At 41.8% G+C, this 63,804-nt stretch overlaps 1 long non-coding RNA gene across 1 annotated transcript; it reads right to left on the reverse strand.

The window, feature by feature from the left end:
• Nucleotides 1-6,082: 6,082 nt before the first annotated feature.
• LOC124243990 (uncharacterized) lies at nt 6,083-56,168 on the reverse strand. The gene is made up of 3 exons (XR_006889825.1): nt 56,055-56,168; nt 10,877-10,968; nt 6,083-8,200 (listed from the first exon to the last, which is right to left on the reverse strand). It is a non-coding gene; the product is annotated as an uncharacterized LOC124243990 (long non-coding RNA).
• Nucleotides 56,169-63,804: the final 7,636 nt, after the last annotated feature.

Consider the following 63,804-nt stretch of genomic DNA (forward strand, 5'->3'; position numbering starts at 1 on the left):
GAAAGGTGGAGGGATGGATTAAGAGTGCTCATTACAGTCATTACTCAGGAGAGGAAAAAAAAGAATAGTTAAATGTTTAGTTGTTGTTTTAGACTGCATCAAAATGTGTCCATATTAAGATGCTACATCAATGTTCTTGTACCTGTGCATAAAAAAGACATCTAGGCATGAAATCATGGGGCATATTAAGGAAATTGCTGATAGTTGATCGTGCTAGAGCCTATGGGCATGAACGAATGGCCCGGGAATGATAAGGATGCAGAAATGGGGACAGGGGCTGTATGGGAAAGGCCTTTCCTATGATGTTGGAATTGTGGGGAACCATGGCTCAGCCGGGCAGTGATGTAATCAACTGTGCACGTTGGAAAGATCACTCTGGGGGAGTATGGATGTGAGGTCAATTACGAGACTGTTGCACCGATGTTGAACAAAGATGTAGAAGGGAGAAGCATACAAGAAATGTTGATGCCTTAGAATCAATACACGTTTGTTGCTAGTTGAATGATGGGGGTGAGAGAACGGGAGGAACTGAAGAAATATTCTAGGTTTCTGGTGACTCCACAGGTGGGGCTGTCATATACTATCATATACTAGGATAAAGAGTAAAGAAAGAGGGGGCGGCCCCGTGGCCAAGTGGTTAAGTTCACGCGCTCTGCTTCAGTGGCCCAGGGTTTTGCTGGTTCAGATCCTGGGCACGAACATGGCATTGCTCATCAGTCCACGCTGAGGTGGCGTCCCACATACCACAACTAGAAGGACCCACAACTAAAATATACAACTATATACTGGGGGTATTTGGGGAGAAAAAGCAGGAAAAAAAGAAGATTGGCAACAGTTGTTACCTCAGGTGCCAATCTTTAAAAAAAAAAAAAAGAATAAAGAAAGAGAAGGAAATTTGGGGGAAATGTGTTGAATTTGAGGTTATTCGTGGGATGGCCACATAACGAGGTCTGGGACACAGTCAAGAATAAGAGTAACTCAATTTCATGCTTTTACTTATACCCTCTTCCTATACTCAATCTTGCTTTCCCTTGCCCTCTCATCCTTGACCCTCCTGTCTCCTTCCCACTCCAGCTTTGCCTAGTTAACACATACCCACTCTTTAATGATTACCTCAGGTAACACCCCATCCAAGAAGTCCCTCACGACACTTCATCTCTGTCCCATGAAGGCTGTTAGGTGCCTTTTTCCCTCATGCTCTCGTAATGCTCTATGCGTCTTTCTCTCATTACACCATAAGGCACATCGAATTATAATTCATTTATAGGTCTGTCTCCTCTACATGATTTTAAGCTCCTTGTGAGTAGGGCCTACATCTTCATCTCTAATATTGCCAGGATACAGCACAGTGTTTATTAGGACATAGTGGGCTTCAGTGATTGTGGAATGAATGAATAAGTATGGAGTGGGAGAAGAAAGCATTTCTTTCTCTTAGACTTGGGAGGAGGTATTAGAGCAGGTTAAAGTTGTAGTTGTAGGAAGCTGAGTGAGGGTTTGAAAGCATCTGTAATCTAAGTTCTATCTATGAAGTAACAGTCATTTCCCAAGAGAAAGATGAGAGAGATAGGTTGAGGAAAATGACGAAAGTTTGAAATAGCTGCTGTGGAGAGTGGAAATAGGAGGTGACCCAACCCATTTAAGACTGTCAGGGGGTCCTAAGGGTCCAGGTGACATTGGCAACAATAAAATTATAGTGGCAGTGACCCCAATGACTGTATGATTCCCTCTAGCAGCTCAGTAGGTTGAGCATGAGAGAGGAGGGGGCTGACAGTGGGACTCCTCCAAGGTTCAAGGCCAGCAAGGCAGATTCAGCAGGGGACAAAGAGGTTCTGACACAAAGTGGCACACTGTGGGTGTAGACTGGATCAGGAAGGGAAATGGAGCCGCGAGGGACAACAGACAGAGAAACGAGAGAGAGGGAGAAAGGGACTCTAAGTCTCTATGAGGCAGAAGAAGAGAAGTTGTGGGGTAAGGTAGAAGGACACCAAGTCAGGGGAGGCTCTCGAGAGACTAGGACGTAGGACGTTGAGTTTGAGATTCCTGAGTGCAGCCATGGAAGTCAGTTGCTAAAGGGACCTAGTGGTTAAGGCTGTGGGAGTGAGAAAAGTTAGAGAACTATGAAGCTACATTGTTGGAACGACTGTACCAGGATTCTGAAATTACCCACAACAGAGGCAGGAGCAAGGTGAAGAGTAATAACAGGGCTCCCGAGAGTTCAGTGAAAAGTGGGTGGTGCCCAGGGATTGAATAGTTGGAGTGGGGAGGATGGGGGCAGGAATTTCAGGGGAGGAGGGAAAGGATTTCCACGTGAGAGTTGGAAGGTAATGAGGAGCCTGTAGAACACTGACCAGTCTCCCCCCAACTCTGAAGGAGCTTTTCCCCTCCCGGAGCAAGCTCGCCGAGCTCTACAGGTCAGACAGCCTTTGTCTTTGCTCTTTCTTCTGGCGTCTTGTCTCTGCTTTCTGAGACAACTCTCACCTGGAGTCCCCCGTCCCGTGCTCCTATCTTGTTTTTCCATGGCCATTGCTCCATGTTCCTGGAATGTTTGATGCCTTTTCTCATCAAAACTAACCTGTCCTGTTTCTCACTCCTTAATGTGACTACTATGATCAATGTGACCGGAAGTAAGCAGACTTTCCCACTAGAGGATAATGGCCTAACACGCTACTCTGCTCAAGAAATATATTTGCATCTTAGAAAATCCTTCCAGAAACACAGTGCTGTAACCCAACGCACCCCACAAAGTCAGGAAATAAGGCAGCCTTCCGGCGTACCTCAAAACACAACAGCTATGTGTTTTCTAGACCTTCCTTTTTTATGAATTTAAATCCCATATGAGCAGGTAGCCCAAAGGCAATGCTGTAAATTACTTTAAGTTAGGGAGTGAAAGGAAGATAATCTGCCATAAAGATATTTTTAATTGTTGGGAAGGGGGAGTATAATAACAGTGCCCTGAACCCGCAGTCATTCATGCAGGACATCCCATGTTCCCAGGGTTTCAGGTTAAGCAACGTGTGGTTTACACAGTAGAGAAAGCCCCACGCTCGCTTCCTCTTTATGCTCTGCCTGTACCTGGTCACTGCGACAGCTGCCTGACACCTTCTAAAAAACAACCCAACCACTAACAGATGGGAACTGAGTGCTCATAAAATACTGCGGTAGGCATGTGTGGGCAGAGGATATGAAGCAAAAAACATGGTCGCTGCCCCTAAGAAACTTGAAACTGAAGGGGAAACTAAGACAAGTACCCATGATTAATTAACTAACAATAAAAATCAAAGTGTGTGTTAAAGTAGTCCTACTTCCTGTCAGCATCAGGGATCAAACACCTGATGGCTTTGGAATTGTTAAGATTGCCAACGTGTCAGAAAATTCCCTGAGTGTTGGAATGTTGTGGAAGGTTGGCCTTTTCTGAGCATGGACATTCCCAGACCAGTGCATTGTGACCCCAGCCAGACAGCTCAGCAGGCTCCTTGTCCTCTGCTTCTTGCAGAATGCGCTGGCACTTTTGTCTGTCTACGACACCACCTGGCTTCACAAAGTAGGTCACATCAGGGCTTCTGGCTCAGAGACAATGAAAGGCACTGAAACATGCTGTAAGTGAAAGAGACCATGAGGACATCTTCGGTAGAGACTTTTAAGAGAAGAAAGGCCAACAAGAAGATTATGGCTACAACCACTCTTTTGATCTTTAACCCATCCTTCTCTTCCTTTGTTATACAACTATACTCTAGTAAAATATACAAATTCAACTCATTTCTATTATCTTGCCATAGAGTGTTGTGAGAAATGATATCTTACATTGTGTAGTACGTTTTTATTTACAAAATTCTTCCACATATGTGTCTTTTGATCTTCAAAGTAAACTTCATAGAAGTCAGTGTTATTGACCCAATTTACACAGGCTTCATTTCAGGTTCAGGCCCCACTTCATCCCACCACTAGAGTTGGGTAAGCGGTTATCTTACCCATCCCCAGGGGCAAGAGCCTCCCTCCCTTCCAAGCAGCCGAGCCTGGCTCTCAATGTCACCACTCTCCTTCTCTAGATCCTGCCTCTCCTACCCACCAATTCTATCTGCAGATTCTCTCCGTGGAATTCAATTCAACTCAACAGGCAATTAATGAATGCCAACCATGGGCCAATCACCATACTAGGAATTGAGATGACCACACTGACACCCTCAAGGTGTGGCCAAACTAACTGGGGAGACGGGGAAGCAAATTATTGTAACATGGCAACGATTACAACAGAGGGATGTACATGGCACCACAATAGTGCCAAGAAGGAAGTAATTAACTCTACCCAGTAGGCTTAAGTGGTGGTAGAGCCAGAAGTTGAAAGATGAGTCAACAGGGGTAAGGAGGGCATTCCAGGCAGATGGAAGAGATCGCGCAAAGGCAAAGGAGGAGTGGGAAACTGCGAGAACGGCAATGTAACTCACTTTTTAGCCCTGTCAACACCCAACATGATTGGAGAAGAACACGCAATAATTACTTCAGGGCCGCTGACCTCAAGTGAGGTCACAAGACTACTTACTCACACCCCTAGACTACTACTTCATAACTTCTTTCTCCGCGAAGCTTCATCTGTTCCCAGCCCTTTCTTCTCTTGCATCTTATAACTTTGCTTGCTGTTGCACTGAGAAACTTGCATCAGTGAGAAGAGAACTTGCAAAGTCACCCGCCAGCACATCTACTATCCCACCTACATCTATTCCCACGTCCCCTGCTCTCCCCAACATTAGTGTGGATGATCTGTTCATCCCTCTCTTGGCCAACTCTTCTTTGGACACGAGACTTGAGGCCCCCTGGCGTTCTCAAGGACATTGCTGCAAGCAATTCTCCCCCACTCTCCTGTATCATCATTTCCATCAGCAAAATGGAAAATACAAAAATGCTCTTATTTCTCAAATCTTAAAAAGTAAAAAAGCCCTCTCTTGACCCTACTTCCTTCATTTTTCTCCTTCACTTTCTAACAAAACTCCTTGAAGGAACTGCCTTACCCACTGCCCACTGCCCACAGTCCCCGTCCTCCAATTCTCTGTAGAGCCCACTCCAATCAGGCTTTTCCCCTAGTGTTGCTGAAACTGCTCTTGTCACGTGTCAATGATCTCCACATTGCAAAATCCAGTGATCATTTCTTTGACCTCACCCTGTCTGACCTGCCATGGCACTTGACCCATTTGATCCCTCCCTTCTTGAATGTTTCTTCACTTGCCTTCCAGGACTAGACGCCCTCCTGATATCTCTCTTCCTCCTTCATGGCCACTCCCTCTAGTTTCCTTTGTTGATTCTTACACATGTGCTAGAAGTTTAAAACCTGGGCTCAGTCCTTGTACTTCTCATCTTCCTCATCTACTCTCACTCCCTAGATGATCTCATCTAACCTCATAGCTTTATTTTATATATATTTTTTCTCATAGCTTTAAATACCAAGTGAATCACCCATGAGACTCCCTGAAACTCTCCCCTAACTCCAGATGCCAATATCTAACTGCATCTCAAAGTGGAGCTTGGATGTCTGATAGGCATCTCAAAATCACCGTGTTAAAAAAAACCCGTGATATTTCCCCTAAAACCCTCTCTTCCCATGATCCCTAACACACAAATGGAAACTAAAACTTTGGTATCATCCTTGATTCTGCTTTTTTCTCATATCCCACATTCAATCCACCAGCAAATCATATTATATATACAGAATCTACCTTTAAAATAAGTACAGAATCATGACCCTTCTCCTATCTCCACCACTTCCATCCCAATCTAAGCTACAGCCATTTCTGGATTATTACAATAACCTCCTTATCCGTCTCTTTGCTCACACTCTTGCCTCTCACCCCATTCCAGACAGTAGCCAGGGTGACTCTTTTAAAATGTAAATTACATCAGGTCTCTTGACTGACTTTCCATCTTCTCTAGAACAAAAGCCAAAGTCCTTTCAATGATCTGCCCAGGCTACTGATATGCGCCAGTCACACCTCTCTGACTAAATAAATGAATGAGTAAATGAGTGAATGGAAGGTAGCAAAGAGGAAAATGGGATGAGAGCATACTAGAGAGTTAGTCAGGTGATGAACAATCCTTTTAACCAAACAAAGGAGTTCAGACTTTATTTGAATATAGTACATAGTCATCACAGGTTAGGAATTTTAGTATAATAACTATCTCCAGTAAACTCTGTTTCTAGGATCTGATCCACATGTCACTTTCTATACAAATTCTGACTTTATTTCTCTACCAATCTCCCATTTGCACCCAGAAATCCAGCCACAGCAAACTCCTCATTATTCCGTTAATATGTCACATTTTCAAACTTCCATGACTTTGCCCTCTCTGTTCCTTCAGACTGGAGCGCCCTTCCTTACTTTGTCTATCTGAAACATGTCTACTCTAGAATACTCACCCAGAGTACCATCATCTTCGGGATGTGCTCCCTGACCGCCCCGAGTTATATGTTTTCCTCTTTGGATCTCCAGGGTCCATTTTATCCATCTCTATTATAGATGGTATCGCCTCACTAAGTTACTTGTTTACATGTGGACAAGTCCCTGGAGGGCAAGGTCCACGATCAGTTCTCGATGGGGTCCCTGCACTTTGCACACACAGTGTCTTCAACCTGGTACATGCTCAACACCTGTTTGTTGAATGAAAATGAGCCAGAACAAAAGAGTAAAAATTAGTAGAAGAAATGTATAAGAGAAACCAGGAGAATGAGATGTCATCAAAAACAAAAGAAGAGTGATTTTCAGGAAGTAAGAAGTGGTCAGTGCTTCCGAGATTTGAATAAGCTGACAGATGTGATTGTATTTAACAAGTAGGTGAGATCTGAAGATATAACAGTCAAGGTTCAGTAGCATATAACAGAGTATCTTATATTTAAGCAGTGATTTAATATGAGGAATTGGGTGCTCAAAACCATTAGAAGGGCTGGATAAGTACAGTCTAGACGGCACTCCTGGAATCCAAGGGCAACACAGTAGAATTGTCCTACCAGAGTAACCCCAACCTCTGCCACAATGGGAAAGCTGGAAACAGGAAGGCCACCACTGGCACTGTTGGCTCCAGAGTCACTGTACCTGCTAGGTCTACACCAGCTGAAACAGACGTCCTACAGCCTGCCTCTTGACACCAATGACTCACCCCTAAATCTCTGCTAGTGCTGCCATAGGAAGCCACATCTCTTTGTCTATGTGCATCAGTTTTCTACTCTGTGTAACAAATTACCACTGGCTCTTAAAACAATACCCACTTATTATCCCAATCCTATAGGTCCAAAGTCCAGGTGGGTCCTCCTGGGTTCTCCGCTTAGGGTCTCTCCAGGCAGAAGTCAAGATGTCAGCAGGCTGGGTGCTCCTCTGCAGGCTGTGTGGAAAATCTGCTTCCAAGCTCACTCAGGTTTGGCAGAATTCAGTTCCTTGCAGTTGTAGGACTGAGGTCTTTGTCTCCTGACTGTTGGCCAGGAGTCACTCTCAACTTCTATGGGCCATCTACAGTTCCTTCCAGAGGCTTCCTTCCAGGCCCCATCACAGCATCACAGCCTGTGGCAAGACCCCTCATCTAGACTCCCTCTCACACTAATCCTCTGACTTCCACTACCCTTCCAACCAGAGAAAACTCTCTGCCTTTAGCCGGGTTTATGTGATAAGATTAGGGACACCTGGACAATCTCTCTATTTTAAGATCCAGTGAGCCACATAGCACCAGAGCATCACAGGAGTGGGATCTCAGCCCATTCACAGGTTCTCAGGATTAGGGTGTGGACCTCGGGGGCTGTTTTGAGAATTCTGCCTACCACAGTGTGCTGGCCAGAGAAAGCAGTAGACCCAACGGATGCACCTTTCACCTTCCGAATTAATCAAGATCCCCGAGAGAAAGAGAACCAATAAAAAATATATATATATACAGAAAGAGACTTATTATAAGGAATTAGTTCACATGATTGTGGAGGCCGACAAGTCCCACGATCTGCAGGGTGGGCTGGCAAGCTGGAGACCCGGAGAGCTGATGGTGTATTTCCAGTCCAAAGGCTGCCAGGCGTGAATCCCACAAAGAGCCAATGATCAGTTTGAGTCTAAAGGCAGGAAAAAACCAATGTCCCAGTTTGAAGGCAGGCAGGTAGGCAGGCGAGATTCCCTCTTACTCGTGGGAGGGTCAGTCTTTTTATTCTATTCAAGACTTCAACTGATCAGATGAGGTCCACCTGCAGATTAGAGAAGGTAATCTCCTTTATTCAGTCTACCATTCAAATGCTAATCTCATCCAAAACATCCTCGCAGAGATACCCAGAAGAATGTTTATTCAGGTATCTGGGCACCCCTTGGCCCAGTCAAGTTGACACATAAAATTAACCCTCACATTTTCCAAATCTCATGCAAGTACATCCGATTGGCTGAACCTAAGTGCTATCCAGAACTCCAGCTGCAGAGGAGTCAGGCACTTCAGGAAGGTGCATCATAGCAGTGTCTGTCAAACATTTTGACCGCAGTCTACTATAACGAACACACATTTCATCACAACCCAGTGTAAGCACACACACACACGCATATATAAATAAATGAAACAAAACTTCATGAAACATTATTTGTCCCTACTAAGTGTAATGTACTCTGATATTTTCTTTATGCTTCTATTTCATTTTAAACCACGCTGATCTTCGCCTACTAAATGGTTTCATGACCTTCCAGAAAACAAGGCATCATTAGGAAAGTGGATTTTGAGGGTCAGTCTACTGTATCCATGACAGGTGATCTTTGGGAAGCAATTTTCCTTCAGTCATATGTCTCACAGTGTCTGATATGAAATACTATGTTTGTTAAGTTGAACTGAACATGGGCAAAGGGCTTTCAATTCAATCTGAAGACAGACTGAGGAAAGTCTGAATCCTTTTACATGGGTAGGTCCATAACTATCCAATTCAATCACGCAATGGATGTCAAGGGATCCCCTTTTGCTATCCCATTCAGGAAGGCTAAATTTGCAAATCTGATGGAATATATGACTCATTTTTTACGGGAAAAAAATGGCTATCCAAGTGGGTGTTCATGTGCAAAGTACAGACATGACTAAGTATTATACATGGGTGTTGAAGCATGCAAAAATTGTCAGCTTCTATACCACTTATGATAAGTGCTTAATGACTCCCCTGGATTAGTATGTCAATGTGTAAGGCACAATTTAGAGAATGTAGTCAGTCAGACAACCCTGCCCCTTCAACAACTATAGTCATGTGCCACATAATGATGTTTCAGTCAATGACACATCACATACTTGACAGTGGCCCCATAAGATTAGTACCAAGTGGCCTCAGTGTGTAGCAAGTTATGCCATCTAGGTTTGTGTAAGTACTGTAGGGGTGGAAGAAATTTTCCTCTCCCCTTCTAGGTTCTTCTGGCAAGTATAAGAATTAAATTGACATGAGACAGATTAACAAGAGAAAAACAAAAGTTTAATAACATGTTTATGTGGGAGAAACCCCGGAAAACCAAGTAACTCGCCAAAATGGCTGAAGCCCTCACCTTAAATACCATCCTCAGCTAAAGAAAAAAGAGGATGTTGGGGGTGGGGAGAGTCAGGGACTTCAAAGGGAAGGAAGGCAATTCACAGGTAGGTGAAAAGGAGCAAACGTCTACAAAACAAGTGTTTGGCCACACAGAAACAGAAGAACCCAGAGGGGAGCCCAGCAAACAGGCTTTTCTAGGTTCCTCCTGTCTGCTACCTAGTTTGTGTGATGATAAGGTGTTAGCTCACTTCCTGAGACAGGTTTCTTTATCTGAATTCTTTTAGGCAGTTAAGAGGGTGGTTAAAGAGACACAGTTTGGAGTGGCAAATTTTGTCCCCCTTCAGGACACTCCATGATGTTCACACAACAACAAAATTGTCTAACAATGCATTTCTCACAAAGTATTCTTGTCGCTAAGTAATGCATGACTGTACTCAGGTTTCATGTTTCTGTTGCACACCCCCCAGGTGGTGAACTCTGCCTCTGGAATAGGAAAAGTCCTAAAGAAGTCATTGATTTTCTGCTGCTCGATCTCTCTTACAAAACTGTTCTCCAGTGAAATGACTTAGTTGCTTAAATGCTCAATTTTGGTTATTTGGATAAGCAGTAGACATATTCCTGAGTGCAGCATTCCCATTTAACTGCACTCATGCCCTAGGCAGCTTACAAGGGCCAGCCCAGAGAGTTCAACTTGAATCGATCCTATTTATCTTTGTTGCCACATCACTGTCAGAGTGTCACAAGGTCAGATTTAATTCTGAGAGAAGAAATTAGAAATATGGACTCATTAAATAAGGATCATATGATAGAGTCCTCTTCATTTACTTGCACAAGAGTGTGAATGAGGGGGAAATAGGGGCATTGTGTGATCCAGGAAGTTATGCTTTAGGGTGAGTTTGTGGTGGTTGTAATAAAACCTAAACATTGGTTAAAGACTAGAAAACCTTTAAACCAGTGAAATTGTGATGGTTTGGGGCCTTTTACCATTAGGATTCTCAAATATCTGGATATATGCTCTATACAGACACAATAAAACTTAATCACTCATTTAATAAAGACTTAATGAGCATCTACTGTGTGATATTTATACCTCTGCTATAAACACAGAAGTGATCAAAACAGACCAAGGCCCTCTTATTATCTAGTAGGAGGAGGCAGAAGCCCACTAACTCATAAGCAAGTAATTAATGAATGGACAAGGCAAAGGGCACACTGGGACTTAGCATCTGGGACCCACGGCCAGCTCCAAGTTGCCGAAAGCAAAAACGTGGACTATGTCAGCCAGCCCATCTACGGACCATAGTTCCAACGGCTGTGACACATCTCTGATCGCTACACATTAGAACTGCTAGGAGGTTTCTCCTTTCTCCCAATTACCTTTATTTTTAAGAAATGGTGTGATTTATTGAAGGGTACTGAAGGTGCAGAGAACAGGTGGATGCTGGAGGACCAGATTTGCAATAGCAGCCCTGAAGGATGAAAGAAAAGATAGCTCATGGTGTCTTCTTTATAAACAGCTTTCTTGAGGTATAACTGATAATACAATAAACGGCACACATTTAAAGTCTATAACTTGATAGTTTTGACATATGTGCACACCCATGTAGGCATCACCACATCAAGGCAAAGAACATCTCTGTCAACTCCAAAAATTTTCCTGTATCCCTTAGTTATCCCTCAATCCCACACCTCCCCAAATCCCACCCCAAGGTGACCACTTGTCTGTTTTCTGTCCCTGTAGATTATCTCGCATTTTCTAGAACATTATATAAATGAAATCATAAAGGACACAACTTTTTATTTTTTGAGGGAGGATGAGTCAGGTTTCTTTAACTCAGCATAATTATTATGAATTTTATCCATGTTGTTGTGTGTATCAATGTTCATTGCTTTTTTGTTTACCCATTAACATGCCAGTGGACATTTGGGTTGTTTCCACATTTGGCCTATTATCAACAAAGCTTCTATGAACGTTCATGTAAAATTCTTTGTATGGACATACACTTTGATCTCCTTTGGGAAAATATCTTAGGGTAGATTGGCTGAGTCATATGCTAGGTGTATGTTTAACTTTTTAAGACACTGTCAAACTGGTTTCCATAGTGGTCGTACCATTTGTATGTTCCCCTCAACAGTATATGAGAGTTCCAGTTGTTCCACATCCCAGCTAACACTTGGTAGTCCAGTCTTTCAATTTTAGACATTCTAATAGTTGTGTAGCGTTATCTCATTGTGATTTTCATTTGCATTTCTCCTTAGGATGTTGAACAGTTTTTCATGTGCTTATTTGCCATGCATATATCTTCTTTGGTATTGTGTCTTTTCAAATCTTCTGCTCATTTTTTATTGGATTGTTTATCTTCACAATACTGAGTCCTGAAATTTCTTTATATGCTCTAGAGGCAAGTCTTGTGTCACATATATGATTTGCAAATATTTTCTCCCAGTCTGTGTCTTGTCATCTCATACTCTTAACAGTTTTTTAAAAGCAAAAGTTCTTAGTTTGATGAAGTCCCAATATACTTTTTCTTTTAATGAATCAGGCCTTTGGTGTTGTAGCTAAGAAATCTTTGCCTAATCCAAGATCATAACTTTTTATTTAGGTAATTTAAAAATGTTGTTCCACTGTCTTCTAGATTACATTGGTTCTGATGAGAAATCTACTTTCATTTTTATCTTTTTCCTTTAGCTTCTTTTAAAATTTTCCCTTTATCTCTGAATGGAAGCAATTTGGTTATGGAGTGCCTTGATGTGGTTTTCCTCTTGTTTCCTGAGCTTGGGGTTCATTGAGCTTATTGGATCTATGTGTTTACAATTTTCATCAACTTTGAAAATCCATATCCATTTATTCAATTAGTTTTCATGCCTGCCTTCCCTCTTGGGGATCCAATTACCTGTATATTATGCCACTTGAAGTCTTTTTTTCTCTGTGTGTTTCATTTTCATGGCTTCCATTGCTGTCTTCAAGTTCACTAATCTTTTCTCTTGCACTGTCTATATGCCATTAATCCCATTCGGTAATCATAGACAAGATTTTTCATTTTAGTCATTCTAGTTGTCATCTTAGAAGGTTGATTTGGGTTTCATTTATTACTTGCATGTCTCTATTTAATATGCTCAATCTGTCCTCTAAATTCTTGAACATATGGAATACAGTTATAATAACTATTATAATGTACTTATCTACTAATTCTATCGTCTGTGTAACTTCTGGGTCAGTTTCAATTGATTGATCGTCTCTCTGATTATGGGGTGTATTTTCCTGCTTCTTTGCCTGCCCAGTAATTTTTGATTGGATGTTGAACATTGTAAGTTTTACCTTGTTGGGTGCTGGATATTTTTATATTCCTAAAAATATGCTTGGTGTTTGTTCTGGGACACAGTTAAATTAGTTGGAAAAAGTTTGATCCTTTCAGGTCTTGCTTTTAAGCTTTTTTAGGCAGGACAAGAGCAGCATATAGTGGAGGGATAATTTTTCCCCCCAGTATTGATGCAAGACTCTCTTAAGTATTCTTCCAAATGGCATGTAAATTATGAGGTTTTCCACACTGGTTATTGGGGACAGGAATTATTCCTGGTCCTGTGTGACCCCAGATCTTGTTCCCTCTAATCCTTTTGAGTGTTTCTTCCCCTGGTCTCAGATCTTTTCCTAATATGCATGAGCAGATCAATACTCAAATACTCAAGGCAGACACTCTGTTGATCCTGGAGTTCTCTTTCTGGGCAACTTTCTCCTCTCTGATATGATACTCTTCCCTATGAAATCTAGCAGCCCCTCTGAACTAGTGACTCCATCGCCACAATTTAGGGAAACTGCCAGGATCTGGTTTCTTTCTCTCTACACCACAGCCTCAAAACTCTGTCCAGATAGTAAGTTAAGGCATTGTAGGGATCACTTCATTTATTTCCCAACCTCAGGCATCATTATCCTTCCTTGACTGGTATCTGATGTTTTGAGAACAGTTGTTTCATATATGTGGTCTACTTTTTTTTTTTTTTTGAGGAAGATTAGCCCTGAGCTAACATCTGCCACCAATCCTCCTCTTTTTGCTGAGGAAGATTGGCCCTGAGCTAACATCTGTGCCTATCTTCCTCTACTTTAAATGTGGGATGCCTGCCACAGCATGGCTTGATAAGCAGTGTGTAGGTCTGCACCCAGGATCCAAACCAGCGAACCCCAGACCACTGAAGCAGAACATGCGAACTTAACCACCGGGCCACCAGGCTGGCCCCTGTCATCTACTTTTTTAGTGGTTTCCAGAAGGAGTATAAATCTGGTCCCTGGTATTATATTTTGGCTGGAAGTGGAAGTGTTAACTTCAAACTACATTTTAATGTTGAGTCTTCTCTAGTTTTGTTTTCTTATTTTTTTTCTTCTTAGATGGTAGATTTAATGTGGACATATGGGGAATGACAATTGCTAGACATGGGGAGAAATTAGAAGGAATGAACTGACAGATGGAAAATATAGTTAAAACAGAAAAAAGGGAAAGAATTAGGAATGGAATGAGAACAAGCAGTCAAATTCTGCAGAAAGGAATTGATGGAAATTATCAAAGCCATTGGAAATCCCAACTCTTACCTTTAACAGACCTAATACGTGGCTGCAGAAGGATTCAAACTACTCTTTTCAACTTGGAAACTTTAATCTGTCAGTGAGCTTTGCTAATTTTTACTGGTCTTCACAACAGACCAACAAAGGCAAAGCTTAGGAATTGTCATCTCTCTTTCCCAGACAGAACATCAAAACCATTGAGTGAGTGACTCAGGTCACCTAGAAAACAGCGAGAACTGGGTGAGGACCAGAACTAGAAGCCTTCAATATACCTTTTTACTACTTTGTTCAAATGATTACCCGGCACGTTGAGAGAGAGCTGGTTGGGGTACAGAGGAAAACACTGGACTTGGAGTCGGAATCCAGGGTTCTAGTCTATCCCTGTCACTAAATGGCTGTGTGACCTTGAGGAAGTCACTTCACTTCCCCAGGTCTCAGTTTCCTCACCTGGAAACTAGTATAAAAATTCCTCCATGAGGGAGTCACCCTGAGAGTCAAATGAGATGATGTGGGTAAAGTTTTACACAGTGCCTGACACTTAACATTACATGCAAGATTCCATCTATTATCTCTTCTAGAGGGATTTGCATTTTTTTACTGAGAGGATGTCTTAAATACAGAGATGACTCTCCAGCTGTGGACTGTCCACAAAGAGCTGGCTGGAGGACTGGCTTACTGGCCCACTTCTGCTCGTCAGGCCATCCCAGCCACGGGCTCCCTCCTAACCAAAGAATCAAAGTCAAAAGACCTGAGGTTCACCTCCTGAATAATCACCCTAAATAATCTGACCTCAGAATAATCTGACCTCAGATTATTGAGTCCCTCTGCGCTATTAAAGTGAAGATACTAATCGCTGTCATTTATTGAGCACTTGTTCTGTGTTGTCAGGTGCAGCCCTAAGCACTTTGCACATGTTGTCATTTAACCCTCACACCCCATTGTTATTGTCTCCATTTTATAGGAGAGATTCTCTCCATTCTCTGAGCCAACTGAGACTCAGATGTTAAGTAACTTGTCCAAGATCATACACAACCCAAGTAGTATGGCTGGCATGGGCGCCAACTCTGCTTCTATGCCAACACGCACACTCTCAGCCATAGTGTTCTACTGCCTGCTCATCTGCATGTTCAGGATGCGGTGAGCTAAGGGCTCTAAGTGTTAAGGGAGTGGGTGGCATATTGATGCCCTCACTAAGTTCTTCTTCCCTTCCTTTACCCAGAACATTCTCACATTAACTGCAACCTCACTCCCTATACAACAGAACTTCCCTCAAAGCAAAGGCTGCCCACTCTTACGTAACCTACCTGTCTCCCATTCCTTAGAAGATGAGGTGGACCTTCCTATAGGATTCTGCTGCCACATCTAGACTATGGCTCTGCCACTTGGAAACACTTTGAACAACTCCTCCTGTGGGCCTCATATACCACTTGACAGTCTTCATGCTTCCCTCTGCCAATCCTACACCACTCGTCAGCAGCCATGCTGTGGCAGAGACCCACATACAAAATAGAGGAAGATGAGCACAGACGTTAGCTCAGGGTGAAAAAGAAGACCTGTGGTGGAAAGAGTATGAAAGGGAATCCCCACTATTTTTTCACTCTCTATTTTCTTGTTGCTTTGCCCCAAAGGCAGATGAGTCTAGCAGAAATGTGAGACAGCAGGCCCAGCTAAAACTCCAAAAGAAATCCTAGCTTCCTAGGCAAGGGACCAAGAATAGAGGCCATTTGAATGTGAAGAGTGTGAGAGAAATGCAAGAAAAGAGAGAATTGAAGAAGGGAATATCCCAATTCTGTACATCAATAGACACAAACCCCCATACCTCTCCTGAGCACATGCATGGTGTTGACACAACACAGCATAGAAAAGGCTTACAGATTGGAAAGAAAAATAAAAGTATCTCAACTCCCAAATGACATGATTATCTACATGAAAAATCATAAGGAATATACAAAAAAGTTCCTAGAACTAATAAATAGTTTAATAAGGCTCCAGAATACAAGGTCAATATATGGAAATCAGTTTTATTTTTATATACTAGCAATGAACAATTAGAATATGAAACTTTCAAAAAAAAGTAGCATTTTAAATCACACCAAAAAGTAAACACCTAGATTTAAATCTAACAAAACATGTATAGGATCTGTATCCTGAAAGCTGACAAAAGACTGACAGAGACTGAAGAAAGAAATCGAGGAAGACCTAAATAAATGGAGAGATATTTCATGTTCACAGATGGAAGCCTCAATATTGTTAAGATATAAATTTTCCTCAAAGTGATCTATAGATTAAACACAATCCCTATCAAAATTTCAGAATTTTTTATAAATATCAACAAGCTAATTCCAAAATATGTATGGAAAGACAAAGAAACTAGAATAGCCAAAACAGTTTTGAAAAAGAACAAAGCTAGAGAACCCACACTACTCTATTTTAAGACTTTCTATAAAGCTGTAATAATCAAGGTAGGGTGTTATTGAGGAAAAGATAGACACGCGGATCAAGGAGACATAACAGAGAGTCCAGAAACTGACCCTATACACAAGTGTAGCCAACTGAGTTTTGGCAAAGGTACAGAGCGACTTTAATGGAACAAGGAGAGTCTTTCAACAAATGTTACGGAACAACTGAAGCCACGCACCACATGACATTTCAGTCAATGATGGACCACATATACAATGCTGGTCTCATGAGAGTAGTACCATATAGCCTTGGTGTGTAGTAGGCTATGCTATCTAGGTTTGTGTAAGCACACTTTATGGTATTTGCACAATGACAAAATCGCCTAACACCACATTTCTCAGAACATAGTCCCATCATGAAGCAATAGGATGACTGTAGTTGTAGGCAAAAAACAAACCTTGACCTAAATTCACACCTTAGACAAAAATTAATTCAAATGAATTATAGATATAAATGTAAAGTGTAAAACTTTAAAGCTTTTAGAAGAAAACATAGGAGGAAATCTTCAGAAACTAGAGTTAAGCAAAGAGTTCTTAGACACAAGACAAAAATACATGATCTATACATTTTTTAAAAATAGTAAATTGGACTTCAACAAAATTAAAAGCTTCTGCTCTGCAAAAGACACTGTTAAGAAAATGAAAAGACAAGTCACACGTTGGGAGAAAACGTTTGTAGATCATGTATCTGACGAAAGGTTTGCATCCAGAATATATTAAGAAATTTCCAGACTCAACAGTAAAAGAATGAACAACCCAAATAGAAAATGGGTGAAAGTTGAACAGATCCTTCACCAAAGAAAATATACGGATGGTGAATAAGCACCCGAAAGGATGCTTAACAGCCTTAGTCATTAGGAAAATACAAATCAAAACCAGAAATTCACACCCACAAGGATGGATATAATAAAAAAGACAGGTAATAATAATTGTTGGCAAAGATGTGGAGAAATTGGAACTCTTATACACTGCTGGTGGAATTGTAAAATGTTACAGTCACTTTGGAAAATGGTTTGGCAGTTCCTCAAAATGTTAAACATAGAGTTACCCTGTGACCCGGCAACTCTATTCCTTGGTATCTACCCCAGAGAAATGAAAACATGCATCCCCACAAAAACCCGTGCATGAATGTTCATAGCAGCATGATTCATAACAGCCAACAGGTGGAAACAGCCCAAATGTCCATCACTGATAAATAGACAAAATATAGCATATTCATAAAATGGAACGTTATTTGCCAGAAAAAAAAACCAAAGTACACGCTACAACATGGAAGAACCTTGAAATCATTATGCTAACTGAAGAAGCCAGCCACATAGTACATGATTCTCTTTGTATGAAATATCCAGAATAGGAAAATCCATAGGGATGGATGGTAGAGAAATGGATGCCTTGGGCTAGCAGGAGGGCCAGATGGGGAGTGACTGCTTAATGGGTACAGGACTTTCTCTTAAGTGGTGAAATATCTTGGAACTAGATAGAGGTGATGGTTGCACGACACTGTAAATGTTCTAAATGCCACTGAATCAAACACTTTAAAATGGTTAATGGTTAATTTAATGATATGTGAATTTTACCTCAATAAATCTTTTAAAAAAGCCTGCAGTCCAGGACCCATGATTTTAGCCACACTCTCAGGAGCACCCCAGAGTTCACTCACTCTTTTGGCCTTCTGCTCCACTGGCTCTGACAATTCCCAACTGTGGGTTGGTCTGTCCACTGACTAACCCAGGTGGTTCCATGATTGTTAACCTTTGTGAGGCCGTCAACAATGCCCAGTGCTAGAAGTTGTTCCAAATCTTTACTGCTCGTCTAAACTATAACCACACCCCTCTTCCCTTCATTCCTAACATATGACGTTCACCTTAGAGCACAGAGTAAGTAGAAAGGATCAATTATCTGGTACTTCGTAGGGGCTCAATCAACATGTCTCAGATAGATGAATGAGGCTCTCCATTCTCCCACACTTCACCTCTACCAATATCAGTATCTGCATCCTTTGCTCCTTTCCACCTGTCCTAAAGAAGGTTTGCTCAATCTTCCTCCTTCCCAAGCTAGCCTCCCCATCACCTTCCATGGTTTCTTAATGCCCCCAAAGAGAAGTCCAGACTCCTCATCAGGACATTTCCAGCCTCACTTTCCCTCACACCTGTCACAGGGACTGTTTGCCCTGCATTCTCGGCCATCTCTGCGCCTCCTTTTACCTTCACTTGGCAAATTCAGAGTCAGTCTTCAATTCCTACCTCAATGCCCATGATGCCGTCCCCAGTCCTTCCGGGACATGAACACTATCATTGGATCTGACAATAATTAGGAGGTTATTGACAACACAAGCAAAAACTATCGGGGACCAGTGGGGAGACAGATTCAGTGCATATGACAAATTGAAGACAACTGAAGGGTAAATTATATAATAATGACACAATTTACCTTTTCCCTCCCACTCTTTCATGAGTGAACAGCAGTTTTCCAGAGGCTACATGGAATGTCATATCTCAACAGATGGAATGCAGAAGCAGACATGAGACTCCAGCTGTCTTTTATTAAACCAATCATTAAAGAGATTGGCAAAAAGGCAAACAAATGCTCCTCTTCTCGCTGATTTTTTGGAGCAAATATTCTTATTTTTTCATAAAAATATGTTATTTGTGTTAACATGTATTGGTTTAGTATTGCTATTTTTAAATGATTTAAATATTTATTTTGAAATTCTCTCTTTTAATTTCTAATATAATAAACATCAATAGGTATGATGCATATAAACAAAAGCTCTTTGGGGTCCTCAAGAATTTAGTTAAAAGGGGGTCCTGAGTCCAAAAACTTTGAGAACCACTCCATTCCAGGTTTGCTAAGCAGAGTTGTGGGCCTGCCTGAGGCTGGGTATCACATATTAGCAATGAGGCTAGTTACTCGGTTTCCTTCAACAGCATCTGTTGGTCTTGGAGCAGGAAGAGGAACAAAGAAAACGTATTGTTGAGTTGATCCAGGACTGGGCTTTGGCAGAGTTGCTGGGGCTGGACTAGGTCAGGCTGTCTTGTTCTTCTAGATAAGGAGGATAAACCCATCATCTCAATAAACTACTCTCCACATTTGGGAGAAAAAATTGAGAAGATTAAGAGGTTTCTAATCCTGAACTTCCTTTTCCTTCACAAATCCCCTTTGGATCATTTTAACCAGGTTAATTATGTACTTAGGGTATTTTTTCCAGCTTCTTATTGTCTAGCCATTATGTTCAGTAACATAAACAAGGACCATCTATTCAACTTCATGGTTTGATCTATTTCTGATGATATACTCACTCCCGGGTCACTTCATAGAGTGGAATCTGCTCAATTATGTGTCCAATCACTCTGAGCAGATTATAAATTTACACTCAGCTTGGATATTCAATAAGGGAGTCCCGACAGAGATGGGCTACTGATAACGTTTATGATGACAATGACGTGGATTCATTGATTCACTTAACAATTTTTTCTTGAGCACTTAGAATGAGACAGGCACTGTCCAGACACTGAGGATTCAGCAGAGAACAAAGGAGGCAAAGATCCCTGTTCTCTCGGTGCTTACAGTCCAGTGGGGGAGACCAAGAATGAAAAGCAACTGAAATAAAAACCATGGTAGATAATAATAAACACTAGAGGGAAAAAAGTAAATCTTGGGAGATGCTAGAAGAATTGGGGTTATGCGTGTGAAATGTAAGATAGGGTGGCCAGAGAAGTTCTCACTAAAAAGGTAATATTTGGGGGCCAGCCCGCTGGCATAGCGATTAAGTTTGCATCTGCTTTGGTGGCCTGGGATTCACAGGTTTGGATCCCGGGTGTGGACCTACACACCACTCATCAAGCCATGCTGTGGCAGCATCCCACATGCAAAAATTAGAAGAAGATTGGCACAGATGTTAGCTCAGGGCCAATCTTCCCCATCAAAAAGAAAAAAAAGTGACGTTTGAATAAAGACCTCAAGAAAGTTAGGGAGCCACATGGCGACAGTAAAGAGAAGTACTCCAGGCAGAAGGACTAACAAATTTCCTCAGGCAGGAGAGTACCTGGGGTATTGATGGACATCAAGGAGGCCAGGGTGGCTGGAGAAGAAGAGGAGGAGGAAAAAGAGGGAGAAGGAGGAAGAGGAGGAGGAGGAGGAAGAAAAGGGAGGAGGAGGGGGGAGGGGAGAAAAAGAAGAGGAAGAGGAGGGGGAGGAGGATGCAAATGCCGCCCGCAGTAGATAAGGCATAGCAAAATTTGGCCATGCCAGCTCCTCCCCGTTACATTACCAGCCTGTAATTCTTTTTTTTTTTTAATTGAGATATAATTGGCATTCTTTAGTGTGTTTTCTTCACCACACAAGGATCGTTCCATTCTTAGCATCTCATGGAAACAAGAAAATGGAAATAACCTAAATGTTCAACAATAGTCTGTAAATAAATTGTGACATGCTGCATGACCTTTGAAATTCGTAGCTCTGCAGAACACTTACGGCTTAGGAAAACACTTATACTATCTTACTAGGTGAAACAAGTGGGGCTCAAATCTACATAGCTAATTTTGTTTAACGTGTGCATATACACATTCCTCCTCCTTCCCAGAGAAGCATCACAGTGCTAAAAGTGCTTACCTCCAGGTGGTTGAATTATGAGCATTTTCATTATTTTCCAACTTTCTTATAGTAAACCTATATTACTGTCATAATTAGAAAACAATAACATTTAGAAGTAAATTAAACAAGTCAGTCCAGTATCATTTGAATCAATAAAATATTTCATCTCATAAATTTATTAGGCATCCTCAAGATTTAACAGTGGTTTAAAAATAGTCCAGTGTTGGGGCTGAGTGGTTAAGTTCGCGCGCTCTGCTACAGGCGGCCCAGTGTTTCGTTGGTTCGAATCCTGGGCGTGGACATGGCACCACTCATCAAACCACGCTGAGGCAGCGTCCCACATGCCACAACTAGAAGGACCCACAACGAAGAATGTACAACTATATACTGGGGGGCTTTGGGGAGAAAAGGAAAAAAAATAAAATCTTTAAAAATAGTCCAGTGTTAACACTGCTAAGGTCTATATTACAATCTGAGTCCATAAGATATTAACATTTATTTGAAAATCATGTAATTGGCTTTATACCATATGCTTATTTGCTTTAGAACAGAATTAAAAGAACAGATTCATCTTGGACCCCCATTTACTGTGATTAATATATTAACTTCCAAAATACTGTGTTAAGTAGATTGGTCTCAAAGATTATAATATTATATTTGAAAGTCCAAGAACTAGGAGATGACTCGCAGTGATAAACGTCTTATTATTGTTGTGACCAAACATCTTCTTCCAAAATATTCTATTGTTTGATCTTTCAGGCGAACCTCTTTAACTACCTCAGTGTATAGATTTGAGAACACACTGAAATGATGTCTTAACCCCTGGTGGCACACGAGAATCACCCTGGTGCCCTGGGCGCCACATCCACAGGTAATTCCAATCTGAGCCGGGGTCAAGAAGCAATGAGCTAGATGTTGAGACCCCCAGACACAAGGAGGAGAGAAGTCCAGCTCAGGGAATTCTCAATGAATTGTTTCCAGAAAGTGGACAATAAACTGCATAGTAAAAATTAGGTTGTATCCACATTGACTTTGTCTTTCTTTTTTTTTTTGCTTCAAGCTCCTAAATCAAAAGACTGCATGAACTGGCTTTATGATACTGTAAGTGGCCTCCAGATTATTTTGAAAATTCCCCAAATTCTTAATGCAAAGTTACTTTGGACATGTTTTAAAGATAGATGTGTCATGATTTGGCACAATTTGGGTGGGAGATTAGGCCAGCAAATATTGAGACAGACATTAGTTTGGTGTCCCAGCTCCATAAGTATCAAGATTTCAAAAAGGCAAGAGTTAATTTTCCAGGGTCCAGATCACAGCCTGGAATTAAATGAGACCCACTTAATAATTATTGTTGCCAATGAAAATCTGTTTGGTGCTGTTCAATTCCCTGGTTTCTTGAAACTGTGTTTTGGACCCCCGCCCAGGAGCTGTCTTGATTAATGTAGTTCAGAGAATGAAAAACAGAGATGAACAATGTGGCTCTAGAAAGTACAGCAACAGAGAGCACTGAAATATCACGAAGTTCTAAAAATATGCTCCTATTCAAGTTCAATCCCCAAATGCATTGGTAGATAGGAGAGAACAAAGGACATAAATATAATTCTTTTGTGAAGTTTCATATTATTTATGTGTAGTCAGGGAGTTGAATGCCTTCAATTTGTAGTGTGAGAGTTGTTTTAAGGTCCCATCTGACCCAGAATAACTCCTTCACCAGTCTCCCCTCCTACCTAGCTTGACATGAACTCAATCATTTGACCACGAAACCTTTGAACTTTGACCACGTGTCAGGAGTCATGAAAGGTTCTGTAGGCATGTAAAGATCTCATCCCTGCCTTCGAGGAACTTCCTATCTTTGGGGAGAGGGAAGAACTACATGCATACAAAGAAAGTCAAGATTGCAAGGCCAATATGATGTGTCAGAAGAAGCCAAGTAAGCTGAGTGATCCGTACAGGCTTCTCAGAGGCAGTAGGCATGAACTGAATCTTAAGATGGCCAGACTTCTAGTTGGCAGGCATTGCAGGGCATTGCAGACAAGGGCAAAGGTATAGGAAAAGAAGGGGGCAGATGTTCAGAGAACAATGAGAACAATCCTGTTGGAGTTTGAGATTCTTCTAAAGCAGTGGTTATTAAAAGTTTATGCCTGTGACTAAGGCAGAGCAGAAGATGGTAGATATGTATCTAACCCACCAGTTCCATAGTCCTGTGTAAGAAGACCTTGTTGACAGCAAAGAATTGGAGACAATCAACCAGACAGTCAAGATGGTAATAACTAAGCAATTCAATAGGAACAAAACAATCAAGAAAGAAAATCCTAAACACAATTCTCTAAATATATGAATTAATACCAAAAATAGCAGCAATTGAAATTCATGATCAACTAACTTAAGATCACTCTTATGCCTCTCTGTCGACAGGGTATTCTTCCCTGCTGCTCAAGGAAGAAACCTGTAATTCATCTTCCATCCCTCCCTCATCAGCCTCTTTCCTATGATCCATCCATAGCTGATGCTCCCAGCTCGGCCTCCACCCTAGGCCAAGCCAGCTGGTCTTCCTGCCTTCTTTCTTAATCTCTTCGCCCTCCTCATTCTTCCCACCCCAATCCCAATCCATCCTTTACACAGCAGCTAGAATGTCATCTAAAAATCCTGAATTTGAGCAGATAATTCCCCTGCTTAAAACACGCCTATGGTTCCCATTGTATCCAGGATAACGTGTAAAATCTATAACATGACCACAAGACCCTGCTGCCCTGTCCCCTCTTTAATGCCATCTTTCTTCATGCTCCCCTTCATTAGATGATTGGGACCCATTCGCTTCTGGTTCCTCAAACTAGATCTGCTTTTTCCAGCTTCACTTAGAATGGACTTTGAATCCACTCTTTTCCTGGCTATCTCCTATCGTAAGTCAAAGCTTAAAGGTCATTTCCCTACAGAGTTCTGCTTTGACCAATCCCCCAATCTAAATCTTGTCCCCCACGTCATTCTCTCTCATAGCCTTTAGGTTTTTATTTCATGGCACTTATCACAATTTGTAATTATACATATAACTTCTGTGTTTGTTTACAGCTTGAAGCATCATGAAAATATGGACCATATACATTGATTCATCGCTGTGTACCTGAGCCTAGCAGTGTGACATCTAGGAGTGGCAATAAATAGATCTACAATGTGTGAAATGGAGGGAGTTCCAACTACCTCTCTGTGTGCTACACCACAATACAGATTCAAGTCCTCAGTAATTTCTACAGCCAAATTTAGTAACTCATTTGACTAATTACTTGTACGTAGTCTTTACTCATATATAAAAAGGGGAGGGGTCATATCCCTCAGGCATAGAAGAAAAATATTGCATTTTTGATAGCTTAAGCCTCTTATGCATGCCATTTTGACCTACCAAAGGCCCCACTCTTGAGATACAATGCATTTGGAAGTAGCGGGAGGTATGGAAAGGAAATCACAATAATAACACAGTGTTTGTTGAGTGTGATGTGCCAGGCTTTCTGCTATGCCTTTTACAGGCATTATCTGTAATCTTACAACTATCCTGAACATAGGTATTATAGTCCCATTTACAAATGAGAAAAATAAACTTTGAGAGATGATCTGTCCACAATCTCAGAGCTAGCTGGCAGGAGGGATTGATGGAGCAAGGTCTTGAAAAAAACCCACAGTTTGCACAATGTAATCTCTGTGAAATTAGCAAAACACTGTGAAATTTCCACCTTGTTTGATATTTCCCATATTGGTTGAAATGACATTTACCAATGCTCATCTTATTTTTCAAAAGAACCATGAATGCATTTTGAATATTAAAGGCTATCATTTAGGAATAAACATCTTCTGAGCCCAAAGCTTGGGTTGGAGAGAATTTGGGATTAAAAAAACTAAGATCCAATTAAGATAAGTTTATAAATAGCAAGTGTCTGATACAAATGATAAAAAATAGCCCTTGACCTACATACTTGGGAAATGTATGTGGCTCCCTGGTATGTGAATCCGTAGGCTGGGATAGCAAATACTTAAGCCTGTGTAAGAGCAATAATGGCTTTTTTGGAAATCGTCAATGCACTAGAATGCACTAAAACCATAAATATTCCAGGAGATGCGGCACTGTTAAGGAGCGAAATCCAAATTGACCTGGCATGAAGCAGGAGACTGCTCGACAGCTTTGAAACTTCTTCAAAGTTGGACATTCCAAGAATCCTGGAAGGGAGATACTGTGGAAAAAAACAGGAGAACTGCAAGGTAATCCTGACTTGGGGTATATAGTTAAATTCCTTTCTTTATGGGCCTTAAACCAAAGTTTTAAACATTACAGACTATTGTAGAGAGAAATGTCACATTCCTCTTAGAAGGAAAGATCTTCCTATAAGAATTAAGAGGAAGAGAACTACTATATGCAGGAGTTTTAAATATTGTATTTATTCCATATAACTCCCTGAAGGTGGAATTATTTCTCACTTATAAATGAGGAAACTATGGTCCAGAGAATTAAACTCATTAACCCATAATCACACAACCTGTGACAGAGTTGGGATTTGAATCTAAACATTTTGACTTCAGACACCTCTTTCTCTGGTAGTCAAGTGTTCAGCGTGGCTAGAAGAAGTCTGGTGGATTTATCATCTGATGGGAAAACTACAGAATCACAGGATCCTGAGGTCAAAAGACGTGTGACTTCAGCACCATGATATGTTCTTTACATCCCTTACAGAGCCCAATGCATCATAGATGCTCAGTGTGTTGTAGGATGATGGGTGGGTGGATGGATGGATGGATGGATGGACGGACGGACGGATGGATGGATTGATGGATGAATTCCCTTATTCCTGGGCTATTCAGATCAATCATCTTTTTCATCTTGGGAGACTTCTTCCCAGAGAACAGCAGGCAGTGGCCAATAGTGTGACACCGTGTCTCCTTCCTCTGGGCAAACTCAGGCAGGTAAAATGTGAAAAAGATTATTTAACAATTTGTCCCTAAATTAAATTAAATTAAATTATATACGTGTGTAGGTTATTTCAGCTGTTTCAGTCCCATAAAGATAAGGAACATCTTACCGCCTTCATTTAAGGAGGTGAAATACACCTTATTTGTGGCTGTTTCAGTCCAGTGAATGTAGAGAATACTGTCCCTCTTTATTTTAAGGTGTTTTATCTCCCTTTCTGGTCTCATTCCTTTTTTGCGTAGTCCTACATCTGGCATTAATCTTGGGAAACTAGTTCTCTTCTCTCTTTAACTCAATCCCACAGATTTAATTCTTGCCAAGCCAACCCCGAGCTGCCCAGCCAATCCTGCAGGTATCTAAGGTGCACTCTCATGTGTCACCACTGAGGCTAAGGGATCCTTCAATGAGATTCAGCCACTATTTTTTTTCCTAGTCTTGGCATCGTCCAACACAGAGTGGGTACGAGTGATGGGGAAAAGGAACAGGAACTGGGGCCTTCGTTAGAAGAGCTCCATCTTTGTATTGGCCTCTGCTCCCTTGTGGTAAGCAGAGTGGGCGTTCTTGAGAACAGGCTGGCATCATTGCTCGCTCGCTGTCTCTCTCTTTCTCTGGCTTCCACCTCTCCTCGTCATCCTTCTTTCTCCCAGGAGACTTGGTTTCCTGGCCTCTGCTCCCTTGTGGTAAGCAGAGTGGGTGTTCTTGGGAACAGGCTGGCATCATTGCTCGCTCGCTGTCTCTCTCTTTCCCTGGCTTCCACCTCTCCTCGTCATCCTTCCTTCTCCCAGGAGACTTGGTTTCCTTGCCTGGTATTTGTGACTGGTCTCTGTAGACTTTAGACTATTCTCTCTTGGCCAAGGAGACTCTTATTTCACAGTCTTTTCCAGGAATGAGTTTTTGATTCTGCTCAGGAAGTACTTGAGAATGGCAATAAATCTCATCTCTTTTTTTTCTAGAAGGCTCCATGTCATCAATCTGGGATGAGATAAGCAGTAATTCTTCTTAGTTACTAAGTGGAGCCTGGTATCAGCAACCAACATTATAAGCTCATCAAAAGGCAAAGCCTGTAGGTCAAGCAATACGAGAACTAATGACACGACTCTAAGGAGCTCCAGCGTCCGGGTGAGGTTTCCTGCTGGCTTCTGAGCAGGAGGAGCAGGTGGCCATTGTCAGCTGGAGTCCACAGGAGGGCGGGGCAGTCAGGAATCCTTCCACCATCAAATTCGGGGGAGGAAGGCATTGAGAAGAGGCATTCCCTAAGCCAGGGCTGCCTGTGCCTTAAACAATACAGCTGAGAAACACTCTTAGAAAAGGTAAATCACTTGTCCAACTCTGGGTGAAGGTAGAGGATGGAACGTCTTGTGGAAAACTGAGAGGCAATTCACCTCAGAAAATGAGAAGATTATTTAAAGTACAGAATTACAATAAAATTGTTTTTTGGAGAGTGTATGTGTGTCTGTATGTGTGTGTGTGTGTCCCTAAATCCCATTAATAATAAACACTCTTCAGAGCACCAAACATAATCTTCCTAACCTTAAAGGCAGAAGGGAGCCATCTCCCAGTTGATTCCAAAAAGGCAAGTATCAGATAAAGCTTTTTTGTAGGTCACCATCTTGGTGGAATGACTGAGGCAGAAATGGCATTGGGTCCTGGGGTGGGTTGAAGAGTGGCCCCAAAAGATATGTCCAAGTCCTGACCCCCTATACCTGTGAATGTGACCTTATTTGGAAATAGGGTCCTACAGACATCATTAAGTTAAGGATCTTGAGATGAGATCATCCTGGATTTAGGGTGGCCCCAAATCCAATGACAGGTATCCTTATAAGAGAAAGGAAAGGGAGACTTATCCAGAAACACTGAGAAGAACATGTGAAGATGAGGCAGACATTGGAGCCAAGGCACGCCAAGGGCCGCCAGCAGCCTCCAGAAGCCAGCAGAGAGGCACGGAACAGACAGTTGCTCAGAGCTTCCAGAAAGAACCAGCCCTGTGACACATTGATTTTGGACTCCTGGCCTCCAGAATTGTAAGGGAGTAAAGGTCTGTTGTTCTGAGCCACCCAGCTTGTGGTAATTTGTGCCAACAGCCCTCAAAAACTAAAACAGGCCCCATGCCTCAGGTATGAGCATAGAAATGAAGAGGAAATTACTTACAGGAAGTGTTACTTTGACCTACTTCAGGAACCTGTTCGGGCAGGAATTATACAACACTTACGATTGAATAATCTCTATATGAGAGAGAAGAATACACTAAAATTCTAGCAATCTTGCCTGAAATCTCTATTACATCAAAGCAAGAGGCCAGCGGGAAGACCTAAGCGCATACCCTTGGCTGAATTCAGGACACCTGAGTAGGGCCACTAGGGTTTCACGTGCAGGAAAGCCCCAGAAGCCTCATGTGGACAGTGGCTGGATCCTGTGGGGATGGAAGCCATCCTGCAAGGTGAGGCTCCAAGTGGGTGGAGACCAGGGGCTGCTCCTTCATCTCCAGGACGATATCCAGGCTGGAGAAGGGACCTGCACCAGGGGAGGAGGAGGGAGTGATGGCAGACAGGCTTAGCCTGCAGAAAAGGGCAATGCTGCAGTGCGGCGCAGTGTCGTGTCTTCCACCTTATTCTCCAGCCCTTCCGCTCGTGTCAGGTAAGTTAGAGAGGGGGCAGCGATGGACTGCAATGGAAGCCAAATGATAGGTTCAGGGCAGCGGGGGAAAAGAGGCTTCGAGGGCTCTGTGGGAGCAGATGGGCAGTTGGGGGAAGGTGGGTGCTCCGCTCTGCTTGATGGCTGTTGGAGTAGAGCAAGAAGTAGCCACCTGCCAGTGTAGGGACATCATGAGGGATGGCAGGAATGGCCATTTTGGACACTGGCTCAGCAAGAGAATGACATCCACGTCTAGGAGGGATATCACAACAGTGATGGGGGAAAAGCAAGGGGACGAGCAGTGGTATGAGCCACACGAGGAAACCCCATGGACCCTCAACTGTAAGAGAGGATTTCAGGGTTGAGCTTGCAGCTGCTCTAGCTAACGGAGGCTGGAGCAAAAGGCCATTGCTAAACCACAGTTCCTTCCGACCTCACACCCATTAGCGTGGCTACCACCAAAAATAAAAAAATCTTAAAAACAGAAAATAACAAGTGCTGGTGAGGATGGAAAGAAAGTGGAACCCTCGTACGCTGTTAGTGAGATGTAAAATGGTACGGCCACTGAGGAAAACAGTATGGTGGTTCCTCAAAAAATTAAAAATACAACTACCATATGCTCCAGCAATAGTACTTCTGGGTATATGTCCAAAGGCACTGAAAGCAAGGTGTTGAAGAGATATGTGTACACCCATATTCACAGAGCATTATACACAACGGCCAAAGGTGGAAGTAATCCAAGTGTCCATCCATGGATGAATGGACAAATGAAATGTGGTATATAACACAATGGAGTATTATTCAGCCATAAAAAGGAAGGAAATTCTGACACACACTATAACATGGATGACCCTTGAGGACATTATACTAAGTGAAATAACCTTGTCACAAAAAGACAAACACTGTATGATTCCACTTAGCTGAGGTCCCCACAGCAGTGAAATTCATAGAGACAGAAAGAATGGTGCTTGTCAGGACCTGGGGAGGAGGGGAATGAGGAATTTTTACAGAATGGGTACAGAGTTTCAGTTTTGCAAGATGAAAAGACTTCTAGTGATGGATGGTGGTAATAGTTGTACAACAGTGTAAATACACTTCATACCCCCGAACTGTATATTAACAATGGTTGAGATGGTAAATTTCATGTTGTTGTATTTTACCACAATTTAAAAAAACAAAACAAAACCAACAAAAGCCATTACTTCATTCCCATATTCTACCCTGAACACCTGCACACACACTCCACAGCCCTGTCCCCACATCCACACATTCAAGGCTGGGGCAACTTGCAGAAACACGGTTCTCTTTCCACGCTGCCCAGCTAAGTCTCAAGACAGCTGGTCCCGTATGACTGAGCCTGCAAAACAAATCGTGCTTTGAGGTTTAGTGTCTGCTGCTGTCATAAGCTGTCTGGCTGGTCAAAGAAAACACCTAGAAGTCAGTTTGACTCACTGTCTTCTTTGTATCTATCACCATTGGCCAGGTCTTGTTCGTTCTGCTTCCCTGATGTATTTTAGATTTACCCCTTCCTCTCTAATCACGTTAGTTCAAGTCTTCCGGCTTGGGTTTCGCAACAGCCTCCTTACTCATCTCCCCGCCCCCCGTCTCACTCCTCCTACACTCATCTTCCTCCAGGCTGCCCAAGGGATCCTGCAAAAGGGCAAGTCGCATCATGTCCCATGTCTGAGAACCCTCCCACTGTTGTCCTTCGGCTCCAGGCTGTGCCTCCCAAGGCCTGAAAGGTCCCCCACCATTCGTGGGGCCAGCTTGGCTCTCTAGCCTCACCTCCTAACTTCTGCCAATTACCAACTCCGGCTTTATCTCCCAAATGTCACCCTCTAGCAACATTAATGATCGTCTTCTGACCATGCTGACTCATGTCTGATTCTTCACATGCTTCTCCTGGGTCTGGAAATACCCTCCGGGCTTGCCAGCCTTCCGTCATCTCTACATCACCCCCCCAGCCCACCCTGAATACCTCTAACCTCTCCTCCTTTTCTACTCTCTCTTCATTCAAATGTAATTCCATGCTGGTACACGTTACACGGCAGGAGAATTCTTACGTTTTTGACAAGTGTCACTTCCCTCCCAAATTGGAGTTTCTTAAAAGTGAGGCGCATACTTAGTATGTGATAAAGGTTTGCCAAATGAAAATCTCTTAAAGAATTCAGCTGGCTCAAGTGGTCATAATTATACGATTTCGACCATAATTAGAAGATTAGATAATTCTGTTCAAATTAAAGTAACTGTGGGGGCCGGCTCCATGGCCGAGTGGTTAAGTTCGCACGCTCCGCTGCGGTGGCCCAGGGTTCAGATCCTGGGCGTGGACATGGCACTGCTGGTCAGGTCACGTTGAGGTGGCGTCCCACATCCCACAACTAGAAGGACCTGCAACTAAGATATACAACTATGTATGGGGTGGGGGGAGGTGAGGGGGGGAGGGGGGTGGTGGGGGTGGTGTTTGGGAAATAAAGCAGAAAAAAAAAAGATTGGCAACAGTTGTTAGCTCAGGTGCCAATCCTTAAAAAAAAAAAGGAAGATTGGCAACAGTTGTTAGCCCAGGTGCCAATCTTTAAAAAAACAAAAAAAGTAACCGTAAATACGATCACTTGAGGAAAATTAAGTGATCCTAATTATAAAAATTCTGTCAGTCAAGGAATTTTTACATTTTCAAGGAACTCCAGGCCTCATATAGTTCTGTGTCTCAGCCAGTTATATCAGAATATCTGGATTTATGGCCTGGGCATCAGTATTTTTTAAAGCTCTCTAACTGGAGAAAAGAACTTCAAACCCATTGGCAGCCAAATTTAAAAGGTTCTGATCTCATCTATTCACCTAGGAGCTGGCAGCTATTTTTCATATCCGGAAATATATTCTATTTCCCAGGAAAACAGATGTCTTGTTATTTTTATTTATTTATTTAAGAATCTCTGGGGACACAATTTTGGAATCTCCCTTGCCTTATAAAATAGTGTTCCTCTCTAAAATAAATAAAATCAAGTATTAAAAGAAAGTTGTAGCTATCATAATTTATTTTCCAAATAAAGATTGCTTTGATAATTTTTGAAGTTTTGAAGTCCTTTTCTGGGCGTCTGATCTTTTATTCCCTGTTTGGCATGAAGTCCTCTTAATTTGCTATGTCTTTGAAAAACAGTTCCAGCATCACTGTTTCCTAAGAAGTTTGGGGTCATGACAGAATGAGCTGGCTAGCAGAGTTTATTTTTAGCCCAGAGATTCGGATCCAAGCTCCATAGCAAGCGGGAAGCCAAACTTCTGTCCTGCCCTGACGTCTTTCTTTGCTCGTGGGCAAACTGTCCTTTTCAGGGAACATCCCACCTATGAGCTGTTTGCTTTGCTACGAAGATTTTTTAGCTCCCCGAACCCAAGTGGAGACTTTAACACCCCTAGATACAATACTCCGAGAGAGCCTTCCGACACGCTTGTGTTTATAACGCGAACAAGGGCGTCCGTGGGAGGCCATCTGGAAGGCACGACGGTGCTGTGATCACTTGGGAGCGTTTTGAATCTGAAAACACGCACGCACCTCCTAAGTTCTGTCCTTCATTTAAGAAAACACCACCTCTTTTCTACAAACTTAAATCACTTTTATTACAAATTTCAGGCCGGAGACAGAATCTGCCTGTCTTTCGAAATCCTCTCCCAAAGAACACCTGCCTGGAACAGGGCAGAAGCAGAGACGTCCCTTCTGATGGCTCGTCGCCCCAGCTGCGCATGCGCCCAGTGCTGCCTCGTCTCTCCTGCATCGGTCCTGGCCTCAGTTTCTCCACCGTGTCCTTCCTTCATCCCCAGCCAGGACGCACTCTGTCTAGCTATGGGAACCAGCTGAACCAGCTCTCTTTCTGTGGTTGCTACAGCAAATTACTGCTAACTTAGTGGTTTAACACAATACAAATTTATTCTCCTACAGTTCTGGGAGTCAGAAGTCCGAAATGACTCTTATGAGGCTAACATCAAGCTGTGAGTAGGGCTGTGTTCCTCCTAGGAGGTCCGTGGAGAATCTATGTTCTTTTCTCTTCCAGATTCTGGAGGCTGCAGGCATTCCTTGGCTCAGTGCCCCTCCCCCCTTCAAAGCTCATCGTTCCAACTCCTGCTTCTGTCACTGCATCTTTCTTCTGCCGTTGACCCTCCTGCCTCCCTCTTATAAGGACCCTTGTGATTATATTGGGCACGTCCAGATAATCCAGGATAATCTCCCCATCTCAAAATCCTTAGTGTAGTTACGTCAGCACAGTCCATTTGGACGTATGAAGCAGTATATTCACACATCTCAGGGGTCAGGGCGTGAATCCCTTTGGGGGGAGGGGGGTCATTTTTCTGTCCCCTGCATGTCCTGAAGCCTAGCCAAGCACCATTTTGATCACTTCCTCCTTTCACTGCTAAAACATATGGAGTTGAATTGGGCGCCCTACTCTGGCCAAATTCACGTCCATCTAGACCCTGGGAACGTGGCCTTTTTTGGAAATAGGATCTTTGCAGATGTAATCAGCTAAGAGGAGGTCAAACTGAAGTAGAGTGGGCCCTAAATCCAATACGACTGGCACCCTTATAAGAAGAGGGCATTTGGACACAGAGACACAAAGACCCACAGGGAAGAAGGCCACGTGATGATGGAGGTAGAGACTGGAGTGATGACGCTACAACCCAAAGGATGCTGAGGATGGCTGGCAACCACCGGAAGCTAGAAAAAGGCAACATAAGATTCTTTTCTAGAGATTTCAGAGGAAACATGGCCTTGCTAATACTTTGATTCAGACATGCAGCCTCCAGACCTGAGGGAGAATAGATTTCTGTTGTTTTAAGTCCCCAGTTTGTGGTACTTCATTACAGCAGCCCTAAGAAACTAATATGGACATGTTGGCAAAGAGCACCCTCTTTTGTTCAAGTGCCAGGTTTTCCTAAGAGACAGTCTGACTGATGTGTCAGCTGACCAACCCCTAAAAGTTTTTTTTGTTCTATTTATAATATACAGAGATCTTTGTGGATTATTGGCTCTGTGCATGGGGCTTCCTCATTTGAGGGCCTCAGACTGTCTTCTCGCACATAGGAAGTCAAGAGCAGACTAGGTCAGAGGTCAGCACACAGTTTCTATAAAGGGGTGGATAGTAAATATTTCAGGCCTTGTGGACCAAGAGGCAAAATCAAGGACATGATATAATCACTTATGTAACAAGAAAGAAAACAAATTTCCCTACATTTCTTACTGACAAAATTCAAACTATAGTAACAATTTAGTACAATTTTTTAATAATATAGGTCTATAATGAGAAGAATGAAATTCTTTTTGGAGTGAGAACACTTCACTTAATTGGAGTTCAAATGTAATTGGCTTGTCATCAACATAGGTTGCTCATGCTCATCTGATGATGCTGAACTATAATGAGATTTTGCCTCATTGAGTAGTTCAATTTGAAGATGAACATTGCATCTTTGAAAATGTCTTTTAACACAGAAAAGTACTACCAAATGCTGATATCAATTCACTAGCATATACATGATTTTAATTGACCATATTGATCGTTTGAAAGGCATTTCTAGCATTCTATTCAATTTTTCTATTGACATTTGTCTTTTAACTTAATCATTATCTTGCAGATTAATCGCTTCCAGTTGAAGATTAGGAGCAAGCTCCTCAAGTGGTCAGTTAAATGGGTTTTGAAATATGGAAATTTTCTCTCCACTAGCATTGAAGTCCAAAAAATGCTGCTGGACCTGCATCTTGAACTCAGAAAATACATCCACTGCAAATTTGTGTGGAAATGGAGATCTCACCTCTTGTTTTACCTTTTGACACCACTGGAAGTGTGTAAGGCAGCTTGACGTTCCAACCATGTTAGTTGTCGAAATGACTTTACAGCAGTGTAACTTTCTCATATGAGCACTGTTTGGCCTTGTTATTTTAGGTTGGATTCATCAAAATACAAGCGTGCAGCAAAAACTCATTTCCAAAGCCATTCAGTGTTCACTAGTAGTGGTTGAAGGCAGTTCTTCTCATTTAAAAAAAATTCAATCTGAGCCCCAAGCTCAAAAAATCACTGTAAAACTTGACCTCTGCCATTGAACTGCTGGGTGGCACAACAAATCAGGACATTCCGCTTCTTTTCCAGACAAAAATTTATAGAAACGCCTACAGATCAGTGCATGAGAGCAAATGAATTCACCAATGGAGCTACTGGATCAGTGACACGTGATACAGTCAAGTATTTTCTGAAAAGTACATGCTGGTGAATAACACAAGAAATATTAAAACCCCTGGGAGCCCAGTCTTAGGGGAGCGCCCACACTTCCATTTGTTTTACCTCCTGAAGCCCCATCAAGTTCTCAAGGTAAAGAGTGGAGGAAAAAAATTCCCTTATGCTTCTGGCAGGGGGAGGGAAAAAGTAAACATTTTGAACTACATCCAAAGTTCTTCCAACTTACAACTAGGATATACAACTACGTACTGGCGCTTTGGGGAGAGCAAAATAAAAGAGGATTGGCAACAGATGTTAGCGCAGGGCCAATCTTCTGCACCAAAATGCATAACTTAAAAAAAAAGATTTAGATTAAATGTAAGATAATGGAGCGCTTCCCCCTCCAACATCTTACCACCACATCAACTGGGTTCCAGCATAATAGTAGTAGATTACAACTGAGAGAGATGCAAGACACAGACCCTATTTAAGAAGGAATTCTTAGGGAAACACAAAGACAAAATGAGCAAAAAAAAGAAACTGAAGCCTCTAGAACCTACAGCTAGAGAAAACATTAAACACAGCCCAGCTCCCAGCCAGATTAACACAAAACCCCACATAAAAGCCTGATTATCTCAGTTCCTATCATCAGCTACATCATGTCTGGCTTTCAACAAAAAATTGCAAGGCACATTTACTAAAAGGCAAGAAAAAAAAGCAGTCTAAAAAGACAAAGCAAGCATCAGAACCAGACAGAGATGACACAGATTTTGGAATCTAAAGATTGGAAGTTTAACTATGATTAATATGTTATGGGCTCTAACGGGGGAAAAAAAAGTAGACAACATCCAAGAAAAGATGGGTAATGTAAGCAGAGAGATGGAAATTCTAAGAAAGAAAATAAATACCTTACCCACAGAGAGAAAAAGATAAGAATAACATAAGACATCTCTTCAGAAACCATGCAAGCAAGAAAAGACTGGAGTGAAATATTTTAAAGTGTTGTAAGGATAAAAACCATCAACTTAGAATTCTGTATCCAGCAAAATTATCTTTCAAAAATGGAGGAGAAACAGAAAGTTTCTTAGACAAACAAAAACTGAGGGAATTTATCACTAGTAGACCTGCCTTGCACGATGTGTTAAAAGAAGTTCTTTAGAGAGAAGGAAAATGATACAGGTTGAAAATTCAGATCTACATAAAGAAAGGAAGAGCATTAAGGAAGGAATAGATGCAGGTAAAATAAAGTCTTTTATTTTTCTTGCTCTTAATTGATCTAATAGATAACCATTTGTCCAAAGTCATGATAGCAGAAACATATTGGGTGATTATAGCATGTGGATAAGTGAGATAGATGACAGCGATGTTATAAGAGATGAAAGAGCGGAAGTGGGAGTACTATGTTATAAGGTACCTGCACTACCCATGAAGTGGTATAGCGTTATTTGAAAGTGGACTTAGAGTAGATGGAAATGTATATCACAAACACTAGGGAAACCATTAAAACTTTTTTAAAAAGAAGTATAATTGATATACTAAGAAAGGAAAGAAAGTGGAATCATATAAGCTGCTCAATTAAAATCAGAGAAGGGAGAAAAAGAGGGGAAGATCAAAAAGAAGCAAAGTACAAGTGCAAGGAATAGAAAAGTTAAAAATATGGTAGGTATTGGGGCTGGCCCCGAGGCCGAGTGGTTAAGTTCACGTGCTCCGCTGCAGGCGGCCCAGTGTTTCGTTGGTTCGAATCCTGGGCGCGGACATGGCACTGCTCATCAGACCACGTGAGGCAGTGTCCCACATGCCACAACTAGAAGGACCCACAACGAAGAATATACAACTATGTACTGGGGGGCTTTGGGGAGAAAAAGGAAAAAAATAAAATCTTTAAAAAAAAAAAATATGGTAGGTATCAATCCAACCATATCAATAATCCCGTCAAAGGTGAATGGTCTAAATACACCAATTGAAAGTCAGAGACTGTCAGAGTGGATAAAAAACGAGACCCAAGTATGTGTCGTCTACTGGAAATGCACTTCACATGTATAAAGACAAAGATAGATTAAAGGAGAGGCATGAAGAAAGATATACCATGCTAGCACTAATCAAATGAAAGCTGGAATCATTACATTAATTTCAGACAAAGCAGACTTCAGAACAAGGAAAATTCTGAGGATAAAGAGCAGCATTATATAATAATAATGGCATCAATTCTCCAAGACATAACAATATACCCAACAAGAGAGCATCAAAATACTTGAAGAAAAAACTGATGAAGTGCAAGGAGAAAGAGAAAATTCACTAGTACAGTTGGAGACTTCAGCACCCCGTCAGTAACTGACAGATCCAGAAGGCAGGAAATCAGTGAGCTATAGTTGACCTAAACAGCAGCATCAATCAACTGGATCTGGTTGATCTTTATAGACTACTTCATCCAACAATAGCTTAACAAACATGCTTCTCGAATTCACATGGAACATTCACCAAGCTAGACCACATTATGGGCCATAAAACACATCTTAACAAATTTAAAAGAACAGAAGTCATATAAAGCATGCTCTCGGGCTGCAATGGAATTAAACTAGAAATCAATAACAGAAAGGTAGCTGAAAAAAAATCCCAAAATATTTGGAGATTAAATAACGTACTTTTAAACAACACGAGTCAAAGAAGTCTGGAGAGAAATTTAAAAGTACTTCTAACTGAATGAAAATGAAAATACAACCTATCAAAACATGTGGGATGCAGTGAAAGCATTGCTCAGAGTGAAACTTATAGCACTAAAAGTATATATTAGAAAAGAAGAAAGATCTAGGGGGCCGGCCCGGTGGCGCAGCGGTTAAGTGTGCACGTTCTGCTTCAGCGGCCCGGGGTTCACCGGTTCAGATCCCGGGGGTGAACCTACGTACTGCTTGTCCAGCCCTGCTGTGGCAGGCGTCCCACATATAAGGTGACAGAAGATGGGCACGGATGTGAGCTCAGGGCGTCTTCCTCAGCAAAAAGAGGAGGATTGGCAGCAGATGTTAGCTCAGGGCTAATCTTCCTCAAAAATAAAAAATGTTATGAACAACTCTATGCCCCAAAGTTTGATAACTTAGATGAAAAGGATCAATTCTTTAAAAGACAGACTACTAAAACTCAACACAAGGAGAAATAGATTATCTGAAGAGGCCTATATTTATTACATAAATTTAATCAAGAATTAATAACCTTCCAAAAAAGAAAGTGTCAGGCCCACATGACTTCACTAATTGTACTAAACATTTCAAGGAAAAATGATGCTAATTCTCTACAATCTCTTTCTGAAAATTAAAGCAGAGAACACTTACTAACTCATCCTATGAGGTCAGCATTAACAAAATCAGCTCATAACAAAACGAGATAAGACATTATAAGAAAGGAAAACTAGAGAGAAATATCTTTTATTTACATCGATGCAAAAATCCTCAATAGAATGTTAGTGAGTCAAATCAAACAATGTATTAAAAGAATTATATACGATGACTAGGTGGGATTTATTGCAAGTATGCAAGATGGCTTCAACATCTGAAGTCAGCTAACGTAATCCATCACATCGGCAGGCCAAATAAGAAAAATCATATGATCGTAACAATAGATGGGAAAAAGCATTTGGCAAAATTCAATACCCGTTCATAAAAAATTTTTTAAAAAAATCTCAGCAAACTAGAAATAGAGGGAGAATTAATCAACTTGGTAAAGAACGTCTATAAAACAAAAAAACCAAAAAGCCTACAGCTAGCATCATATTGAATGGTGAAAAACTGGATACTTTCTGACATCATACTGGAGCTGATTATGAAGAAGCCGGGTAGGTGCAAGACCTCCCTGGGGAAGACCACCTTCTGTACTAGGTTCACGGACTTACTTAAAAAACAAAAATCACCTGCTGGTTCCACCCCTTTGGTTATCATTACTTCTTAGAGCGGGATCGATAAATCATTTCCTTCCTTCAACCCTCAAACCACTTTTTTGGACCCTCCAAGCAGTGATGCCCTCTCAACCCATCTTTTTACCTTCCTGTGATATTACACACTCGCTCCTCCCAAACCTTCAGCTTTCCAAATCCACACCTTCCAAGATGGCCTCCTTGACGACTTCCCAGTGTAAGTGACACCCATTCGCAAGGTACAATCCTATTCTGTGCCTTCCCTACATAAAAACATAATCAGCCTGATTTCAGATAAAAACAATTCATAAATAGGACGCTGGTTCCTTCTTCCCCATCCCTGCCTTCCATGCAGCATTTTAGAGCCCACCATAATTGATGAAGATGATGACGTAGCAGCACACTGAGAACAATCCTCTTCTGTTGAAGCTTTTCTGGTTCTGCTCTGACATGAACTGCTGACCGATTAACAGCTTGTGACCCCATCTTTAACTGGGGGCGAGAAAGTACAACCAGCCAAGTATTCAGAATATAAAAATCTCAGACACCAAATGGTACCTCACATTGTCAGAGGGGAACCGTGTGCCACCTCGAAGTTTACTTGGAGCTACTCGGAGTTAATGATGTATTACTCGTAGCCAAAATATTACCTGCAAATGGCATTTGTCTTTATATTCGGCTGCTTTTGAATGCAAATCCAGAGTTGCATGATAGATGATGCTACAAATCTTAAGTTTTTAGTCATTTGTTTAGATTGGAGTTTCAAGACGGTAGCTGTCTAGACGCTACGACTGGCTGCAGGCAGGGAGTTTCCATGTTCCGTAAGTGAACTGCTGGGAAGAGACAGCTGAGGAAACCGGCCCGAAAGCATGATGTTGCTGGAAGCCCAAGGATGGGCCATCAGCTAGCTGAAGAGTCAGTGGGAACAAGTTAGCTTTAGATGGTTCATTTACAGGAGCTTCTTAAATAGAGCTTTCATATAGACCCCACATAATAAATAAATGGCAGGAGAAATAAAACAGAACCACAGCAATGATGGCAATCTGTGCACTAAAGAAGACACCAGAGAGATAATGTACGGTTGTACAAGTTGTACACTTTACAGCTCGTGGGGGTGCCATTCACATTGTAGGCCAAATAAATTATGCCTCCTAGAGTTGTGCAGCGCACAATTAGTGCAACCATAAGCAACAAATCTGAAAACATTCCGATGCTGGTACATAATAGCAAATGCATGCCTACAAAGAGCACAGATTTCATGTCTGAAGTCTTAAGCTTTATAAATTAGATTTACTTAAAAGAGAAAAATCAATAAAATGGACTTCATCAAAACTAAAACTTTTGCTGTTTCAAAGACATTGAGAAAACAGAAAGTCAAGCTACAGACTGGGAGAAAATATTTGCAAATCATATATCCAGCAAAGGTCTCGTATCCAGCATATCAAATATTTAAGTAGATGAAAAGATGCTCAACATCATCAGACTTTAGGCAAATGCAAATAAAAGCCACAGTGAGGTACTGGGACACAGCTACTAAAATGTTTTTTTAAGAAAAGCACAATACCAAATACTTGCAAGGATGCAGAGTAACTGCAAGTTTCCTGCATTGCTTGTAGGATGCAAAATGGAACATCTGCCCTGGAAAATAGGTTGGCAGTTTCCTATGAAGTTAAACATACACTTATCATATGACCCATTAACCCCACTCCTAAGAATTTATTGTAGAGAAGTGAAAGCTTATGTTTATACAAAAACTTGTACACAGATGTTTATAGCAGTTCTTTTCCTAATTGACAAAAACTGGGAATAACACAAAGATCCTTGAGGAGATGAATGGTTACACAAACTCTGGTATATCCACACAATGGAATGCTACTCAGAAAAAAAAGAACCAAACATCGATGTCTCTCTCTTAAAGGCATTATGCGGAATGGAAGAAACCAGTTTCAAAAAGTTAAATACAGTGACGTTCCATTTATATGATATGACAGAAAAGGCAAAGATATAGGGAAGGATATGGGTGGTTGTCAGGGGTTAGTGGTGGGGGGGTTGACTACAACACGAGGGAATTGTGGAAGGTGATGAAACTGTTCTGTATTATGATTGGGCTGGTGTTTACATGACTGTGTACCTTTGTTAAAACTCATAGCACTATACACCAAAAAAAGTTATTTTTACAGTATGTTAATTAAACAACCAAAAGCATTTTTTAAAAACCCCAAAATCTGTCCTCATCTCTCCATCTCCTGGCCCCACTCTAACCCCTGTCACTTTCACCTCTTTTGCACCACTGCAAAGATTCCTGGCTAGATTTCCTCACAATTACAATCTTGAAGTCTGGCTCTTTTTCCTTTTTTCCTTGGTGAGGAAGATTGGCCCTGAGCTAAAATCTGTTGCCAATCTTCCTCTTTTTGCTTGAGGAAGATTGTCGCTGAGCTAACATCTGTGGCAATCTTCTTCTGTTTTGTGGGATGCCACCACAGCGTGACTTGATGATCAGTGTGTAGGTCTGCACCTGGGATCTGAACCTGCAAACCTGGGGCCACCGACGCGGAGTGCATGAACTCAACCACTATGCCACCAGGCTGCCCCCTTGAAGCCTGTTTTTTTAAATTAATTAATTATAAAATATTTCTATTGTACAAAATGTTAGAAAGAAAAAAATCAGTCAGCTCTAAACACCTCCTTTAGATAGGGCATGAAGACCACTGCCTATGGTATCCCCAACACTGAGACCCAAGGTGAAAATTAAAATAAGCATTCAAAAGAATATGTCTTTGTAGCATGTTACACTCTTACACCATAGTTTAACAAAAATAAAGAAAGGTTGATTATAGTGCTGGAAATAGTTTTTATCTTATATCCAGCCAATTTTGCTCATTTGTGGCTCATTGCCCCGTCTCCTGCCCTAACCACCATGCCCACCACCTTTAGCAAGTGCTAACCTAATCCCAGTTAAATTGAATTTCTCCCTGTTTCAACTCAGTAGCTTCTTTGGCCTATTGCCTTTATCATGTGGTCCCGGAGTACAAGTCAGTGAAAGAATTAACATGCGAGGCCTAGCATGACAACACTAATGCCTGGCAAAGATCATCAGCCTCCTAGAGATAACATCTATTAAGCAATTAATGGGCTATTTAGGAAACACGAGCCAGAAAACAGAAGAACTAGAACTTCCCCAAGAGATGCTAAAAAGCAAAAATGCGCTGGAGTTAAAAATTGAAAAAAAATTAAACCCAAGAATTTATCCCAATGTTATTGCAGGTGTTTCTGGATGGACTGGATGAACCTGAGGTGAATGATTTCAAAACAAACAAAAATTTTAAAATACGCACCAGTATAATTTAGCAGGTAATCAGAGCTGCAGAAAACTACCTTTATGTGGAAATAATTAGTATGCCAGAGCTACTCAGAGGAGCAGCATTTATTGCTAATAACTGATGCTCAGGTGGTGTGGATCATTCTATCACCCAAAACTAATTAAGGGCCTTAAAAAGGAGGAGGGAACCCACACAGGGAGACAGAGAAAGCTGAACAGATGGGGTGGCTCAAGGGCTCAGTGAAATGGGAGGCCTTCCTCGCAAAGGGAACAATGAGCCTGAAAATTCAGGCATGCGTGCACACGAGGCCGCCAGGCCCCCTGGCATGAGCGCTGGGAGTATTGGGGAGCAATGAGATGAGCTGGCAGTTGCAGAGCACTTCCTCTGTGCCAGGCACCTTACCTGACAGAAACCTCCCAGTCGGCCCTGTTTGCAGAAGAACGGATTGAGGCTTAAGGAGGCCTTGGAAACTGCTTGAGCTCACCCAGCTGAGAAAGTCATGGAGCTGGCCTTGAAACCCAGGCATTCTGATGCCTCAGCCCATGACCCTAACCATGGTGCGCTATGTCTCAAGGATGCAAAATTCAGCTTCGGTGACCTTTTGCCATCTCTGAGACCAGTTTCACAAGGACGAGTCTTGGCCTATGTTCAGAAGTGTTCTACTTGCAACCCTCTCTCTCCACCCCAAATCAGAATTTATTTGTTTTCAGAACTCCGGTCTCTGAGCTGCAAAATATGAAAAATAAATTTTAAAATGAATAAATGGCTAATAATATGTTATCCCTTGATCTTAGCAACATATTTACAACTAACAGAAATATAATGTTACAGTAAAAGACGTAGCTCTAATTTCGCTCATGGAGGCCAAATCCCGGAGGAGGAGTTTTGGGACCCACGTGTTTTTCCTTAGTCCTTCATCCTTACCCCATAAAGAGGTGCCTACTTCCTGTGTGTGTGGGTTTGCTGGTAAGTTTCCTGTAAGTTGCAAGAAACAGAGCCCCACTCAAGTTGTCTAAAGTAATGGGGGTTTGTTCTAAGGGTGGATGTGCAAGCAAAAAATACGCATTTCTCAACTGTTGGACTAGACCACAGAGAAGAAGAGGACCCACAATGAAGCCAGGCCTCCAGGCTCTGCAGAGCAGTTCAGAAATCGACAAATGGGGGACTGAGTATCCATCACCCTCTCAGCAACATAATCTGCTGAGCCCTCTTTCAGAGGCCAGCTTCTCTCAGTCTCTGCTTCTACTGCGTTTATTTTCACTGTCATTCTTCGCCATATTGTGTCTGCTCACTCACAGACTGCTGCTCACTCGTGCTAATTATAGAAACACTTAGAAAATATCAGAGGTAAAAAATAGAACCACCATTCAAGCATATCCTTCAGTGTTTTATATATTTATATATATGTGTGTGTGTTAAAATAAAAAGGTCTATTCAGCAAATAGTGCTACAACAACTAAATGCCCACACAGAAAAGAAAAAAAAGGAATCTCAACATTACTGCAATTCAGACACAAACTTTAACTCAAAATGTATCATAGACCTAAACGTAAAAGCTAAAACTATAAAATTTCTGCATAAAAACACACAAAATCATGAAGACTTTGGGGGAGGCAAAGATTTCTTGGGTCACAAAAAGCATAAACCACATTCACTGGTTGTGACAAATGGGCCATACTAATATTAATAAAAGGAAAGCTGGGTGTAGAGTGTAGGGGAACTCTCTGTGCTATTTTTGCATTTTTTAAATAAATCTAAAACTATTTTAAACTAAAAAGTTTATTAAAGAAAAGGACGAGGCATAGAATTAAAAATAAAGTCGATAAATTAAAAACTTTGGCTCCTTAAAAGACACTATTATGAAAATGAAAAGATAAGCTATAAACTGGGGAAAATATCTGCAAATCACTTATCTGACAAGCGAATTGTATAGAGCACATATAAAGAACTCTCAAAACTCAGTAATAAGAAAACAAACAACTCCAATTTTTTTTTTTTTGAGGAAGATTAGCCCTGAGCTAACTACTGCCAATCCTCCTCTTTTTTTTGCTGAGGAAGACTGGCCCTGAGCTAACATCCATGCCCATCTTCCTCTACTTTATACGTGGGACGCCTACCACAGCGTAGCTTTTGTCAAGCGGTGCCATGTCCGCACCCGGGATCCGAACCGGCGAACCCCGGGCCGCTGAGAATTAGAATGTGTGAACATAACGCTGCACCACCGGGCCGGCCCCACGACTCCAATTTTAAAAGATTTAAATAGACATTTCACTAGAGAAGATATATGGATGGCTTATAAGCACATGAAAAGATGCTTGATATTAGTCACTAGGAAAATGAGATACCATTTCACACCTATTAGAATGGCTAAAACTTTAAAAATGGACAATCTCATGAGCTTAGAGGATGCAAAACAATTAGAACTCCCATTGCTGGTAGGAATGCAAAATGGGGCAGGCACTTCGAAAAAGAGATGGGCAATTTCTTACCATATAACCCAGTAATCCTTCTCCTAAGGTTTCACCCCAGAGAAATACAAACATTATGTCTTATACACAAATGGTTCGTGAGCATCAGGAACTGGAAACGACGCAAATGTCTATGGGCTGGTGAACGAACAAATTGTGAGACGTCCATACCATGTAACACTGTTCAGCAATAAAAGGAGTGAAATTCTGACGCACACGGCATTAATGAATCTCAGAAGTGAAAGAAGCCAGCTGCAAAAGGCAACAGACTGTAGGATTCCATTTATCTAACATTCTGGAAAATGCTAAACTACAGTTTGCCAGAGACTGGGGGACTAGAGGGAGAGCATTGACTACAAAGGGGCAAGAGGAAAATTTGGGGGGTGGTAGAGTCTATATCTTGATAGGCACATTTGTCAAAACCAGTCAAAGCATATACTTGAAAAGGGAAAATCTTACTAAGCGTAAATTACATCTCAAAATGTTTTAAGGTATTTGATTGAAAAATGAAATAAAACTGTGAACATATCTTCCTGCTACTTCATATACTGATTCTCTTTTTCATTTAACATCAGAGCACTAAATGTGCTATGAAAACATGACTTTGATGACTACATAAAATTAATTGTGTGGGTATATTGTACACAATGATTGTCTCATTATTGGACATTGTTTATTTCCAATTTTCTTACATATATTCTTACATGAACCTCTCTGTACACCAACTTAGTCTTTCATCTCTGATTATCTCATTAGAACCAAACTCTAGATGTGAAATTACTTAGCCAAGAGGTATGAGCCGTAGTTCAAGGTTCTAGATATTTCTCAACAATTTGTTTCCAGAAAAAGTGGAAACATCTTATGCGTGTCTCATCATCGGAGTCCTCTATAATCGAAAACTTAAATGCATCTTTTTTTTAACACGAAGCAATCATACAAGAAAAGATTTACTCAAAGTATCTGAGGGAGGCAGCACCCTACCTGTCAGCTCCAGACCACTAAACTAAAACATCAGAAAAAGGTCTACGGGGCAGTGAGAAAATGAACAAATCTACAGAAAAGAGGAACTTCTGTGCAATTTCCAGGGGCTCTTTATAATCAAAGTTTTCTTGAATAATACTTTTCCTCAAGAAGAGAGATTAGTTTTTCCATTTATAATACATTATTTTGTATACTGAAAAACAATTAGCAAAACAACTCATCAGAATCCTATTTACACTTCTATTTTCGAGAGCGATCGTTTATGTTGACTAAGACATCCCTCTCCTTTTAGCCATCAGAGCCAATGAGTAAGAAGGTTGGAATTTTCATAGTCCACTTTCGATGTAACAAATCCTGTATTCCACAACAGAATCTTAGGCTCACAATATTCTTTCATGTGATGGTCACTATATTCAAGGTATAATTTATGCTAATGGATGACTCTCCTTTCTAACAGAAACAGAAAAACTTGTTGGTTAATTTTCGAGTGATGTCCCGATGATGGAACTAAATCTGAACGTTAAATTTAGTTTGAAATGTCCTTACGGTGAAGGAACAAAATTTCGGAAGCTTGGCCATACGATCCTGGAGTTCTGAACATCACTTTCCGTCGCTGACTTGAAAGACGAACAAGGCCAGTCTGAACAGCTCCATCTGAAGCCCCCTTTTCTGTACTACTCATGCAGGCAGGTATTTTGACTGTACAGAATTCATGCAGAACTTTAACCTGCATCGGGAGACTTCAGAATAGAGAGAAGACTCGTTTGCACAAGTCCTCACAGCGGGTTGGTAGTTGTGCTGCCTGTGAACTCAGCTTCCAAACCTTGAACTCTCTGTACTTAGCCCACCCTACCTTGCTCTCTGCCCCACGTTGGCTGGGCTAACTCGTTTGACTGTACATTTTAGGTTTCCCCTGCCAGAATGCTTGCTCTGTGAAATGAACGAAAAATCACACCAACGAAGGTGCCACTCCAAACCATCTTTAATATTCCATTACATCTTCCAGGATTCAGAGGGGACCAAAGCCAACTTCTAAAATCAAAGAAAAGTATTTAGAAGGAATTTTTTAACAACAACGCACATCGATTTCTAGATCTAATTTTATTATTTCTTCTTCTTCTTTGGGATTTACTTTCTGTTTTAAGGAAGATGCCCCATGATTTGAGTCACTGGAAAATGATTTGAATAGGTGATCAGAGTAAATATCACATCCCTCCACTGCGATCCTCTCACTCTCTCTCTTGAACACACACACACACCCCGCTATGTCCCACAGATGCCCAAAATCTACCCAAGCTGCCCCTGACCCTGCGCCATCGCCGATGCCTGAAACTCCACCAGCACTCAGGACTAGGCCGCCCAGACACCCTTACAAAGGCCAGCCCAGAGCACGAGGGAAGGAGGCAGTGTCCCTCAGGCCCACTCCCCTGGCTTTTGAATCATCTCTCCTTTGAGGTCTCCCTGCCTCTCATCTCACTCTGCTGTCACAGCCCCTTCCCCCAGCCACGACTACCTGAGAAATCTACCTTGTGTTTGATTCCGACAGCAAAACACAATAAAGGTCCAAGAAGGGCTAAGCCCTCCTAGGCAAATAGATGGACAGAAAGAACACTTGACAGAGTTCTCGTCCCAGCTGTGCCACTCACTAGCTGAGCAACCCTGGGCAAAGCTCTGTGGCTCTCTGGGCCAAAACAGTAAAAGGGGGGGGCTGGGCTGAGTTGTTTCCAGAGGTTGCTCTAAGCCACACTTTTCAAGGTCCAGTATGGCTGCACTTTAATTGGAATAAAGAGCCTTCAAGCATCCTAAAGTCCATGAGTGGTGGAGTCACTTCAGGAGCGCTGGCTGCTACAGCAGGTACAATCCGGCAGCAGCTCCTTCTTGCATCGCTTCTGAGGCGGGTCCCGAGGACAGGCAGGGGGGTTCCCAGCCAAGGGTCAAGCTCCACACTCAGGGGCCCTACAGCCCAATCTGCACTTGCCCCCAGGTTTGGGCACTCACTCAATGACTTTGTCTCTTGACCAAATGCTTCCTCAAAAACCCACTGAATATTTGTCAAACCCTTAGGATGTACAGTTTTAATGAGCTTCTTCTGGTTTGTTTTGCTTTGTTTAAAATATCTAGCTCAAGAGTAAACTAGCTTTTGGAACAAATATGTACAATTCCTCAAGATAATAGACACATCCAGGAGTCCATTCTGTATAACCATCCATAACCCCAAAGCATTGGATTCCCCTCGGTGTGTAATCAGAGAAAAGAAGCAGACAGCCACCTGCTAAACGACAATGAAAAAGGAATGGAAGGTGACAGAGTGGCCCGCCTGATGGAGTAGCTGCAAGCACTGATCGTAACAACCCCCACCCGCCTGTAAGCGCCATTGGGGCAGGGGTTTACCTCTAGAACAGATCCTGGCCGTGGAAGCCCTCAATAAATGTTTGCTGAATGGCTGAAAAAAGCCACAGGTGGATAAGTGAACTGAGAAGAAATCAAGCTAAGGCCGGCAGAGGTCAACCTCTCTCTTCTACGGTGTCGTAAGGAAAGAGCGCTCCAGCATGGCGGCCAGAGGGAAACATCACAGGGCAAGAGAAGGAGCAAATTCTGTTAATGGTGTTTTCTCTCACGATTGCAAGGGGCAGCTGCTCCGTCCTACAGCTGTGAAGCCCACAGCTGTGCTGGGGACAAGGAGATCTGGCACAAAGGAATACAAGTACAAGGGCTGACTCTCCTCCCTCGCTAGAATGTGACCTTCCCCGGAAAGACTCCCTGGGTGCCACCCTCCCTTTCCCACCTCCCGTTCACTCCCACATGCCCTGTCCTGATTTCTGTACATCTCTGCTGCTGGGTCCATTATTCCATTTTGTTTTGGCTTTTTGTCAGCTCTGTAGTTTGTCTAAGTAGAACCTGGGAAGTAAAACTGGACAAAGGTGTTTACGAGGTAAAAGGGAATTAGAGTGTACTGAGAACCTGGTGCATGTTGTCATTGTGTCGCAGTGCCCAGAGCTATCTTTACAAACTGGGAGAGGTCTGCACTGGGACCTACAAGGTTCCCGTACGGAGGGGCTCTGGGGGTGGAGGAGGAAGGGTTTAAAACTGCGTGTGACTTCCCATGGTTACATCTGTGAAGTCTGCTTTTTACTGGTTTACGAGTAATTTGAGACAAATGTATTAACTAGCCTTCTCTTTTGGCTGCTTGTGGCAGTCAGAGCAGGAGGCACATACGAAGACTTTAGACATAAGCCAGATTGCCCTGAGGTCCTCAGCCAAACTAAACTACCTAATCATAGGAGCGGACAATTCATGCTTTTGCTCGTTCATTCATAAACTTAGTCATTTCATAAACATTGAACACCTATGCTGTACACCAGGAGAAACAGACTGCTTAAATTGATTTTTTTCCCACCTTGGGATTTCACAGTCCCATAGTACGTTCTTCTCGGAGGTGATTATTTCACTTCCTCGAAAAATGTTTATAAAGATCAGTGGGGGAGTGGGACGTGACAGATGTGGGTTCAAATCTCTGCTATGTAGATGTGTGAAATTTGCCGAAGTTCTTAACCTCTCTAAGCTTCAGTTTATTCATCTATTAAATGAGAATAATAGTACCTATCTCATAAGATTATTAGTTTGGCTTGAACGAAAAACAAGCACAGAGCGCATAGAACAGTGCCTGGTGAATGGTAGGGATCGAACCAAAGTTACCTTGTTCCCTCTGTTGTCCAATGTATTTCTCACCATTTTGCTACCAGTCTGCGCTGAGGGCAAGTCTTGTGCATGTCTGTGCTCCTCACCACAGCCAGAGCGTCCCTTGGCACAGACCGCTGTCGGTGAAGTCGACCTCATTCTCCCAAGTGAGTTTTATTCCAACATGACATTTTATGTACTACGGCTATTCTTTGCTTCCAACACATGTCCATATGAAAATTTCAAATAAGCAAATTGAGACTTTCTCAAGTTTTTTACGTTATTACTAATAAAAGCCAACATTCAAAGCTCACCAAGTTGCGGCCACTATCCTAAGAGTTTTACCCATGTTACCTCACTTAATTCTTATAAGAGCTCTAAGAGGTGGGTGCTATATTGCACCTGTTTTTCCAGCTGAGGAAACTGAGGAACAGAGGGATTAAGCAGCTTGTCCAAAGGCCTGCTGCTAGGAAGAGGCAGAGGGAGGATTTTTGAACCCAGTCGCCTGGCTCCTGGGCCCACCATCTTACCCATTGCACTGTCCTGCCCTTGCTAAGGGACTCTAAGGTTGTGATTGCTAAGTGATGTTGGGTTGCACCTAGGATCATAAGAGGCATCTTAGTTTTCAGCCAATTCATTTGATCACAAAATATTAGGAATTCATCAGAAGTTCATTCCATAAGTTTCTATAAAAAAGGGAATATATATATTCTCCATTACTAGTTCTCCTGCAAAATTTGGGAGCCCGTGTTCTGCGTACGTCTGAACTCCGTCAACACAATGCATTCATTCAATATCTACTGAGCAATTTGCACACAGCCGGCACTGCTGTAATGATAAAAGGATGAGAAACATGAGTCCTGCCAATGAGGGATTCGAGGCCTAGGAGGGGAGAAAGAGAACTACGCAAGGAGGTAATTACAGCATAATTAGTGTGAAGAAGTGTTGAGGATGCACACAGGTGAAGTAAATACCCCCTGAGACCCTTTATTTAATACAAAAGGAACAAATCCCTTTTAGAGGTCTGGAGGCATCCTTCATGGGATCTCTAAGGATAACTTTTTCACTAGTTCCACAACAACTGAGAGCTGAGCCTGGCTGAGCCAAGCTCTTGCAAGATACAACTTTCCTCTGCTCAGTTGGCTTCAAGTAAACCTGAATATTCTGCACTTCTATACATCTCGTTCTCCCTCCACCCAACCCCCAGCCCCCTCAATGCCTCCATTTCTAGAAAAATCAACATATAAGGTCAAATCAGACAGTTCTTTCCAGAGACAGAGTCTCCTCTCTAGAAAGGATTATTTCAACAGAATCCTGCCCAAGGGCTGGAAAAGCAATTCCAAGGGGTGAACTCAAAGGCTCCTCAAATGCTTGGCTTTATGGCAATTTAAGTTGTCATGGACTTGAGTTAACAATAGTCAACATTATTCCCAATCTCAGAGCTGGTTTTGTACAAAGGATGGAGAGAAAAAGAATTAATACATAACAGATTTTTTAAAAAGCTCAGCTTTAAAGGGGCAAGAAGAAAATGCAGGGGAAAAATGTCCTGTCATTTATTTCACGTTAACAGTACAAGGAAAGCAGCTCTTACGGCTTTGAAGAACAAAGGAATAATAGTACTACACAAAGCAAACCTTTTAAAGATAAGTCTTATAATCTTATTAGCAGCAACTTTTTTAGTCCAAAATGTACAGGTTATGGTATTTCTCATAACTCCTTGCTGCCCTAGGGAAAAAATATTTCACTGCTTAACTTTTATCTAATTTCATGGCTATCTTTCCTTTTATTTATTTATTTATTTTTGTGTGTGTGTGAAAGATTTTTTTTTTAAAGATTTTATTTTTTCCTTTTTCTCCCCAAAGCCCCCCGGTACATAGTTGTGTATTCCTCGTTGTGGGTTCCTCCAGTTGTGGCATGTGGGACGCTGCCTCAGCGTGGTCTGACGAGCAGTGCCATGTCCGCGCCCAGGATTCGAACCGACGAAACACTGGGCCGCCTGCAGCGGAGCGCGCGAACTCAACCACTCGGCCACGGGGCCAGCCCCTCCTTTTATTTTTTTAAAGCACACCTTATCCTAATTAATAAAATAAAAAGTTTATCTTTTTTTGATAACAGAAAGGAAATCTAAGTTATACTCCTAACCTGCTTGCTCCCCCTTGCAGTACATAGCATGTTTCCTTGCACATATATTTGCTGATCAATAGAGAAGATATTTTCATTAGAGATTAAAAAAAAAGACATTTGTTCACTTATTCATCTTCCACAGGGAGAACCAACTCCTTTCAGAAATAATAAAATATTTGGGTATTGAATATGTCAGTACTCTTCCAAATGTTCATATTCAAGTTGAGGAAAAGTTTTTTTTGACAAGTTTGGTCAAACGCCTAATGGAATAATGTAAAGGAAGTGAAGAAAGTTCTGGAGGAAACAGCATTGAACGGTAATAAAAAATTGGAGCATAGGATCCAAATCTCAAAAAAACTTTAAATTTATGCTGACAAAGACCTTACAGAGCTTTGCAAACCGTATCTGAAATTTCCAGAACTGATGCTACCCCTGGGGCCACCATTGCCCCGTGATGATGTTAGAGTAGTTGTATGATGATAAGAATTAAATAAAATGCAACCTGCTAACTTAGCATAGGTTAGAAAATGTCAACAGGAAGACAAAAAGTAAAATCCTTTGTTTTTACTGTAATTGATAATTATAATTTAATTGATAATTATATAAAAGTTGCAGTGCCTCCTAGCAAGCGAGGTTCTTGCCAAAAGAAGCACAAAGCCAATATACCCCCCCGGGAGCACCCCCTAAGGGCTCATCCTGAAACTCTATTGAACAGCACAGATCTTTAACATGATGGGAAAAGGCGAGACTGGTTTCTCCGCAAAAGTATTAGATTCTAGAATTCTTATAAGTTTGCTTGAGACATTGATATGCAAAGGAAACCTTGGCGGGATTTTGGTGAAGCCAAGTGCCCTAGAAATATTACAGCTGCTTTGTGACTTGGAGAGGAAGAAGAAAAGAAATGACTTTCATGTGACATCAACCATTCCGCCTCTATTCATTGTGAGCCTGAAATGCTCATACACAAAATGCACCTTGAAGAGGGCAGGGGGTAAGTGGTCAGTAAATATTGGTGTTATTAGTACTAATGATTGCTAACATTTCTCCCAATATTTTGAAGTAGCTAATAAAGAAATTGACAGCTCTGCCATTCCACGCAGCTTGCTTCAGACGACCCTACTGCCTTAACGTGGTGCAGGCTGCATCCTGTTTTGTGAGTAAATTTCTTTCTATTTAAGCCACTGGTGGCAGGCTTTCTGTTACTTGCAGCTAAATGCATTCCTAACTGATACTACTTGCATTTAGTCAATACCACTGAAATATAGTTTCTCATTTTATTGACACACAGATAACATTAATGATGCAGCCCTTATCAAAGGTGAAATTATTAACTTAAGAACAAAACTGAATAGTTGACACTGGGAAAAGATGCTAGAAAAGATTCCTAAATGAGGTAGAGTCTTGGGGGATCCCAGTATTCTATGATATAGCATACCCTCATAAAGCAAAGTAAACTGTAGGACTTACAGTTCTCTTAGTTACTATATAACTGGAAGTTTAAGAGTGTTGTTCTTCATAAGTCCCAGCAGAAACCCAAGGTGGAGAAGGGTTTTTAAAAGAACAGAGACAGTACAATGAAAGAGGGCTTTGGACCCACCAGCTTCTACAATCAGTAAGTAGACTGGGACAGCTATGCAGCTGCAGACACAGGCGACCTTTCATGAAAAATGAAGAAAGACTCAAAGGATGAAATCAAGAGCCCAGAGGGAGCTAGAACCAGGGAAAAGTCATTCTCGGGCCTTGAGTCCCAGTGAAGGAACTGCCAACCTGTGCCCAGCTGAATTTCAGAATTGCTACAGGCCAGTGACACATGTGGACCCGCTTCATGATCAGCAGTGTCTCTTCTGGTTATCCTATGACTGTCCCACCATGGAGTGCTAGTTGGATCTTTAGTTCACAGTCCTTCAGATTGAGAGGAAGTGTACTCAAGGATGTGCATTTAAGAAACTGCACCCAAGGGGCCAGCCTGGTGGCGTAGCAGTTAAGTGCACACATTCTGCTTTGGCAGCCTCGGGTCCGCCGGTTCGGATCCAGGGTGCAGACATGGCACCATTTGTCAAGCCATGCTGTGGTAGGCATCCCACGTATAAAGTAGAGGAAGATGGGCACGGATGTTAGCTCAGGGCCAGTCGTCCTCAGCAAAAAGAGGAAGATTGGCAGTAGTTAGCTCAGGGCTACTCTTCCTCAAAAAAAAAAGAAACTGCACCTGACAAGCCTTATCCACACATGGACCTGTTGACATGACAACAGCCTGGACTTTGAGCTGACACTGTAAATGGCTGGGACTTTGAGAGGTGATTCTTAGAAGAGGGAAAGGATAATTTGCATATGAGCTGAATGTAAATAATTTGAGGCCAGAGGGCAGACTATGGTAGTTTAAAATATGTTCATAAATTCTCTTGTAGGCCCTTCAAAAGGCAGAGAATCATTTCCCTTGCCTTGAGTGCGGGCTGGACTTGGTGAATCATTTCAAAAGAATAGGATAAGGTAAAAGTGACAGTATGAGTCTGAAACACTATAAAAAGCAGATGTGATCATTCCAACAGCGTTTTAGTCTGGGGCCACTTAGGGCAGGGGCAACTAGTCATTACTACCTAGAATTCTAAATCTATCACAACTGTCAATTAAATGTGAGAGCAAAATAAAGATATTTTAGCAGAATAAAGATATTTTCAGACATGCAAAGCCTCAGACTCTATTCGCTCTTTATTAGGAAGTTATCTGAGGATGTACTCCAGTAAAACGAAGAGAGGATAAATAAAGAAAGAAGATGATTAATAATAGCTGACATTTACTGAGTGCTTATTTTGTGTCAGGCATTGTTGCGAGTGCCTTTCATGTGTTATTACATTTAACCACACAACAATCCTGTGAAGTATATACTATTACTATTATTATCTTACAGATGAGGAAATTGAGTTATGAAGGGGCCAAATAACTTAGATCTCAGATCACACAGTTTGTAAGCGGGGGAACTAAGATCTAACCCTGGGCATTCCCACTCCAGAGTCCATGCTCTTAAACACCCCCTACCTTCCCAGAGAGTCATATTACCATGATATTGTGGAACGAAGTGGGGAAAAGACCAAAGAAAAACCTCAAGATGAAAGCTACGAAGCAGGCCTGTTGAGGCCCCAATCTAAACTGGGGCAAGAGGAGAGAAGGCTCCAATAAGACAACACTGGGGGGGAATAGGATGACTTCACAGATGGCGTGATTTGGGAACACCGAAAGAGTGCAAGAAAACAAAGAAGAGCAACTAGAAAATTAAGGAAAACCAAAAAATATCTGTAAGATGGTCGTAGTCTGAATGAACCAACCAAAACATGGCCTGGTTTAAAGCGTCAATGGAGTATAAAGAGAAAGAATCTGTTTCACCCTGACGCTAGGGATGTCCTCATCCAAGAGGTCCAAGGGTTGGAAAGAACGATCAGTATTTTAAGATCTGAATGCTATTTACATAGTCATAACAATGTAAACCATTTATTGGTTTTCAATTTTTAGAATAAACCTATGAACCATCTGAAAAATACTCGATTGCAGGGCAGAATAAAAAGGTTAACAATAATGACAAAGTAAAAGTCCAAAGCTGACAGCAGGTGGAGGAAAAAGAAAAAGTGCAGAACGGATAAGGGGGACATTCGTCTTACAATGTAGGAAGTGAAAATTGATAAAATAAGTAACAAAGACAAGTATCTAATTTAAAAATTACATATTGTGATGGTTAATTTTACTTTTCAATTTGACTGGGCCACAGGGTGCTCAGATATTTGGTCAAACATTATTTCTGGTGTGTCTGTGAGGATGTTTCTGGATGTGGTTAAAATGTGAATCAGTAGGGGGCCAACCCGGTGGTGCAGCGGTTAAGTGCGCACGTTCCACTTCAGCGGCCCGGGGTTCGCCGGTTTGGATCCCAGGTGCAGACATGGCACCACTTGGCAAGCCATGCTGTGGTCGGCATCCCACATATAAAGCACAGGAAATGGGCCCAGATGTTAGCTCAGGGCCAATCTTCCTCAGCAAAAAAGAGGAAGATGGTCACAGATGTTAGCTCAGGGCCAGTCTTCCTCAGCAAAAAAGAGGAAGATGGTCACAGATGTTAGCTCAGGGCCAGTCTTCCTCAGCAAAAAGAGGAGGATTGGCAGCAGATGTTAGCTCAGGGCTAAGATTCCTCAAGAAAAAAAAAAATTGAATCAGTAGACTGAGTAAAGTAGATTGCCTCCCAAATGTGGGTGGGCCTCATCTAATCCCTTGAAGGCCTGAATAAGGCTGAGTAACAAAGAATTCACTCTCTAAGCCTGACTGTCTTGGAGCTGGGATACTGGTCTTCTCCCGCCTTCAGACTCACACTTGGAATGGAACTTACACCCTCAGCTCTCCTGCTTCTCAGGCCTTCAGACTGGGGCTGGAACTACACGACTGGCTCTCCTGGGTCTACACCTCTCAGCCTCCATAATCACGTGAGCCAATTCCTATTGATACCGTTTCTCTGGAGAAGCCTGACTAACACGCATGTGTAGGCTCACCCATTATGCCTGTTGGCCCTCAGATCCAGCCCCTGAACTTCTACAAACTACATTTCCTGAGTCCTTGCTAACTGGCTTCCAGAGTGGTTTGCCCAATGGCGGCTTGACGGGAGACAGGGAGGAGGCTATCAGCCTGGCTATTGTTCTCTCTCCCACTCCATTTTCTAGCCGTGATTTTACCTCCTCAGAGATTCCAGCTCCTTTCCGGGCAGCCCCTTCTCCTGGGATCCCAGCTCCTACCGGGCACGGTTCTGTGTTTCCCAGCCCTGGGGGTGGAGACGGCTTGCTGATGACATTCATTCCTGGCCGCTCTGCCACCCTTTGTTTGCTTCTGGCATCTCCATCACTTATGTAACTGTGTAAAATACCTATGGTGACTCATTCTCTGGCTGGACCCTGACTGAAACAGTAATCAAGACAGGAATTCAGTAATGTAAGCATAGTGGGAAGAGAAAGAGAGAAGAGTAGTGTCAGTGAACGAGGTCTCATCTTCATACAATGTCAGTAGATGGTGCCTAAAATGGATGAATCCATAAACAGCAGTACAGTACATTATTTAGAATTATGAAGATAACCAACAAAAGAATAAAAACCTGCAACAGTTCAAAGTGTTGCCTCAAACAATGGAGACAGTAAAAAGACCTGTGGTTGCCAGGGACTCAAGGGAGGAGGGAGAGAAGAAGAGATGGAGCACAGGGAATTTTTATGGCAGCGAAACTATTCTGTATAATACCATAATGGTGGACACATGACATTATGCATTTGTCAAAACTCACACAACTGTACAACACAAAGAGTGAACCCTAAGACGTGCTGTGGACTTTAGTTACTAATGGAATCAATATTGGCTAATCAATTGTAACAAATGCACCACACTAACGCAAGACATTAATAACGGGAAACTGTGTGTGTTGGGTGGGGGGAGGGTTACACGGGAACTCTCTGTACTTTCCAGCCAATTTTACTGTAAACCTAAAACTGTTTAAAAAAATAAACTCCATTAATGAAAGAAAGGAAGGAAGGAAGGGAGGGAGGGAGGGAGGGAGGAAGGGAGGGAGCTAACTAAAAGACATGGAGGAAACGTAAATGCATATTGCTAAGTGAAAGAAGCCAATTTGGAAAAGCTATGCGCAGACTTTATGATTCCAACTATACGACATTCTGAAAAAGGCAAAACTATGGAGACAGCCAAAAGAGCAGAGGTTGCCAGGCATTCACGGGGAGAGAAGTGATGAGCAGGTGGAGCACAGGGCATTTTTAGGGCAGTGGAACTAGTCTGGATGACACTGTAATGGTGGACACATGAGATTATGCATTTGTCAAAACTCATGAAACTGTACAACGCAGAGAGTGAACCCTAATGTTAGTTAATAATAAGTATCAATAACGGCTCATCCATCAGTTATAACAAATGTACCCACATTAATGCAAGATATTAATAACTGTAGAAATGGGGGTGGTGGGGGCAGGGCACTCTGTCCTTTACGGGCAATTAGTCTCTAAATCTAAAACTTCCCTAAAAAACAGCCTATTAAAAACAACTTGACTTTAAAAAAAAAAAAGTGTTGCCTCTAGGAAAGGGGTGTTTGTGGGTGAGGCAGGGCTTTCTGTTTTTTATTGTAAATCCTCATGCGCTATTTCAGGTGTTTTTGTTTTTTAAACTATGTGAATACATTACTTGGATTAAAATGTTTTTAAGTTTTAAAAAAATCTGTTTACCTATCATGACAGCCAAAATGAAACAGACCAAAGATACTAGGTGTTGGCAAGGATATGAAGTATCCAGAACTCTCTTACACTCCTCTAAAGGTTCATGTAAATTGGTATAACCACTTTGGAAAAGTGTTTGGCACGATCTACCAAGATGGATCATTTGCGTAATACGTGACCCAGGAAATTCACTCCTAGACATATACTCCAAAAAAACAATCTGTTCACCAAAGCGCATGTTCTGTAACACCCACTGAAGCTTTATGCATAATTGCCCTCAACTGGAATCTACCTAAATGCCCATCAAGAGTTGCAGAAACAGTGTAGAATATTCATGCATTAGAATTCCACACACCAATGAGAAATGATTTGCAACTACAAGCAATAACATGAACGAGTCTCGCAAACGTAATTTTGAGTGAAAGAAGCTAGGCATATGACAGCATAATTCAGTTTATATAAAGTTCAAAAACAGGCAAAAGTTAACTATGCCGTAAGAAGTCAGAATAATGGTTATCTTGGAGGGAAGATGGGTAGAGACTGGAAAGAGCATAGCAGAGTCCTCTGGCATACTGGTAATGTCTTGTGTTTTTTAATCTGAGCACTGGTTCCTCAAGTATATTGAATTTATGAAATTTCATCAAGCTGTGCTTATAATACATGTAACATATATACTTTTTCTATATATATTATGCTTCAATAATTTTTTAACCTGAGAGTTTAGAACCCTAAGTCACACCCGTTTTTCTATACTCTTTCTACTAAACACTTAGAGTAAAACAACGACGTACCTGAAAAAAATCATAGAAGAGAGAAATAGATGTACATTTTACAGGGAATTTTAGTACTTGCAAGAATCTCAATGCAACAACCCTTCTGTGAAAACTTTCACAAGCAAAAGAAGTCGAGTTTTGAGGTCAGTAGAATATTGACTCAAACTTCTGGGCCAGCCACAGCGCTTGGTGTTAGGATCGCTACCTTCCAATTGCGCTCCGGATAAGTTTATCACGTTATAGACGGTGGTTCAGGACGACATGTACCAAGACGATTGAGTACCAACATGACAAACAATCGCTCTTGTGAAATCGGCATCAGCCACAGTTTGAGCTTCTTACTGCTGCATGACTTCCATCTAAGGAAATCCTTGTATGTCAACTTCAGATACTACAACTTTGGCTTGCTCATCAAGTTAGAATATGTCCTATCATTCTTTGTGCTAAGAGGAAACAGAGCTAAATTATAGGCTTCAAACCCAAAGCCTGAAGATGCGTGTGTCAATGCTTTAAATATGAGGGTACTTTTTACTTTTGGTATTAATGTTCTGCTGTTTCAAACCTAACTATTGTACTCATTTGTTTCCTTTAACACAGGAAGGACAAACCTCACAGAAATTAATGATAATTTAGTTCCGTATATGTAAATTAACGTGGTTCTTAAGCAACCCTTACTGAACTTAATCCAAGTGAGAATTTAGTGTGGAAATGTGCAAGTTCTTGGATCAATAACTTCAACGATTACTTTGATAAATTCCCAGTTTAAAATACATAATAGCACATTTTAAATACCTTTCAGGAATATGATAAAAGAAGACCCCAAGTTTTTAAGAAAGCCTAGAAAACCTCCAACAGTGAAAACTGTCTAATGAAACCACCTCTTCTAACCTCCTGCTGTATACTTTGTCAGCAGGCTAAAAAAATAGAGATTTCTCTGCCTTCTATTTAATTCACCCACAAATTACCTTCTCTTAATTTGTCTTTTAGCTTTCCCAGAGCACACTCTATTCCAGGGAGGTGACAGTCCCAAAGGACCACTCTCAGCATACACACTTATTCTCAGCACACATGCCTCCAATTAACAGCATTTATTAAGTATTTCCTCTGTGTCTACCATTACCCTCCCTTTTAATTCTTTCAAAAGCCCGATAGTTTCTTTGACTAACCACGTTTGCTACCTGAGGAAGCTAAGGCACAGAGTTTATATAATTTACTGAGAGTTCCAACGCTTGCAAGAGGTGAAGGCTTAGGTCCACCCCAGGCACCGTGACTCACAGATACTCTATGACGCTGCCTCCCAACATTAGTAGGAAGAAACGCAGGTACAAAGACGAATTCAGGCCACATAGTGCTATGAATCCTGCCCTTGCTCATCCTCCACTTCCACCTTCTCGACTGTAAGGAAAATTGTGGCTCTACTCTCATTCTATGCTGCTACCTATATGGAACACTCTTCCTTTCTTTCATAAAATGAAAGAATGCGAGCTTCAGACCTTTTCCCACCACCACCAAAGGGGGACTTTGGGGTCAGGACTCAAAACTGAATTTTGATGCATTTTTAAAGGCTTTATTGCTGGCAAACTGGGTAATGGCTTGGGCTAGGGCATGATACATTTTCCTGGAGATTCACTCGATCATTAACGAGGTGACGTAACACAGATTCCCAAGATAGCACAAAACACATATCTCGAGACTTCCAAGAGTTTGAAGTTCACAAAAAAAGCCAAAATTTATCAAATTGTAAATTAAAACGCTTTCCAATTCACATGCAAACGTAAAATCCTATTTCAAAAATTTCAGCATCATTAGAAAAATCAGACACTGTGTATTCTCTAAAATTTATTTACAGTTAATAAGTTAAAAAGTACAATCAGATTGTAAATCTTATATGCACATCAAACTCCAAGGAAACAATTCAGTTCCATTACAAACAATAGCCTTCTAATGCACTCAAGACAGAACAGCCTACGAAAAAGTATTTTAAACACACCAATAAAGCAAATATTATGTATATGTGTCCATTAAAAACCACCAGTTTAAAGAGTGCTGTGGCAACCCTTAAAACAACAAAAAACCTTTTGAGTTCGAAATTGCTCCGATTTTTTTGTACTCAAATATTTCTCATGTTTCCTTATTGAAGAGTTTCCAGAAAAATAGTACTATCGTTTGCACAGAGCAAATCAATAGGTGTAGCCACCAGCTTCAGTGACACTTGTCCACCAGGCGACTCAAACTTGGACAAAATAAATACACACCACAACAGCGACACTTTGCACTATCAACAACGAACCTTGCCCTCGACGATCATGACATTACTCACTGGTTTCAGTAAGGAAAAATAAGTTGCTGGTTGACGGGAAGATCAAAAGGACATCGGGAATTTCAAAAGGTTATTTGACATTTAGGCACTCAGGAGTGAAAAATTAAGTAAAAGCGCAGCAAGGTGATAAACTTCCTCCCAGCTTCCTCCTCTACTTGTGCCATGAGATAGAAGAGAAGGGAAAAGAATGAATAAGCATCAGGGACTTCTTTTAGAAAACTATATACAAGCTAAGCTACACCCTCACTTCAGAGGACAGCGAATGGATGCCTCACCAGAAAGGCCACCGTGCCAAGTTCTCCTTCACATTCTGCCCAAAAGTACCCATAAGATACTTTCACTTTCCCAGGACTATACTAATCAACTAGATTAGTGGTTTCTTCACATTTTAGAAGCTGTAAAACAACTAACTTTAGCGAGGTTTGGCTAAAGAAAACTTGGCAAAAATAAAGATATTTTTACATCTTATTTCACAAACTAGAAATGGTATGATTCGTTAATAGACCGGATAAATAACATATTGAGTTCAGGATGGGCAATCAGATCCAAACTGAAATCAGACAGCTCAGAATCCAAAGAAGCATTTACGCGAGTTCAAGTGCACTAAAGTAACAAGGCATTAGAGGGAAAAATGTTAAGAATCTCAGTTAAAATAAATGCCTGGTGTCTGTCAATGGTTATGTTTCAGTTTCGTGCTGAGCAAAGTTATCCTCCCAGCTAAGTCTAATTCCAAAATCCTTGGGGAAGCTCTTTCGATAAGCTAGATGTTGAAATTACGTTCTAATATGGCCATTGGATTTATTTTTTAATTATTATAAAACTATATACAATAGTGAAGTGGTACAAATACATTTTTTTCCCTCAGGCGCTAGTTAGCTAAAAAAAGTTAACAATTTTGGGCGCAAAGAAAACCCTATGTGTCTGAAATACAATTGGCAATGGAAGCTAATAACCAAAAGAATATGTATCAACTTCCTGTCACACAAATATAATTTAATACTCTCCATCTTCTAAGTCATTATTCACTTTTAATTACTCATGTGACAGTGTTTGTAACAACGCATTATCATTGAGTAGTGAATAAAAGAATATGAGGCTTACTGAGAAACTGGCATAAAGTCATATATATATATATATTTTTTTTTTTTTTTTAACAAAACAAGAACACTGCAATTAAAGTCACAAAACCCCTACTATGGACTACTAAACTTGAAAAACTAATTTCAGAAGGATATGCCATTTGAATTCTAAGAACACAAGAGTCCCAATTGCAACACTCATTATTCTCCTAAGAAGTTGCCAAGCAGAGATCAATCTTCATATTGAGGACTTCACATGTCAAGTTCCAGCCCGGTGTGGATCGTTCCGTGGCAGAATACTTACACTTGAAATAACAGTGGTACAAAAACACTACTTGACCTTTAGATATTGCAGTAAAATATGGCCATGGCACCACTGGCTAAAACCATTAAGTCTTGCTGCCACCAATGACCAAAGGCACTTGGATGATCAAGAATCCCACACTGGGCCATATGGTAGAAACACTATTATAAACACGGAAAAGAAGGGTCAGTACTCTGGGCGGCTCGCCTGCTCCACTCCTGTGGTCTTCGGCTGTCAAAGACCGGTAACTGCAAACATAATTATGAAGGGAAATCAGACAAAAAGGAAAACTCGTGGAGCAAAAAAAGTCAACTAATCATCGTTTCTAAAAGTGATGGACAGCAAGCTGGACATTTCTTGTTACCCAACAACCAAAACAAAAAGGAAGGAGAGATCTACTTTGCCCAAAGTAACCTCAACCAGGAATTTGATACCAAGAAATGCCCCCACCCCTCTAGATCATTAACAGATCTGAGAACTCTAATGGGTATTCTGTTTGTCATTTCAATCACAAAGTTTACACACATTCACTTCTATGCTATTGTCCTTTTAAAATAAATTACGCTCAAAATATTCCTGTATTTGTACGTTAGACAAGTACAAGGAGGCCAAATCATTTCCAATCGGGTTTGATCCATCTCTTTAACCAACACCAGATCTTTCTAAGTCCTTCATTTGGTTTTTTTTTTAATCACAAGCCATGTGGTTTCAATGCACTTTAATTTTTATTCAATTGAAAAAGATTCAACAAGTCAACTTCTCCTAAACAAAACTTTATACGAGTTTCTACCATTTTCTTGAGGAGCTCAGTAAATATAAACATTAAATTTCAATATAAAATCTTTAGAAACACCTTAAAAACGTTTAAACAGTTGTACTTTGCATCTCTTTGTTTGTGTTCACTGAGCCCATGAAATTCACCCTTGCACTAGGAACAGTCACAAGCTTGAATCTCTTAGAAAATATCCTTGGTCAAAGCTTTGGAATCCAGTTAGAACGAGGAAGCGAGGGGGGCTTCAGAATACCCTGAGCGCGAACTAGTGCAACGCCGCAAGACACGTTCGATCTTCCGTCCAGAAAGAGGGGTGGCAGTCAAAAAGAGGAAAAAGCGGGGTGGCCGTGGGGGTGGGGTCCAAAACAAGTAAATTCTGGCTTTAGAACCCAAGGACGAAACCGAATTCCTTTGGAAAAATAGTAACTTCTTCGGAGGACTTCCAGACCAGTGAGGTAGAGTCCAAGAGAGGAAACGGATCGGCCCCTTCAGTCCTGGAGACGTCGCGAGGCGGGGCGGGGAGGCCGGGGGAGCGGCCCGGCGGCACAGCCCTCCGGGGCCTGCTCCGCGCGTAAAGTGCACTAGGGGACGGGTCCGGGTCGCATCTGTAAACACTCGACTGACACCTGCGCGGCCGTCCGCGGCGGGGGGCGGCGGCGGGGCTCACGACCGCGGCACCGGGAAGCGCCGCAGCCGCACCACCGGCTCCAGGTCCACGCGCAGCACCTGGCGCGCCCGGCGCCGCGCCGCCGCCAGGCTGCGCTCGGCCCACACGTCGCCGCCGACGCGGATGGTGGGGAAGGTGGTGAGCGTCGGCGTGGCCGCCCTCCAGATCTCCTCCAGGCTGCGGCCGCCGAAGCAGGGCGCGGGCGGCGCGGCGCCGCTCTCCTCGGGCTCGGCGGGCGGCGCCGGCGGCTTCCTGCGGCCGCCCGGGGCTCGGCGGCGCCTCCTCCTGCCGCGCGCTGGTGCCCG

The sequence above is a fragment of the Equus quagga genome, chromosome 8, assembly GCF_021613505.1.
Source record: "Equus quagga isolate Etosha38 chromosome 8, UCLA_HA_Equagga_1.0, whole genome shotgun sequence".
Taxonomy (NCBI): Eukaryota; Metazoa; Chordata; class Mammalia; order Perissodactyla; family Equidae; genus Equus; species Equus quagga.